At 41.5% G+C, this 72,089-nt stretch overlaps 2 protein-coding genes and 1 pseudogene across 2 annotated transcripts; 1 reads left to right on the forward strand and 2 right to left on the reverse strand.

Moving 5' to 3' along the window:
* The first annotated feature begins 3,967 nt into the window (after positions 1 to 3,967).
* LOC147459311 (uncharacterized) lies at positions 3,968 to 4,405 on the forward strand. Its single transcript, XM_086509807.1, has one exon. The coding sequence runs from the start codon at positions 3,968 to 3,970 to the stop codon at positions 4,403 to 4,405; it is 438 nt and encodes a 145-aa protein (XP_086365933.1).
* Positions 4,406 to 17,982: 13,577 nt separating this feature from the next.
* Positions 17,983 to 21,389, reverse strand: LOC147459313 (heat shock cognate 70 kDa protein 2 pseudogene; annotated as a pseudogene).
* Positions 17,983 to 26,150, reverse strand: LOC147459312 (uncharacterized). Its single transcript, XM_086510605.1, has 4 exons — positions 25,180 to 26,150; positions 24,313 to 24,442; positions 21,935 to 23,866; positions 17,983 to 18,098 (listed from the first exon to the last, which is right to left on the reverse strand). The coding sequence occupies exons 1-3, from the start codon at positions 25,424 to 25,426 to the stop codon at positions 22,627 to 22,629; spliced, it is 1,617 nt and encodes a 538-aa protein (XP_086366731.1). The 5' UTR covers positions 25,427 to 26,150; the 3' UTR covers positions 17,983 to 18,098; positions 21,935 to 22,626.
* Positions 26,151 to 72,089: the final 45,939 nt, after the last annotated feature.

The raw sequence follows: 72,089 nt of genomic DNA on the forward strand, positions 1-72,089 counted from the left end.
AATGAATGTATTCTACTTACCCTTCTCCTATAAGAAACTGGAAAATATACAAGATGTGGAAAATGACAAAAACAACAAATTAATACTTGCCCAGACTTACCCACAAGCTTCAAGCATACACATTGGTCCAAATCCAATCTAACTACCCTAAGGAGGTACTCGGCAAGTATCCCAATACTCCAAATAATTTTGAGACAACAAGCAAAACCAATCACCAACTATGTGCCAAAAATAAACTTAAGGTGACTACTCTAGAGTGATCTAAATGAAGCTCCAGATAAGAAATCTATGCACACATGCATGGTTTTCTCTAGTTTAAGTTTCCTTGTCCTCAGCAATGGCACTAAATGTACGGGATTCCAAAACTCCACTAATCTTCTTATAGTAATAGTCAGAACCTCGGATATAATTGTCACTTGATTTGGCTTTGCATCACCAAGTAGAAGCAATCTTGCCTTTCACAAATCGATGCCTTTGTGGTCTGACAAGCTAGCAGATCAAGTGTCACTCTCCAAAAATTGGCAAATGCATCCATATAAACCACAACTCCAATGATTGGGTCTCACTGTAGCTAGATTATTGTTGTAAAAGGAGGTCTAACATCTCATTTACCTTCCTTACCACATGGAACCAAATTCAAGCTCATGCTAGTATCTATATTCCAGTGCTAGTTACTAGAGATTAACTTGAGTGTCAGCGTTTGATGATCATTGTCTCGAGTTTGGTTGGTTTACAACTTCTTAGCACTACCATCTCTTTCCAATAGAAGTTCAAGAGTTTTTTATACAAATGGTGGTGGTTATAGCTTATTGGGTGCTATCAATGGGGTTTCATTAAGGCTTAAGACTGGTGCAATTGCTACCTTTTAAAACCATAGCAAATCATATGAGGTTCAATTGGCGATCCTTTCAATTTTTGTGTGGCATGGCAACTCTTTACCGAACACTAACCAAATGAGATCCGATGAAAACTAGAATTGAGACTCAACATAAGGAGATCATTAGTTACTTATTAAGCCAACTTACATTATAATATGACGTGCAAAGGATGCGCTTTGAGCAGACATGTAAAATTCTAGTTAGTCCAAAATTGAATTGTGGCATACGAATGGTTTCTTAATTAGAAAAGTAAAATACTTATGAGCTTTGGGAGGTGGAGAAAAAGAGAGTTAATCTCACGTAGGTTTCTTGGCTCATTAATTGTGATTTTGGTAACCTATCCAAAACGATCCTAGTCTAATGATAGTGTACCTTAATGTACTTAGTGCACATAAGAATAGTGTACTTAGTGCAAGCATGGAGCACACAATACCATGCAAGCACGAGAATTCCAATGGAGATGATGGTTTCCAACACACAAACCAGAAAAGTAGTCTCTAAGTCTAACACGATCAACCATAGCTTTGAAAACTGCTATGTACTCACCTTCACAATGAGAAGTGGTTACAGTGTGTTGCCTACTTTCTCAACCATAATATGCACGAGTTGCCAAGCATAGAGGAAAAATCACATGGACATGTGAGTGAGACAACATCCACCCCAATCTAAGTTTAGAAAAGCATGCAAACCTCATGACAATGATTCTCCCTTGTGATACAACCCAAGATGCCTCTGTTTTGATGCAATCACCTACGCATGCATCTTGAAGGCATTTGTCTCTATGCAAGAAAAAAGATGTCGTGCTTGGTGCAACTAGTTATGACCAGGATTATGCCGCTCCAAGTATAGCACATTCAGATTCAACAACCCTGTGCCCTCGACCATCCTTCAATGTTCATGGAATTGCTATACAGCAGGTCCATGCCTAATTCTCAAGATTCACACCATTCCTATTCTGCGCAGTATGCCCGCGTAGTAGCAAGCCAGACAGACCAAGAAAGGAGTATCGAAGATCTTTCAAACCTTGGTAATATTTCGTAAGATCACAGCTCGAAGAGGTGAATGCACCCATTCGTAGGAGAAGGCCCTCGTTCACACCTAAATTGAGTGGTAGTTTACAGCTTGAATAAAGGGAGATCTCTGACTACGTTACAGCAAGGACTCATAAGCCAGATGAGCATGCTTCACATCACACTTCATAGCCCACTTATACCAGAGGTATATTAGTTGATTGAGCCATTGAGCTCGGGAGAGCTCGACGCCCATGTCTATGAGGGAGACCGGTGAAGCTTAGCTTCTTAGCGAGATCGATGCAATACTTTCTTGGAGAACACCCGATGCCGGTGTCCTCGGGCATTGATGATGATTATGATTTTAGTCTTTCACTTTTACTTCATTTTTTTGTACGGAGGAATTGGATTAGATCTACCAATATTTGTTAAAGAATGACCTTTTAAGGAGGTCAAACGGCGCAGCTGGAGCTCTATTACCATTTCATTTCTCTCTCTCTCTCTCTCTCTCTCTCTCTCTCTCTCTCTCTCTCTCTCTCTCTCTCTCTCTCTCTCTCTCTCTCTCTCTCTCTCTCTCTCTCTACCCTATTGCCAGCAGATCTCCCACGCGGGAAACCTCACCGCTTAGCTTTGCTAATATCTAATTGCAGCTTGCGAAGCTCTCCCATGGCGAGCTGCACTTAGCAGTCGACGTCGCCCTGCATTTCGTTGTGCGAGCTCATGATGCGCTGCACTTAATAGCATCGAATTTCAGCACCACGGTGCCCATTAGAAGCTCAAACTGCCCGCTGCAGCTTCTCGGTCATATAATATACAGAGAGAGTTCCAAAAGCCAGCTGCGCGCCGTTGCACAGGGCCCGACTCATGATCATATGAGCTGCATAATATAAAGCTGCGTGCCCACCTGTTGTAAGCTCTTGCTAGCTAATTAGGTGGATACTGCATTCGACTGAAATATAAATCGTCTATAGGAGGTTATTCCTGCGACATCAAATCAAAGAAGGCCGTACAACTCGTCAGCTTGTCCGCGCGAAGTTGCAAAGAGTTATACGGTGGTTCGCCGCCCTGAAACATCAGCTATGACCACCTTTTGCAGCAGCTAGCTGAACGAATTCCTCTTGCAAGCCTTCGGACGTGCGCGTCTTCGGTTAGTTGTGCTGTGCAATTGGTGGCGGACCGAATTGGAAGCTAAGCATCGTCTCTGGATCAGTGCCACCTTAACAAGTTTCCATTACCAACCAGGTATTTATTTCCAATTTTTTACCACTGCTCGAAAAAAACATTTTTTCAAAAACTTGCCAAACCTACATATGTGAAACAACACAATTTTAAGGTTTTATACCAAATTACAGTAAATTTTTCCAAATTTTGTAGGTTTTCTCACTTTCAAATATAAAATTTAGAGGTAAATCTCAAAATTGGTAGGTGGGATTACACTAAACCTAGGTTTTTTTCGAGCTTTGTAAATTTCCACCAAAGAAAATACATTTCTTAGCCAAACAGAGGAATGGCACAAATTGGTAATTTCAAGCATCGAATCATGTCAGTTTTTATGTCAAAAATATGAAGCCTTTATCACAATATTCTACAAAGTGTGCACCTTTTATTTGCATTTACGATTGTATGAGGGAATGTAAATGCTGCTGGTATTGAAATTAGAATTGGAATGTAAATGCTATTGGTATTGAAAGTTCATTTGGAAATGGTGGTTGGTGCCATAGTTGGGAATGGTATAAATTTATCAATTCAATTTAGCATTGCACTCTAGAGTCTTTGTTTGTACTCTTGTTTGCGCGAGACCCTAAAGAGTCTTCCCTAACGACCCTAAAGAGTTGTATTTGCTACAAAAATATATTCATTTTACATTGTACTTCTTTGATTATTTTAAGCCTCTGCTTTGTAGGTTTGTAGTACGTAGTATTCATGTCTAGCTGTATTTAGCTTACATTAGGTCTTGAGAATATAGCTTGATGTGAATTATTCAATGTGAATTGTAAATTGAGAGGGGTAAGATTAAGCTTTCAAGTTGAAAGGGGTGTCACTCTGACTAGCCAGTGTTGCTTGTGGTATCCACTACAGATGGCTGGTCAAAGTGAGCAAACACTATGTGATGACATTGATAGTGAAAGTATAAGTGAAGTGCGAGAATATCCTATAGAGAAACGCAGAGAATTTGTAGACTTGCAGTCACAAATCTTATTTCATGAGTTTGGGCAGGATAGTGCTTGGCCAGAAGACCAATATCTATTGTTTGGAAGGTCTGGGAGAAAATGGAATGTTTTAACCATTTTCATTGACGATGTAATGGCATGGGATGTAAATGTAAAGCTTTTGACTCTCAAGAGGAAGCTAGGACTTGCTGACCGCTACAAGGTAGTATACCGCTCAAACGAGGAGACCATGTCTATGGTCACCTTGATGGACAGAGCGAAAGTGATAGGACATATTATTCCTAGAAGAAAAATTATTTTGTATCGACAGCCTCCACCATATCCCACTGCACAACCACCTTATTAAGTTTACTATGTACTCTTCTTGCAAAATGGATGACTATTTCAGCATCTCTTAATAATATTTGATCACTAATGTACTCATTTAAAGGTGTTTATGTTGTACGTTCTTTGATTTGTACAAAAGTTCACACGTATATTTATATTTGGTCTGCAGTCATGGGCACAATAACTTCTTGGAAGTGCGCGTGTAATTATAAGTGTTCACACTCTATTAACGGTTGAGAGTTGGTGTCAAAACGGACCTTTTATTTTCATCAAAATCAAGAATCATTAGGAAAGCTACATCCTTCTGTGACCAAGCGTAGAAGGGTACAAAGTGACATTGATTTGGATGTCACACATAACATCACAGAACGAACAGAAGATCGACATGTAGAAAGAACTGAAGAGTCCAATAGTGATGGAAGGAAGGCTTTCTGCAACTATTCTTTCTATTGCTATGGCGGGCGGTTTGTGAATACTTCAACCCTTTATCGACACCAAATTCTTTCAAAGAGATTTGGGAGCTTGAAGCTCCATTTTGGTTTAGATGTGCCACATGTAGCACCTTCCTTGAGTGAAGGTCTCAACGTGGAGGAAGAGAAAATGGAAGATTCAAATGGCGGTGACCATCATGCAGATGGTGACGACCATTTATAGGCTGATGCTAGCGTGCAAGATAGCCGGGAGGAAAATGAGGAAGGGACATCTATTGTTCTCTTTGAACTAATAGAGAGAATAGTAGAACTTCAAAGTTTATGGGATGAACATAAAATGCCGATAGGTGTTCAAGATCAAATGCTACGTCTTCTGTTTGGTGACCTTGGTGGAGCTAGGGTAAAGAACTACTCTTCGAAAAGAAGCCTAGCTAAATTGTTGGTTCAGTTGCCAAAGACATGGGAAGGTGAGCTTGGAGGGGTACAAGTACCCGCGTGCTGGGATCAATTACAAACAATGTTGAAAGGTTTGGGGATGGTGACTGCCTCTCGTTATCGTATTTGTACAGGAAGTAATGGATCAAAGCACGCACCCAAACTTCTATACCCAAGTATAGAGGACAACTTTGTAGGAGAGGTTCTAAGGTGTGCCTGTTCAGGTGCTTCAAACTCCAAAAAGCTTAAACGTGACTGTATTACTTGCTGTGAAAAGTGCAGAGTATGCACAAAGCCAAGAAAGTCAATGCATGCTTTTGATTATATTCCAATAGGACCTCAACTGAAGCTTCTTACAAGGAGTAGAACCTTTTGTCATGAGCTATTGAGTTTGTGGCGCCATAAAAATCAATGGTGTCAGGGAGATGCATTTTCTACGGGAAGGCATATAAAGGAATTTTGGGATGGAACAAAATTCCAAGGAGTGAAGAACTTTTGGGACCCATTGTCAATATATGAGCTGCCAGTTGTTTGCTCTACACCTGGATGTAAGAAGTCTTACACAACTTTTCCCTTTGACAAACGCTCTCAAAAACTTGAAGATGCATGGGATGCTGATCGAGCAGTGTACACTTTTATCTGCTCCGAATGCAAGGAAGAAATTGAATGTGAGAAAAGGTTGTGCAAGGTAATGATGTCTATCTTCCTCTTTTTCTTAGCAAAATATACATTGAATGTCCTTACTTACTTTGATTGTTGGTGTGCATAATCAGGGTGACCCTAGAAATATAGCTCTCTTGTTGCATTGGGACGGGTTTCAAACTTCAAGAACCACACAAAAAATTTGTGGGGTTGTGGAGATTATGGTGCTCAATGCTGGAAAACAAAACTCTATGGATATCATGCCAGTCTTGTTTATTCCACAAAGCTGCAAAAAGATTATTAAGTCTTCCGGCGATGTCTTCGGATCATTTCTGAAACCATTAGTGGATGAGTTGGAATCACTGTATATTGATGGAGTGGATGTATTATATGAGTATCCACTAGAAAACATCTTTGATGATACGAGGGTGGAATCTAAATTCTGTAAGATACGAATTATGGTTATGATGGTTACCGGAGACCATCCGGCCCAATGCAAGATTGGCTTGTTCAAAAATGGGGGACAAGAGTTCTGCAGAAGAGATAAGCCACATGCATCACTTGCAAGAGATAGGCATGGACTAGAAGGGAGGTATATTTACAATGAAAATCGCTTACAAGTCAGATACCCACCAGTTGCAAGAACAACAAACGAGATGGTTCATGCCATAGGTGAGGCAAAGAGGTGTTGTACTTTTGCTGAGAAGGATGAGATTTGGAAGAAAGCTGGTTTATTAGGGGAGTCAATACTTTGGAGACTCTTTGACTTATATGGATTTGACTCCTCTCTTGACTTGGTTTTTGATGTAATGCACACCTTGTCTCTAAATGTTTTCAAGAAGTATATTGCACACTTATTCCAGAATGCAGATTCTTTAGTGAAGAAAAATCACTACAAGAGGCTATTCATATTAGCGACGCTCACACAGCGACGCTCAAAAAAAATAATTCCGGCGTCGTTATGAGCGTCGCAAATTTACAAAGAAATTTGCGACGCTCATAGCGACGCTGGCTGGGCTAAAAAAATAACCGAGCGCGCCCAAAAACTCAGATCTCAGATCTGAGTTTTTCGGCGCCCTCAAACAAGGAGCAGGTAACGCTCTTCCTCTCTCTCTCTCTCTCTCTCTCTCTCTCTCTCTCTCTCTTTCTTCTCCACACACACACACACACACACACACACACACACACACACACACACACACACACACACACACGAGGAGAGGAAGGAGAGCCAGGTATGCTCCTTCCCTCTCCTCATTCTCATGTTCCCTTCTTCTCTTTCTCTCTCTCACACACACACATAGTGTTTTTGAGAGAGAGAGAGAGAGAGAGAGAGAGAGAGAGAGAGAGAGAGAGAGAGAGAGTACAAACATAAACAAAAACGCACACACACATACATAAACAAAGAATGCACACACACATTGAGAGAGGAAAAGAGAGAGAGAGCATGCATAAACAAAAAACGCACGCATTGAGAGAGGAAAAGAGAGAGAGAGAACATGCATAAACAAAAAACGCACACATTGAGAGAGGAAAAGAGAGAGAAAACATGCATACGATCCAAAAAAATGCACACACATTGAGAAAGAAAGAGAGAGAAACTAATTTAACGTCGTAGGAAACTAATTAAAAGTAAAAGACCTAAAGATCTAGCCGACGAGGAGTTGAACTCAAGACCTATTATTCAAGAGGGAAATGGCATAATCAATCTATCATACTTGGCATGGGTGATAGAAAGGTTATACCATTTATCTCTTTTTATTGGCACACACATCCACACACGCGCACACACACAAGAAGAAGAGAGTTATAACGTCGTAGGAAACTATCCTAAAAGACGTTAAAGATTAGGTTAGATGTAGACTTACGTTAAATTAGATTTAGGTTTATTTAAGTTAAATTAGATTAGATTTAGGTTTATTTTTAACTAGATTTACGTTTATTTACGCTAGATTTAGATTTACGTTATATTAGATTAGATTTAGGTCTCCATAGACTGCGATGCCTGCATGAAGCGGGTGAAGAAAGCCCTCAATGGAATATAGGGTATTGCTGCCTTCGCTCATGGTGGGCTCCGTCGATCCAAAAGTACTGGTGAAATGTCTTCAGAAGATAGGGAAGAAGGTGGATCTTCAGGGCGGCAAGAGTCACTACATCCCCGACACAATGACCATCTAGACAACCTCTAGTCATTCAACAGCAACTTCAAAGTTAGTAACAAGAGGAAGAACGGTCTAAAGGGCCAATTGCTGTCGTCAGATGTGGATGGAGATGAGGCAGCGTCACCGCCGGAAGTTAACTCTCACATCTTTAGTGATGAGAATGCCAACTCTTGCCGAGTTATGTGAAAAATTATGTGTTAAATTAGTTTTAAGGTTCTTATAATCCCTGTTAGTTTAGTTCTTTGTTTTTAATATAACATAATTTACGTTAGATTTAGATTTATGTTATATTAGATTAGACTTAGGTTTATTTAGGTTTACCCACACACACACACACACACACACAAGAAGAAGAGAGTTTTAACATCGTAGGAAACTATCCCAAAAGACGTTAAAGATTAGGTTAGATGTAGCCTTACGTTAAATTAGATTTAGGTTTATTTTTAGTTAGATTTACGCTTATTTACGTTAGATCGAGTCCACCCAAGAATTACTTACGGTTTAGGGTTTAGAGTTAGACGAACAGTGAAAAGATCTACTGTGAAAAGATGTTAAGATGTTGTGAAGTGCTACAGCTAGAGAAGAGGCAAAGGGGTTTTGTCCACTACATGCAGTATCATGTAGACGTGGGTGTGTAGATTTCTTGTACCCACAAATATAGGTGTTGACCAATAAAGACGAGATTATGACCCGGTGGTTCTGATCTCCATGCACCTCTAGACCGAGGTGTGCGGGGATTGGACATGACTAGAGAATGTGAGGTAAAGAGAGAGAGAGAGAGAGAGAGAGAGAGAGAGAGAGAGAGAGAGATAAGACGAAGAATGCCATAGAATATTAAATTTGTTGTCCAGGTTATAAGATTTTTATCCTCATTATGAGTAGTGACGAGGATGTGGGACCGTCCAACCGAAACACCTATCTCTCAACGAGGGTCTTATGTCCTTGTAATCAATGCAAGCATGCTGTGCGACGGACAAGACGTGTTTCTTTGCAACACGTTCGCGAATTTGGCGAGTTCGATCCATCTATTATAGATCGAGTTGTTGCCAATTATAACTCGTCGGACTCAGACGCTGGCCAACAAGCAGCAATCTTGCAACCCAATAGACGTGCTCGCAGGCGCTTTGGTCAAGCAGCATCTGTGAGGCCACAAGATGTAGCCTCTGACAGCTCGGGGGATGATCATGCAGAGCACATTCCCAACAAGGCAATGTTTGAGCCCGAGATTGATGAAATGATCGAGACGATCATGGATTCAGAAAGGCTTATCTATGATGATATGAAAAGTGAAGCCGATACGCCATTGTATAATGGAGCACGTATGTCTAGATTGAAAGCACTCCTGGTTCTTCTCAACATGCAGACAAAGTTTGGATGGAGTGACACTAGCGTCACAGCGCTTTTCAGGTGATCTATTACAATTAGTTTACTTTAATAAAACTCTAAATGTATAATGATCTGATAGATTTTTACACGACTGTATCGTATTTTTATGTTGTGTAGATTGCTTAAAGAGCACATACTACCAGCTGACAATGTGATGCCAGATTCCCGAGATGAAGCAAGAAAGATTTTGTAAAACTTGGGGATGGATTACAATTCTATCCACGCTTGTCCTAATGACTACATTCTTTTCAGAGGGGAATACATAGACATGGAGAAGTGTCCGAAATGTGATTCCGAAAGATATCGAGTAGATCTCCACGGGACAAAAATTCCACAAAAGGTTTTGCGACATTTTCCTCTACTTCCTCGCATCAAGCATTTCTTCGAATGTAAGTCCATGGCCGCCCTAGCATCATGGCATGAGGAGAATAAATCTTCGGATGGTGTGCTACGAATTCCTGCAGATTGCGCAGTCTGGAAACATATAGATGGAACATGGTCGGATTTTGCCAGGGAAGCTCGAAATTTGCGCTTAGGCCTGGCTATGGATGGCGTAAATCCATTTGGTCAAAGATCAACATCTTACAGTGTATGGTCCGTTGTCATCGTCAACTACAACATTCCCCCGTGGTTGACTACGAAGAAGGGGCACCTATGGCTAAGCTTGATTGTGCCAGGGCGATATAAAGTGGGGAATATGGATGTGTATCTTCGTCCACTATTGGAAGAGCTACAACAATTGTGGATTGGCATAGAGGTGGTGGATATGAGCCGACACACAGGACGACGGAATGCTTTGATCAGAGGCATTCTAATGTGGACCATGCATGACTATCCCGGGCTAACAGAATGCTCAAGTGATCTATTGACACTCCTCACTCAGACACTGTAAATCTTGTTTTTTCCCATAGTTGATCTATTATCATGTGTATACATGCAGGGCTTCAAACAAGCGGATACAGAGCATGTGTCACATGTGGACCTAGACTGAATGCACGTAGGGCACCCTCACTGAAGAAGCAAATCTACGAAGGTCATCAAGCGTATCTTCCAGAGAATCATGTGTTACGCGACGGCTTTTTGGGAAGAGAGCCACCAAGGATGTCTGCACAAGCATGGTTAGAGCAGAAGGAGATGTGCGATGACGGATTGCCTCCAGGGATGAAGAGACTATCTCTATGATACGAGTTACCATACTGGCCCCGACTCATGATCAATCACTTGCTCGATCCAATGCACATATTCAAGAATGTGGGTAATCTACTATGGGACCATCTGACCGGCAAGAGAGATACTTTGGGAGCCAGAGTTGACCTTAGAAATGTGGATTGTATGGAGCAATATTGGCCGAAAAGAGCGTCTGATGGATCGATAAAACTCCCTAAAGCACCATGGATTTTCACAGGAGCCCAAGAACGCAAAGTAAAAGAGACCATTCGATCTTTGAGGACCCCCACTGGCGTAATGCACTCGCTCCGAACGTGTTTTACTAAAGAAGGAAAGCTTACCGGTTTGAAGTCACACGATTGGCATAAAATGTGTCAGGTACGTTCATAGTGGACTTTAATATCATTGCATAAAATGTGGACTTTAATATCATTGCTGCACATACTTTATAGTTTATTTTACCTGTTGCCATTGAGGGATGTTTGTCTCTCGACATCCGTAACACAATCTACAAACTTGCAAAGCTGGTGCAATGGATCTCACAAAAGGAGATCAACGTAGACTCCATACCATTCGCCAAACTAAATGCTGCGGAGCTTGTGTGCATGTTTGAGAAACATTTTCCTACTACCATGCTAACCATTCAGGTGCATCTTCTTGTTCACATAGTTGATGAGGTGGAAATAGCTGGCACAGTTCATTCCAGATGGATGTTCTTCTTAGAACGTTTCATGAAAACGCTTAAGGGATATGTGCGTCAAAAGGCACGTCCGGAGGGTAGCATGGCAGAAGGTTGGTTGGTATCAGAGTCCCTAGTGTACATTGGAGAGTGGCTAGACGGATTTGATAAAGCCCGGGACACGCTATGGCGAACCATAGATGATGAGCGCATATCTGGGATTGTCATGTGCAATCTCGGTGTTGAGAAGAAGATGACGGAAGATCTAGAGGCTAAAATCAACCGATTTTGCATGCTTCACAATCCAGTGATGCAAAAGTGGATTTCACAATATGAGGATGCAAAGCAAGAGCGACAAAGGGCACGAATCGAGTGGAGACGGGGAAGACGACCACCGATGCACTATCCAGCGCTCTAGTGGTGGCGGTGGCGGTTGTTGTGGGGATTCCGCCACCGATGCCTCCACACCGTCTCGTGTTCGACGAGGCTCTTTACCCTCCCCTTCTTTGCCTGCCCCCATACCAGCCACACCATCGCCATCTACGCCAGGTTTTGCACGGCTAACTGTTCCTAGAAGCAACACACCTCTACCTACTCCGCCAGGAGCCACCCCACTCGACACTCCTCGCTTCGGGGCCCAGACGCCGGTGGAGACACCTGACGTCCGTACCCCCATCGACACGCCGCTAGAGACCCCTGCCGAGACACCCAGGTTCACGCGTCACCGGCCAGAGGGCTTGTCTTACTCCGTCGACTTCAGCGGCGGCATCATCATGGATGATGACGGCAAGAAGGTGATCTCGCACATGCGTGGTCTTTGCTCTCAGCTGTTTAGACACTACATACTAAACAAATGGAGTGAAGTACCAAGTGATTTAAAAAACAGAGTCATCAGCATACTTCATGATGAGTTTCCCGTTCCAACACGGGATCAACGCTTCAATGAAGACCTGATGAAGATTCGAATGAGCGAATACTGCAAACACAAGCGTTCCGAAGTGCAAAAAGCAATCAAGAATGGGTGGAACAGGCCAGATTGGCTGGCCAAAGAAGATTGGAAGAATGCGAAGAAAGCAGCGCGCGAGAATCCCTACAAGTGGAAGCAACAAAAGGATGCAGCCAGAGCGCGAGTAGAGGCAGGGAGCTCGCACCACTTGGGGAGCGGTGGATGGGCATCATTTGAGGCCGATTTTGTAAGTGTTTTCGCATTGCTCTTTATGTTCGATAGTTTAGGGTTTATGAGTTTTTTAATTCTAACATAATGAAATCTTTGTATGTTTTGACAGTGGTCGATGACAGGACGTGATCCCACACCGTACGAGCGCGAGTACGCAGGCAGGAAGGGCTTAAACGCCCTGATGGACATTCTCAGTTCTCGCGGCGGCATGGTTAGTATTAGGGTTTACTATTTTCTATTTTTTGTATTGTTTTATAAATGTCGTTATATGTTTATACTTACTGAAAGCTGTCTTATTGTCTTTTTTTGCAGAATCCAACAAATACGCCGCTTGGACGCGATGAGATGTCTGACTAGACGACGTCAGTTTAGCCGTAGCTAGATAGCATTAGTTTAGGGTTTCTCAGAGCTTATGTATCATGAGACGGATATTATACGTCTTTTTGAACCATGTATATTATTACATTTGTCATCGCAGTTCCTTTTGCCAATCAATTCTTTATGCCTATGATGTTGTACAATTGTCATTATTACATTTGCCAATCAATTCATTTTGCCTATGATGTGTACAATTGTCAATTTTGCAAACAATGCGTCTTGTGGGTGACTATTTTAGGTCTATTATCTACCCTTGCACTTTTTAAAAAAAGTGAATCAAGTACAATGTGGTTGATGGGTGGCAGGGCATTCAATGCCCTGCCACCAAAAAAAATTCTCTCGGGCGTCGCTATAATCGTCGCTATTTATGGCTCTGTAGCGTCGCTATAGTCTTCTGTGTAAACGTCGTTATAACCGTCGCTATGAGCGTCGCTAAGAGCGTCGCTATATAGCGACGCTCGTAGCAACGGTTTTAGCGACGCCGGGGGTTATAAAAACCCAGTGTATTTCCGTCGCTAACAGCGTCACAAGAGCACACAACCTCTTGTAGTGAATATTGATGAAGCCACTTTGACTGTTACAAAATTGGCACCAGCATCTATTCGCTATGGTCGGTGGCCAAACTCACCAAGTGTCTATTATGAATCCTTCAAGGCGGAAGAGAATCAAAAGTTTATGCAGTGGTGTCCACCATATATTCTAAGAGTCGTAGATGGTATTCCGCATGAGATGCAAAATTTAGGAATCTTGTTGGTGGACGTAGCACATAACTTTTATGGCTACAGTCGAGAACATGGAATGTCGGCTACTGACATTCAGGCTATCAAATGCTGGAAGTGGGGAACTACTTGAGGATATTTTGCGGCATGGACTACATGACATATATTGGTGCTATATGTTCGAACGTTTAGTGAAAGCGTACAGTGCTATCAAAACAAATAGCATAAATGATGAAGCATCTTTTGTACAATTCTATCTGAGAATGTTTTTCACAAAAGTATTCCAAGCAATCCAACATGATAAAGATGCCATGCTACCTTGTGATAGAGTCCTACAACAATTGCATAGTGTATTGGGTCAAACTACTACAGCTGATTGTGCAATCGGGGCCTCCATTGAGTGCTTCTCTTCACATCTTGATGGACTATTCAACGTTACTTCTATTGGAAAGGCAAGATTGTTGTGGAACGACATCTTAAAGTATGGCAAGAGAGCATCTTGTACTGATAACATTCTTATGAAGGGTATTGCAATATCAAAGGGGAGGGGTAATTATAGGGTTCCAACATCTAAGGAGGTTACCTACTTAAGGAGCTTTTGGAACATCGATGATGAAAGCTTTTCATTTGGTGATGTGCAAACATATGACAAAGTCTTCTATAAAGGAGAACTTTTCAAGATTGGCAATGATGTAGTTGTAAAGGTGGATGCGTTAGACACCTTGTCTTAGGAGAGAGGTCATTGGAAAGCTCGCATAACCTCTTTCTTCTCCATGCAGCTTGATGGGAAAGCAATGATGTTTTTTGGTGCAACTTACTACAAACAATGTATTACAGGAGACAATTATTCAGAGGAACTAGTCATAGATACAATGACTGGAATGAGCATTCTTGAGAAAACACCGCTTCCATTTACTTGGGATTGTGTGCGGCCTATCTATTCTTTGCTTCATAAATTTATCCCATTGCCATTACCGAGGAGCCAAAGATTGATTGCATATGAAGTTAAGGACCTAAAGCAGAGGGCTAAGCTACTAATGGAAGGCAATTGTGGGAATGTACCCTTGTGGTTGGAGCATGATGACATTGTCAAAGTCCGTTTAGAAAACAATGGTACAATACAATTCAAGCATGCTGTTGTAAGATGTGTACAATGTGACAACAAAATCACAAAGCTTGCTATTTTGAAATCTGATGCAAGTGATCCTCATATATGGAAAGTTCATGAGGAGGAAAGCACATGGAGAGATTGGGATTCTTGTGTTCTTTTAATCAAAGATTGGATTGTACTAAAACGTAAAAAAGTTAGAAATCTTGGAGAAAGTGATAGATGGATCCCTATTTTATGGAGATGTCCATAAGTCAAGGACATGAGAAAAAGACATTTATAAAGTACTTGATCACATTAGGCTTTTGCTATTAGAGAATTAAATGATTTTGTGGTTTGAATTTTATTATATGGTTGAGCATTGTTCTCTCTATGATTTATTTTCATCTTAACTTTTTGTATTGTTCGAGTTATATCTCAAGTGGCACAAATTGAAACTTTTTGGAGTCTATCTTATCTGCATATGTCGACTACTCTTGTAGGGCTCGCATGAATCTTCCACAGTCAATTTTTTAGCAACTAGTTTCACTTCCTCATGAGGAGACTGTGAAACTACTCGACGCTTGGAGGGAACATCACTCTTTGGGTAACAAAAGGGTTGTTGGTAACTCAACTAGTTCTCTTCCATATGATCCGATCATATATGATCAAGTCTTTAGAGCTCCTCCTCCTAAACATAGAGAGCACAATAAGTTGTATGGTAGAGAATTTCTTAAAAAAGAGGATCATGGTCAGTATAGAGTGTTGTGTGCAAATTATGGGATGGTGCGAGGGTGGTTTGCAAAGGTAGGGCCAATTGCAGATTTAAGACATAATAGCAAGGGTAAAGATATGGTTTTGAGTATCATCCGAGAGAAGATGGGTGAGCTAAAGCCAGTGAAAGTATATGGTGTGGAATATTTGTGGAAAGAGTCCGACATTTACAATTGGTGTATAAAGTCATTGGCGTCCAAAAGAAAGTGGACCAAACAAAAGGCTTGCAAAGGCGCTATAATGGTATAGGTTTTTGTATTATCTTTTTATTTTGCTTTCAAATCATATGCTATGTAGATGTTTATCTTATTCTTGAGTTATGTTACATTTTTAAGGATACCCATGATGTTCAAGAGCTTGACAATGATGGTGTAGAGAAAGAGACAGAATTATCATCAAAGGTAATAGTATAGAATGATTTTTAAGAGTTTTGATATTAAGTTTCTTATTGAGTAATTTTTATTAAGACGAGGATGCTTCCAAGCAAAGTTATGATGAGAACTTTGTAGATGTGGTAGAGGGAGATAAAGACATCTTAGAATCCACACTGGTAATTGATATATACTATTCTTTATATAAGTGTAATGCCGATCTTTTAAGATTTTTTAAGTTTTGTGTATGTCTTATGTATTCAGAAAGAACCTGATGTATACATTCCAGAAATATCTTGGGACAATGATGAAAATCATATGGCTGCATATGAGGTATATGAAGATCATGCTACTTCTTTTGCTCTCTCTCATTTCATATCTACATGATGATTTATTTATGTGAAAATGTTGGCTTAGGAGTATCAAAATTTTATGAAAGAAAATATATTTTCTAGTGCACTAAGAGATGTGGATTCAATGTCTTTGTCTGCTGGTGATAAGTCTCATGAAACTTCAATCGAGAAGCCGGTGAGATTTTGTTCATGTTTTTTTCCCATTGTGTAACATTTTAAGAGATGTAAAAAATATCAAGTTGTGTTTTTTGTGTTGGTAGATATCGGATAAGTTAAATAAAGTTGAAAAAATTGCATCTAAAGGGTGCGATGAAGAGCATTCTAGAAAGAGTACTCGAAAACGGAAGGTATTCAAATTATACTATTAAACTAATGCTAATTGTAAACTTGTTAAATAAATGTCATTAAAGTAAGCTTGGGTTTATATGTCTTAGGCTACAACTAAGCTTGCTGAACTCCTTCAAAAAAAAAAGAAGGGTCAAAAGCTAAGAGGATTCAAAAGTCAAAGGTAGCTGTTTTGTTTTTTGTTGATGGCTCTAAACACTTATACTATGGTAATAAATCTAAAGTAATGTGTCTTGTCTCTCTTTTTAGGATGTTGAGAAATATGTTTTTGTTTCTAATGAGAAGGCTACCTTGGAAGTGCTGGTTTGTTTTCAATCTTACAAATATATCTTATGCTTACTCTCGAAAAGATTGCAACCATATTCTCTAATTTAACTCTTTATTGTGTAGGCACGCAAACTCACTAGAGAAGATCAAGAAACCATTCTGATGAAATGGTTTGGGGTTAGAAGAGTGGAAGAAGTGTATCCACTTGTGAAGCCTACTTACATGGCTTTAAAAAAAACGAACTCCTTTTTTTGTAGAAAAACGTGTGAAACTAGCTCTTCTACTATGTGTGAAGATTTGGTAGCTTGGCTTTTATTAGAAGGCATGATGATTGTAAGACTTGAAAAGATTGGCTCTCTTTCTTTGAAGGATGTAGAAGTAGCCAATGATAAAGACTAATGGTTGTATGATGGACTTTGTAAGAATTTTTGAGAGACATCTATATGAAAGTGATCATTTTTAGTTTTCTATTTAATCTTTATCTCTTTTAGTCAAAAAGTATGTGTTATTTTGTATATGTTATGTTAAATTGATTATTTATGTGGATTATTATAATACAACTACATAGATAGCATTGTGTGGTTAAAACTATGTAGATGAAAGAAGAATTTCTTACTATATGGTTAGTTAAAACTCCCATATAGCTATAATATTATGGCTACATCCATATAGGAGAATCCGAGTCAAACTAGTAAGAAATATTGCTATATGGTTACTTAAAACTCCCATATAGCTATAATATTATGCTTACAACCATATAGGAGTATTCTCATTATTACTAGTTTGCACTCTTACTAGATATGTGTCTTCAATCTAGTAAGTTGCCTAGTAATTATATTTTTTTTGCTATATAGAAATGCGTCCAAAGTTCCTTGTGGTACACTCTCTCTCTCTCTCTCTCTCTCTCTCTCTCTCTCTCTACCCCCAGTGTCAAGCAGGAATGCCATCGCTGTGCTAGGGATTCCCCAAGAAAATTAAGAAAAGGGTTTCTAACTAACCCTTGCCATTTCTAACTAGCCCTTGCCCGCCGTCTCCACCAATGTGGTGTACATGGAAAACGGGACCAAACTAGGCTTGCCTTGCAAAGTGCTCGGCTGCTCCTTATATTAGCTTCGACGGTAACATGCCAAGATGGTTGTACACCAAGAACCAACATGTGTCCTCCCACACTAGGTGGTCGGACACTACGACCACACACCACAATGTAGTGTACACGAGAAATAGGACCAAAATGAGTCTGCCTACAAGAGAGTCGGGCAGCTCCTTATATTGACATGAGAGGTAGTTACAAGTAGGTTCACACTCGGACCGTCCGGCCACCTAGTGTGGGAGGACACTTCTGCTGTTCTTGACATGTAGCCTTTCCAGTGCTCAATATAAGGAGCTGTCTCACTCGTTGAGGGCAAGCTTAGTTTGGTCCAGTCTCTCTCTCAAGTGTCTAGTAGTGAGCACACCACATTGGTGGAGGCGGCGGGCAAGTAAAGGGTTTCTTGTCTCGTTTCACTTTGGTTTTTCTTGGCTGCAGCACTTAGGTAGCTATGGCGAACATAATCTATGAGCCCGGGTAGGCCTTTGTTGCATTGCTCTCGAGTTGTATGTCACTTGCATGACTGGCGACGAAGCACAAGATCCATTCGTCGCCAAGATCCAACCTCTGTTCTCCCCTTTGATCACCTCACACGCAGGTAGCGACCATCTTTTGTTGTGTTTTTTATCGGCCCTCGACGGTAGCTTTTCCCTTCTGCCGACTGATCTGCATGTTCCCTTGCTGAACGTCAACCTGTACCATCACCATAGCTACCATCTGCACAGAAGACGGTGAAGAAAGCCACTCGCAAGAAGGCGAAGTCTGCTACAGTAAAGAGAAAATTGAAACATGCTCACCCCAATTATCTTCAGATGAGCTCAGAGGCGACTGCTGCATCATGGAAGGAGAGACAAGTCCGGTTCTTGAATCTCAGTACTTTGCTCCTGCTCTTGCTACCAAAAAACCAGAAGCTATTGCTAGTGATCAGATCAACTGGACCCCAAGAAAGGCTCAATTGAGGTCCATTTGTTGCCGCAATTTGAGAAGACGCAGAAGTGTTGCAGGTTGCATGCTTGGCGCACTGTCCAAGAAAGATTGACACTTCGCTGGGAAATCAATGCAGATCAGAGACTCCTCTTGTGCATGGCATGGCGGCGTTGTCGCAGCTACCAACAAGCACAACTCCTCATGATACGGCACTGCCTGCAGTAGATTCTGGGTTGGGCCTTTTCGAATTACTAAGCAGATACCTCAGCATGGGTCTCGAGCTAGTCAAGCAGCAGAAACTAGCACAATTAATCTCCTCACTGCTGCAGCTCCTCTTCCTTGGTAGAAAACGATCAAAGAAACTTGTAGAATTGATTACGTCGATGACCTCTGATGACACCTGGTGGTGGTGCTCTCCCTGTCGCTTCTCCCTTTGAGCTGGATATATAATTGCAAATTCTTGATACAGCTATTGTTCACACACCAAATTGGTGGACAAACACACTTCAAGCAGTTTTTGCTGCCATGCAGATGCTTTGCCCAACTGACAGTCTCGCCTTTTCTCGGCTATCATGATTCCCAGCAATTTTGCTATTTTGCTTGCAGCAGAGGCTCTTCTTTGTCATCAATCAGATTATTGGCTGATTTGAACCAAGCTGATTTGAGACCTACTGATTGAAGAGCTACCAGAACTAAAGAAGGTTTGCTGCTCTGACTGCTCACCCACCAAGGAGTTGCTACAGTATTAGTATTGCTGGAGAGGTGCCTTTTTGTGGTGATTACATCTAGCCCAACATCTCCATTATGTCGTAGCTTTCTGTCTCTAGCGTTTCTTTCTGTTAGCTGCTTACCAGTGTTCAATAAACCATTGCACCAAACCCCTTTGATGAGATTCAATGTATGTCACAAAAAGATCGCATCCAAGTCGCTATGATGCAGTCCCCATAGTGTATCCGGTATAGCCATTCACATTGGGATAGCGACCTGATGCCATGCCTATGTCGAGATGTATGTTTTCTCTCTTGTCAATTGTAGCCCCCAAATTCAGTCCCTAACTCCCAAGCCGTTGTAAGCTCACTCCCCCCGGATGAGGTATTGGAGTTGATGCAGTCCCTTCAGTCATGTCGCGTCCCTTCTCAGTTCTATCTTGTAAAAAGATGTCCATCTTTTTCTCCCTAAGGGGGGAGGTGTGGTGTGTGGTTGTGTAGGTAGAGTTCTGCCACCTAGTGTAGTCGGACATGTTATGGTTGTAACCAACTCTCTAGCATAAATAAGGAGGTGCTTGCTCCAAGCAAGGCACGCTCATTTGGTCTCAATCTTGCTCTACATTTGGGTACGCCACATTTGCGAGCTTGGCTTTCTTCGTTGGCCCCGCTTTGGCCGTCTTGCCTGTGGGCGGACCAAATAGGCTTGCCTTGCAAAGTGCTCAACTGCTCCTTATATTAGCTTCGACGGTAACATGCCAAGATGGTTGTACACCAAGAACCAACATGTGTCCTCCCACACTAGGTGGTCGGTCACTACGACCACACACCACACCTCCCCCCTTAGGGAGAAAAAGATGGACATCTTTTTACAATTTTGAGCTAAGAATGGACTTGACAGAAAGGGATCAACTCCGCCGCCTCATCTGGAGGGAGTGATCATACAACGACTTAGGGACTATGTTCTGAAGGGACTTGATTTGACATAGGAAACATCTCGACATAGGCAATGCACTAGGTTGCTATCCCATTGCAAATGGCTATGCAAGGAACTACCAAAATTGAGGACTACTTTATCCTGACATGACGTGTTCTTTTTTGTGATATACATCCCTCCACGAAGGAGTAGGGTGTGATGGTGCTTATTAGAAACCAACTAAAAGTAATGGGCTAATGGAAACAAGTGCTGAAAGAAAGTAGACCAAGGCCTAATTGGGTTTTCTTGACCGAGGGACAATGGAGTGACATCAAGCAGCAATAGATCTTGCACCTTCTCATTACCCTCACCACTAAGTATAGCAGCTTGGACAACAGCACCATATGCCACTGCTTCATCAAGGTTAATGCTCTTGCAAAGCTCCTTGCCATTAAAGAAGTCCTGAAGAAGCTGTTGAACTTTGGGAATTCTGGTTGAGCTTCCCACAAGGACAACATCATGGGTAGAGTTCTTGTCCATTTTGGCATCCCTTAAGCACTTCTCAACGGGCTCCATACACTTTTTGAACAAATCCATGTTCAACTCCTCAAACCTGGCTCTCGTAATGGTTGAATAGAAATCAATTCCTTCATACAAGGAGTCAATTTCAATGGTTGTCTGAGCAGTGGATGACACGGTCCTCTTGGCCCGTTCACAAGAAGTTCTCAGCCTGCGGAGAGCCCTCGGATTTCCAGTAATGTCTTTCTTATATTTCCACTTGAGCTCCTGAACAAAGTGATTGACCATGCGGTTGTCAAAGTCTTCACCACCCATTGTACCGGATGCATCGCTTCCTCCATAGAAGGTTGCATGGGCATGCCTCCACACAGAGTAATGCGCGTTCACACACGCAGGCGCCGAGCAGAAGAGCAAGCGGCAGCAGCAATAAGCTTCCAGCGCAAGAATCGCCCTCCTAAACGGCCAAGCGAGAGCCATTCTTGCCTTACACGAGAGCTGATGACGTGATTACAAGAGTAAAGAGGATTTTACTTGCGTCGGAGGCAAGGAGTCGTTGAAGAGGTTGGCAACTAATGAGCTTCTGGCTTGTGCACAACCCCTGATTACAAGCCAGCCCCTGATTGACCGGGAGCAAAGTGAAAAGCAAGAAATGTGAGAAGTGTGGCTGCTGGTTCGGGAGCTGTGAGCAAGCGTAGACGAGAGATCCAAATCATGCCTTTATGTGCATGGCGAGGGCAATAGCCTTTCTCTAAGCAGCACTCTCTCTCTCTCTCTACCCAGTGTCAAGCAAGAACTCCATGGCTGCGCCAAGCAAGAAACCCCTGCAAGAAAGTGAATGCTTCAGAAAACTATGCCCGCCGTCTCCACCAATGTGGTGTGCTCACTACAAGACACCTGAGAGAGAGACTGGACCAAACTAAGCTTGCCCTCAACGAGTGAGGCAGCTCCTTATATTGAGCACTGGAAAGGCTACATGCCAAGAACAGCAGAAGTGTCCTCCCACACTAGGTGGTCGGACACACGACCACACACCACAATATATCTACTAGAAGAGTTACTCTAAAAGGATAAAGACTTTTGGGGAGGCTAAGATATGCCTTAGAGGAGAAGGGAGAAAGGGTCCCTCGGCCAGCTCATGTAGCCTTTCTTTTCAATTGTGGTTTAGAATGCCCAAAGTGAAGGTTCAACTTGAGTTTCAATTCAAGCTAAAGCAGAGAAAAAAGTGAGCCAACCTTATTAATGAAAGTAGTACCAGGGGGTCCATGCAGGGCGAAGATACATGTGGATTGACAGGGAAAGCAACACTTTATTTCTTGAGCTTTCTTATTTTACATGGTTCAGAATCGGGCAGAATCTCGGTCTCTGTACAGTAGTAAGGCTCTCTGATGTATATAACAGTATGTCCTTGAGTATTGATGGGACGAAAGCGAAGAAAGAACCAAAAACTTTCTCAACAGAGCCATTGTCTTTATGCAGTACACCACAGCGAAAAGAATCAGCCATATGTAGAGTCACTAGTAATGTTTGTGTTTGTGGGCAACCGGTTTATTATTTTCATCTGTTCAATGCCCGCTTTCCCAAAAATCAAGTTAAAATGCAATATAGTTTTGGCTCCTAATCATTAGTAGCTTGGGGTCTAACAATGACATGCACATGTTATATGAACACCGTAATAAATACACAATGCAGAGATATATGTAGCTTGCTTGCTTGCTCAAGAAAAGCAGTCTGCTGCCAATTCTGCTAATTGGAGGTACTGCAAGCTAGCAGACGATGAAAAAGCTTCCTCTGCGTTTAGGAACGGATCTGTCGACAAAGGAAGCTGTATCGACGCAGGTTGAATTTCCAGCCCTGACCCCGGAGAGCATGAGTTTATAGCTAGAGAATTTATGGGCTTCTGATTTGGATGATACGGGAAGTGATGGTTATGTGCCCTTTGCTGGTCTAGAGTAGTTGCTGACGGTGCAGCTGGATAATCTGCATCTTGCTGATTGAGAAACCTCCAAATCACAGACTGCAGTCCGTCCGGTGGCTTGCTGTCCATGCTGGAATTAGCTTGATCAAAGCTAGCTGCTGGATGAACATCATCCTTCAAACCATGTGAATTAACCAAGTAGTTTACTTGCATTGAAGGGGTGAACATGATGTTGCTCCACTCATGATCTCCTCCATGAATCCCATGCAAATCGAAGCTTGCTTGGCTATCAATATGCGATGTGCTGGACACTGCGCTACTTGAAGCCTGGTCTATTGAAGATGTGGAATGATTAAAACTGCCTGCATATAACATTGCTTGACCGAGCTTACTCCTGGGGGTTTGAGTAGGCGTACAATGAGACTGAATTTCTTTGTATATGGCTGCCGTAGCACATTCGGAAGCATTGTCGATGTGATTATGGATCATCGATGAAGGCTTAAAGCTGGTGGCCTTTACTAGCTGATCTGGCGGGGGGGGCAAATGAGCAATTGGATAATGTGGTGAATGATTAGAGTGGTTTCTGTTAGTGATGGGATTAATGTTTGTATTTTGTGAATAGGATAATTGCTTGTGATTACCTATATTACCAAAGTGAAATGGAGGTGTATTATCTACATTTATGGAGGGAGCCTTACAGTCAACTGCCCCTTTATGGATGTTGCTGGTGGATGTAAACATTAAAGGTGGAAGATGCTGGAGCTCATGATGATGATTAAGATGATAAGCATAGCCATGCTCCTTCTCCTCCCTATTCCTCGTTTTCACACCAGAGATGGTGTGGGGATTGTAAAGGTCGCTGTCGTTGATGCAGGGCTTTTCCTCATTAGCGTTGTATGCTTCATTATCATGAGTTAAACCGCTGTCCATTCGCTGGCGTTGTTGTTGTTGGAGGCGCCGGCTTCGGGTGTATGAATGCCAGAAGTTCTTCACATCATTGTCTGTTCTGCCTGGCAGATGAGCAGCTATCTTGGACCAGCTGCAATTAAAAAATAGAGCATATACTAGATTCAGCATCATGAATGCACCATTATCTAATCATCTAATCATATACATTAAAGGACTGCATTTTAATTCCTTCATAAAGAAATGGGAAGCTCCCAAGCTACACCTAGCAAAGCAAAAAATCACTTTGCTTTTGGCACTCCTAGATGTGAATATGAATACAATTTGCTATACTTACAGAAAATAACAACTGCTGTTGCTTATATGATCAAGACAGCATGAGCTATCTAAGCTTTAAAATAATAAAATCAAACTACAAAAGCCATCAGGTAGGATGACTCAACTAGCATTGTAGCATTATATTTAAATCTCCTAGAATGGATACTGTTGCAAATGCTATTTGCTAATTTCAATTGGGGAACTGTGTTTCGTGTATGCAATGTGTGTGGCCGTTTGTTTTTACAACGCATCCGAGCATACCTGTTTCCAAGGTTGTTATGGAGGTTGACAACAAGCCTGACCTCGTGGGCAGTGAAGGGGCCCCTTTTGAGATCTGGCCTTAGATAGTTTATCCATCTCAATCGGCAGCTCTTCCCACATCTGTGCAGACCTGCATCGGGCAGAATATGTGAACAGATTCAGTCTTATAATACACTTCCTACTTTCCCGGTGATCAATCACCATAATGCTGAGCATGCACGTCGACAAGCTGCCCCATGCGACTTGCATTGTAATTAATTTGTTAACAGACTGCATTCAGATGTAGAAGCATAATTCTGAGCATAATGTCAATGCAAATGGAATGCGGTTAGAAGTATCAATTAGCTAGCAATTTCTGATTTATCAACATAGATCTAACGAATACCAAAATGTATAATGCTGGCCTGCTTCATGTTTACCATAAAATGTATGCAGCCTATCTTTGACTAAAGGGGAATGGATATATGGGTGCCATGATTCTTGTGGTGGATTAGATGGACAAGGTGTGGGTGCTACATTTGGACACAAGGGCCGGTTATAATATATGGTCTGTATATTTGGAGGAGATATAAGGTTGCTGGCGACCACGGCCAATATGATTCTAGCATGATCGAAAAGCTCAATTATAGGGCGGTGCAGAAGATGAGCCTCAAAAGAGCGATCATTAGGAAGCTAAGAGCATGGGTACTAATGCTAATGCACAGAGATAAAGCAAAGCAATGCGCATTGCAAATCACAGATTTGTAAGTTTGAGGCTTGGATTAGTGAATTAAGTTATAAGTACTTGGAATGTCAGAGACGGAAATTGATTGGTGTTGCAAATTAATTATAATAAGCTTGTGAGCGTAGTAGTGTGATAATACAAACCGGTGTGTTTGGCAACGTCACTCCAGTTGCCACAGCCATGCTTGGCTACATAATGCCTCAGCTTCTCGTCTTCATCGGGAGACCATAAGCTTTTACGCATATTCGAGAAAAATTTATATATCAGAGCCACACCACTGGGATACGAGCCTTGTGTCAGGCCCAAAAAGATGGGAGCTACTGCAAGTACAGACACAAGATGCCGACACGCGTGAAGGAGCTGCGCCGCGCACACATATTGATGAAACATACAAACATGAGCTACCTGCAGCGAACTAACTTTAATGGACAAAAGGCTGCGAGAGGATGAAGCGACTAGCGACTCTCTCTCTCTCTCTCTCTCTCTCTCTCTCTCTCTCTGTGGGAGTCTCAGAGACTAGATAGTAGAATCTCTCTCAACGTGCGCGTGCGGCGGGGGGATTTGTCAGAGGCGGAGGTCCGTGGCTCCGTGCAGCAAAGGAGCACGAGGATCAGCGAGCAGCGCAGCTATGCAGCCAGCTTTTGTCGCTAGGGTTTGCAGGCTGATTATGATGATGAGAATTAAGAGCAAGAGTAGAGTAGAACAAGGAGCTGCGCACGAGGGGGTGTGGGAAAGAGTGTCTGAGAGAGTGAGAGAGAGAGAGAGAGAGAGAGCTCTGCAAGAGAGTAGCTGTGGTGCGGTGATGATGATTAATTGGGGGTGACTGATGAGACGATGATGTTGTATGATTTGAGATCAATCATGTATCACCAGCAGACACTTATGCCGGTACGAGGGTAAGGACTGTCAGAGAGAGAACGTGGGTGATGCCATCGTCTTCCCTCCTTTCCTTGATTGTGCCGGCTCCTTTTTTCCTTGGATCGCTATGGATGCCCGCTTGCATGCTCATTTTGCACGTATGTTGATTGATCTATTGTGCTCGCTTTTCTTATATATGCATTAGCATTTTGCATGTACAAGGTACAATCACACATATCTCTCTCCCCTGCTTGCTCTCTCTCTCTCTCTCTCCGTGGAGGCAGAGGATTCCTTGTAGCGGCTAGCCTGTAGGTGAGCTCCCATGTTCTCTCTCTCTCTCTCTCTCTCACACACACACACACACCCACCCACCCACACGCGCGCACAAATAGAGATTCATATTGACAAAGGCACAGTACATGGCCCTTGCTTTTTCCCTTTTCTCTCTCTCTCTCACTCACTCACTCACTCACTCACACACACACACACACACAGAGTACGTGTAACGTGGGCCTTTGCACACGCAAGGCTGAATGTTACATGTGCACATTCCAAGCCACTAAAGTAATGGGCAATATGATTGGAAGCCAAGCCTAGTATGCCAATTCATTCAATGCAAAGAAGACGATGTCACAAAATTTACGAACTGATTGCCATGTGCAACCTGAGAGTGATTACCATAAATTTTAAGCTGTAGGACACCTTGATAGAGAATTCCCTGCGGATTTGTTATCATGCACAACCATTGAAAACTATGATTGCAACGCTAATTTTATAAGCATAACTTGGCTCAACATGGGTGCTTTTTAATGGAAATGCCCTAGTCAACGAAAATGTACTATTTTCAACATGTCTCGTACGCGTGTGTGCAAGTTCTAGTTGTTTTTTTTTTTTGAGAAGAGACAGAAAATTGTATTAAAAGAAGGCAAGTTCTAGTTGTTGTACTCTCCCACCAGCAAGAGTTTTATGGTTAGAACATTAATGAACAAGACCCATGAAGGAAATCTCTACTTTTCGTTGTGGGATTTGCCGAGGGTTCCCTTATTACGGAACCATCAAACACATATTACATGCATGGTAACCCAATATAACTTTCCATCAGCAGCACGGGGAAGGTAGTAGGGAGGAACTATGCACATACCATGTGTTTACAACTGTACATTTTTTTAAAAAAACCTAGTACGTGCTTTGAATTTATAAGAGAGAAGCAAAATTACATCTGATCACCCAAGGAGGGGGTAAAGAGTTAGATACATCTAGGGAAAGGCCCATAGGCCTAGGCAATGTTTGTGACTTTACAAAAAGAGGCCTACCATACTCCTCGGGATACAAAGGGACCTTAATAGTTAACTTGATAGTTAGCACTTTTCTTCACAGCCAGTCTATCTCTTCCTGAAGCCTCTTGGCAAAGTTCAAGGCCTCTTCCTGTACATTGCTTTACATTACACCCAATATAACTTTAGTATTTGCTTCCTGTACATTCCTCTACATTACACCCAATATAACTTTAGTATTTGCTGCTAATAGTCATTTTCACTTACAGCTTGGTTTTGGTGATTATTTGCCATTTTGCTCTATCTCTCAACTTTGGCTTGCTAAACAAGCTTGAGTGATGACCTCAAAGGTTGCCCCTCTCCTAGAGTTGGACATGTGTCCCTCAGGTGGGCTTCAAAGTATTGAAGATTAAAGCCAATCATATCTTTTTTCTTTACTAGCACTACAACACGCCGCGCCAAAATCGGTGCAAATGCCGACGAAAAAAAGTTAGTTTTAAAACTAAAAAGCGCTGAAATAGGTTTCGAAAGAGATGCCGGTATCGTAACGTCAGTATAAGTACCGATGTACTAAGCGTCGGAATACCCCATGAAATGAGCGTCGGAATACGCAATGAAATACCCGCCAGTAATAGTGTAGAATATTCCGACACGGCAACCGAGGACTATACCGATGCTTATATCGTACTCTGTACCGACGACCAAACCTGTAAATTTTTTATTTGGCAGAGAGGGTTGGGAATTGATGATGCATGTACTGCAGCAAAAGAAAACAACCCTCTTTGCCCAAAGGAAGAGTGCACAAGCAACCGCACTCCATCTACAAGCTGACGCTAAAGAGCGAGTGTATGGCAATTAGCAAAATTGTAAGAAAAACATAACCACAAAATCAAAAGCTTGATCATGGCATAACGACATAAAGATTTTATAACCATAATTAAAACATGAGTTGAAAACTGCAAAACCATAAACATAATCTGTTTGCTATATCATAACCATTACCATAACCTGCTTGTCATACCATAACCATAACAACCATACCATCATTGCACAACCATAACCATAACCATCATCATCACATGATTGCCATACTATCATAGCAAAACCATAACCTTAACTTGACTGTCAAATCTTAACCATAACATCTGTGCCATACCATAAACATAACCATAAACCATAAACACAAGCACTACAAAACTGTACATATACAAACAATCATTGAGTGAGAAGACCCTCATGGTAATGCCTCCCAATGGCCGTCCTCTCCCTCCTCCTGCAGCTGGATCAAAAGGACCACAAGTCCATGCTTGTACCCATACTTCTCCTCTCGGCATGTCGGAAGACGCTTCATGGCAACTTCGTGCAAAATTATGGTTTAATCATTAGATAAATCTTGAAATAACATATATATTTTTCATAATTTAAAGCATACGTGTAATACTTACAAACTCATGTCGAAACGTATCGTAGCCTCCACTCCCAAGACGTGACACTCCAGCAGACTCCAAAGGTGCTATGGCTGCATCTCTCTACTGTTGAAATCTCTGAGAATTGTCTTGTGTCTCTCGTGCAATCCCCGCCTACTCCTCTGCATCCAACCATGCCGGCTTGGGACTGCCGTTATTGTACCTATCTCTCGTCTGTGACCGACGGTGTGACATTGTGGACTTCGCCACGCTCAAAATCCAGGGGTTCGAGACTGGATCGTACCCCTCTGCCAGCGTGTACTCTCTGTGAATGGCCTCGACGATGTAATTCTTTCTTTCAACATCGAGGTTATCCCAAAACTCCATCACAGAGTGACCAAACGAAATCGTACAGAGCTGTCAAATCCTCTGTCGCATGGCCTTTCTGACCATGTCCGCCACAACAGCCCCATCCCTGCTCTTGTCACCTTGCTAGGATCATGCTTGTGTGATCCCCAAGGTGTATGTGGTGTACCAATCGGTGAACTATCTACTGAAGAGAGTGGTGGACGCTCTCTCGGTGCAGTGGACGCATCAGTAGAACCTATACCACAGTAACCAGCGTCTCCAGAACGACGCCTACCTCGTGTCGAGGATGAACCATCCGTCGGTGTAGGGGACACACGAGTCCTAGGCGTAGGAGGCACACTAGAGTGAGGTGTGGGGCCGCTCGGTGTAGGGACCACACTAGTCCCGAGCGTAGGTCGGCCGTATTAGGTCTAGAGGGACCTGCAGTCCAAAGGTGTTGTGCCATCGCGATCTGCTATGGTATGAACTGAGACAAAAACGAGCCCATCTGCTAGGGTGACATGCCGGCCGAAGTGACAGGAAAACTAAAACTAGGAGAGTATGGCTCATCGTCATCGGCCATGGCTAATCATACACAAACAACACCCACAAAATACGTTAGTTTACAGAAGAAATTCTTAATCAATACAAATAACAAATCCACAAAGCTGCTACACTAATTAATGAATCTAAAGTGTATTGTAGACTAATAAAAAGAGTTTTACAAAAGAGTTTCTAGCAAAAATCATTAGTTAATCTCTCATCCTCTATGAGATCTGATGTACCAAAGATTTCTATCTCAATCTGTATATCTGCATCTTCATCATCGAACTTTACTTCTTCCTCGCTTTCTGTATCAGCTTCAATATTTGATAACTTATCTCTAGGTTTAGAAAATTGCCCACTGCTGACATCCACCTCAAAATCTAAACTTAAAGTTTCCGTCGGTCCTGCGCTTTGTTCATGAATCACCTCTTCGGCCTCAATGTCCAATCCTTCACACACTTGCTTGGTACATAGAGCAACTTGAATGAAATAGAGCCAGCAAGGTTTAGACAGATCATTCTCATCATTTTCTGTCCATAGTCGATCGTGTATGAACACAACTTGTTCACAATGCCACGGAAGTACGAATGTATCTCGCGCATCTGTCCACACCTGCCTAGAGTTCACTTGAATCAATCCACTCTTGTCTTTACGCACAATTGCATTAGGGCCGCTGGTAATAACTTTGAACCACTTGACATCAAAGATAAACATATCAAACTTTCTAAAGCTAATCTTCAAGATGTCTTGGATATAGCCAAAGTATTTAAGCTGGCTAGTCTCTGTATTCTCATTCCTGACACTACTCCCACTTTCTTGGACGAAGCTTGTCTTAACACCACTGTCGAAAGTGACCATTTGTTCGTCGATCCGTTGCACTTTGAAGTGTTTCCCATGCGACCACAAAGCTCCATATTTGTGATACTGCAGCCACAAAATTGAAACAGACTAAAAGTTATTAAAGCAATGTGATCATGTGGAGCTCAAAAAGGAAGTTGTGAAATATACATGCCAATCGCAACCCCTTGACATCTCCTCTTCCTCTTCAGTAATCGACACTCCATTCCTCTTTGCCTCCCGATGGTTGCATCTAACCACCGCCCAGTTCGAAAGTCTGGCAATTTTTTAAGATAATCTGGAAAAGGAAGGTTTCTAGTGGCACGGTTGCGCTTGAATTGAAGGCGATCTATCAAGCAGTGTTTCTTTTCCCCTTCGTACCTCTCTAGCCACTTTTGCATGATGTCTGAGTTGGGAAGGAAAAATCTCATAACCTTTTCTTGCATTGTGATGTCCATCTCCCTAACGATGCCTTGTCCCTGCGGCTCATCCTCTGTCCCTTCACGTTGACCTCATTAGTCTACATTTAGGGCATCTCTGGATCAATTGAGACAAAAAATTCACTAATGAGGACAAGAGACTCTTGTACAAGCCATCATTTGGCCATGCTACCCTCAGGGAGAGCCCTTTGACGAACAAAACCCTTTAAAATCTTCATAATCTCCCCAAGAAGAACATCCATCTGCTATGGACCACGCCAACAACTGCAACTTGAGCGACCACATGCACAAGTACATGCATTTGGATGGTAAGAATGTTTGTTGAAAAGTACTTCTCCACCATGCACACTGCATTGATGCTGTCTTCTCTTATCTCTTTTGAATTGATCTAGCATACCAACTCATTGATTTTGTAGATTGTTCTTCTAATGTCATCTATCAAACAACCCTTTAAGGCAATAATTGGTAAGATGAACTGTAAAAATTTGTGCCAATCGTGGAACTTAAAGACCACTGAGATTGTCATCTCTTGTAAAAGCCGTTTTCAAACTTCGCATGCACCCCATGGGAGTCTTGAATGAAGATATAGCCTTCTTCACTTATTGCTCTTTTGAACGACTTAGAACCCATGGACCTTTTGGTATAGCAAACTTTCCATTTTGTTTAAGTCAAGGCCACATCTCTCGCATTCGACCCACAGCCTGCAGGTCATCTCTTTGGGCCTTGCTCTCCCTTTTTCCAGTGATGGTTTTCCATATGATCTCCCCCACATTCTTGAAGATGTGCATTGGGTCGAGCAAATGATTAATCAGTAGGTCACTCCAGTACGGGAGTTCATGGAAAATAGAAAATGTTTTCATTCCAGATGGCATCCAATCTCCCCTCTCTAGCCACAAGTTTTTTCAATCTCTCACTTTCAGTGGATGCATGTCATGTTTACATATGTTTGGTCCACGTAGCTCATGTCCTTCATGCAAAAATCTACCATGCTCCTCGTAAACTGTCTTGCTCAAATACTTAGAGCAGCGGAAGCCAAGTCGAGGACCACATTTTGGACATGCATGATTGCTCGAGTAACTCAAGCCTGAAACATCACAAAATTAAAATATAAAAGCATTGGCATAGCCAAGAATCACATGTGTGTGAGGGTTTTAAAGGCACTTAGCTGAGCACTCACTGAAGCCTGGCAAATTGTGCATGGCCCACATGAGAATACCTTGCACATGTACATTCCGTCGTCCGATTGGTTGGGACATATCAAACACATTGACTCTTGTCCACAAGATTTGGAGCTTTTTTATAAGTAATGCCAAATAGACGTCCATGTTCTTTGCTTTGTACTTTTCGGGGATGATCAATGACAACAATAGATGGCCCTTTTTGAAAGTGAGCCATGGTGAAAGATTATAATTAACTAGACAAATAGGCCACTCCATGACGAACTCCGTAATCTGAATGGGTTTACTCCGTCCATTGCCAGACAAAAGCGGATACATCGAGGCTCGTTCTTAAATGTAGGACAACTTTTCTCTATGTGCTTCCATGCACGAGAGTCAGCAGGTACCCGCATCACATCATCTCTTGATCTAGTATTTGAGTTCTATGTCATCAAAGTGGCGATGGACTTGCACTTGAACATGCTCTTTATTCTTGGAATGATAGGAAAGTGTCAAAGGACCTGCTGGGATACATTTTCCTTGTGTGTCCTCCCTATGCCTGTTTGAACCACAAGAGGTGTGCGGGGATCGTGCCTGCCTAGAGAATGTGAGGTTGTTAGAGCTAGCAACAAATAGTAGAAAAAACGCAATCGGCCTTCAAAAGTGCACACAGACTTCAAGAACCTTAATATATAGTCATTGACCAATAAAGACGAGATTATTACCCTGTGGTCCTAATCTCCGTGCACCTCTAGACCGAGGTGTGCGGGAATCGGGCCTGGCTAGAGAATGTGAGGTTGTCATGTATTTTCATGTACTTAGTAGTGTGTAGTTATAACAACTAGAGTGTTTTAATTATTTGTTGCATCACTCGTAGATAAAGTATGGACGATAGGATGGTGTGTCGTTGTGCGCATTGCAAGAATCAGATCTTTCAAAAACAAAAAGTATGCGACCAAAACATACGCAATCACGGTCTCTTTTCGATAGAGCAACTACAAGACCTGCGTTATCAATCTCATGGTCTAGATATTGAAGGTCAAAATCCGCAAGTAGGTATTGCTCCAACTTAATCCCAGAGAAGATGATTTTCAAACGAGCAGCCATCGACTGACTCCTCCCAACAAATACCTGATGCGGCATTTCAAGAAGTACAGATGGAGCAGATGTTGGACGCGTTCTTTGACATGGATTCCAACATAGAGGGCAACAACATTGAATGCAGTAATGTGGACCAACCTTAGCCATCCCGTTCATATCGACGGCATGATAGCAACAATAAAGAGGGCGAGATGATGCGAAGTCTTGCACGCATGCCGCTGTACACTGGTGCAAAAATCTCAGTTCTTTGTACCACGTTGGCAATGCTTAATTTGCAGTCTGTCTACGGTTGGTTTGACGCCTCAGTCACAGAGCTTTTCAGGTAAATACATTGTATCCTAAGCATGATAAAGTGCAAATTACAGTTCATATAAAGTGATCAAAGAGCTGACTTGTTCATGTAACGACAGGTTGCTCAATGGAAAATCTTGCCCCTACCCATCCAGCCGCTAAAAAGCTTCTTACTAATTTGGGCATGGATACCCACAATGCATATGCATTGTAAGCAAGATCTATGGCTTGCCGTATTACCAAAAGGCTTGACATTGTATTGTTTTTAGGGCCGCTTACCTATTTTAGGATTTGAAAAGCGCTTGCAGACATATAGAAAACACAATGGCCAGCCGTTTGGCAATACGGCAAGCCATAGAGCTTGCCCACAACGCATATGCATTGTGGGCAAGATCTTTGGCTTGCCATATTGCCAAACGGCTTACCATTGTGCTATTTTCAGGGCCGCTTAGCTATTTTAGGACTTGAAAACTGCTCGCGGACATATAAACAACACAATGGCGGCCGTTGGCAATACGGAAATCCATAGAGATTGCCCACAATTCATATGGGTTGTGGGTAAGGTTTATGGCTTGCCGTATTGACGAACGGATCGCCATTGTGTTGTTTTTAATATGCACTGTGGGTAAGCTCTATGGTTTGTCGTATTGTCGAACGTACCTTAAACTAACCTAACATATCTTAACCTAACCTAACCTAACTTAACCTAACGTAGCTTAACTTAATCTAACCTAACTTAAACTAATGTAGCTTAACCTAACCTAATGTAGCTTAACCTAACATAGCCTAACCTAACGTAGCCTAACTTAACCTAACCTAACGTATAAGATAACCTAACTTAATCTAGCCTAACATATAACTTAACCTAATGTAGCTTAATTTAACCTAACCTAACGTATAAGATAACCTAACCTAAACTTAACCTAAAACATAAACAAAATTTCTTCAAAACAAGATTTTTTCATAAACTAAACCAAAACTTTTTCATAATTCAAAATGAAATTTCACATCACAACCATAATTCCTTTTAAAGCATTGAAAGTTTAAAGCATGAAATTTTCTTTTATTAATATATAAATTAACTTAAATAAATTTAAAATGCATTTAGAGGTTCGAGTACTCATATTCGTCCTATTTGAGCAATAAAAGAAGTTGTAAATGTCCTAGACCTGCAAAAACGCACACACGAACACAAAGTTAAACCCTAAACCCTAAATCTACAAGTAAACATGAAAACAATCTCATCTTAATGTTATGGGCTAACCCACAAGCAAGATTAGCACTTCCGAATGCTTGTTTCGCACCAGATTGTTAGAGGTGAGGAAGGAGAGAGCTTGAGGAAAGGCACAAGAAGAAGTGAAATGCACAGAGAAAGCCCACAATTTCTTTTTTTGCAGGTACCGTTGGTACGAAAATCGGTATAGGTTCCGAAAAGCGCACCGAGGACGGTGTGGGAAAGTGCATGCGCGCTAACGTCGGTATAGGCGCCAGAACATGCGTCAAAAATTTGAAAATCAAATTTTAAATAAACTTTAGCTGTGTCCATACATACCTACACATATACCGACGCCCGCCAGTGACGCCGGTAATGTGGCGCCGGAATTTAAGTGACCTCTTATAGTGTGGCACACTACACCTTCAATATGAAAACCTTCTCCAAAGTGCCCTTCAATTAAGGATTATCATCACCATGCAAGCTTCCTTACTTTGACCTTCTAGGTCTCAACACTGTTCCATCCTACTTTTAAACATGGTGGCTACAAGGCCCCTACAAAGGTGATCATTGCATGGATGATAGTATACATAAAGAGGCTTGCTCAATGCACACTCAGTCAAAGTTCATAGGACCTCTATGTGGGGATCTCAACGAAAAGATAATCTCTTTAAACGTGTGTTAACCTTGTCTTTGAAGCAAGCAAAAATGGCATACTCCAAACTAGAAACTTCATCATAAAATAAAATGCATACATTATCTTGACTTTATCCTTTAGTGCATATAGGCCATGCTAAAAATTACCTTGCCCATCATCTATTGGGATATACGCACAACAATGAGTGCAAGCAACCTTCACCAAGAGTATTTACCACTTGAAAAAATCGATTCCCAAGCTCTACAGTATCTCTTGCACAAATGACCATGTTATTCTAACATATGCTTTAAATAGGTCTAGTTGTAGTAAGATACATTCTTGTTTCTTGAACTTGACATAATTCATACCTATCAAAGCCGCCAAGATGTTATTGTGGTATGCCATTATGTGCTAAATTGTTTTACACCCTAGCTAACTTAGAAGAGAGGTGGGCTTGTATGGCATTGGAAATGATTATGGAATCCTTCATGGAATCTAAAGGTGGACCTTGGATCAACCTACACATATAGAACAAGCTTCTCCCGCCCATCGATGTAAAGGCTAAATTAGGAGGATCTATGGGGAAATCCATTGATAAATGTTGTAAATGAATGAGACCCTCTCACACATGTTCTGGGAATGTTCGGAAATCAAAGGCTTTATGGGCTCCGTCTGTAGATGGGTGTACACCCATTTGGACACTCCCTTCTTTAGACATGCTGCCTTGCAATGGGCTCTAGATGCATCAATAGTGAGGATCTTTGACTGACATTGGTATAGTAAGAGCGATGGCTTTAAGAACAGTTTAGCAGTTTAGAAATGTGCTACTATTTCATAGGAAGTGTGATCCTTTGGACAAAGAACAGGTTTTGGAAACTTAATGGTGGCTTATCGTTAGCAGAAGAAAGCAACAATGCAAGCTTCACAAGAAAGAGTAGGAGGAATCCGTAACAAGTATCTCAAAATTTGTAATTTATTGTAAGGGTTCGTATATGGTCAATGGTGTCAAATCCTTGAGGGGCTTTGTGCCCATTGAACTGACTTCTTTGTATATGTCGGAAACCATGTGTAAAGGATATGCCATGGCTTGTATGTATGATTTTGAATTAATTCAAATATACATTATGAAGGGAATGGGGTCTAAGGGGGCCTCTATTTGCCATGGTATTAAAAAGGAGATTATGGAAGGGGCAAATGGGTGGATGCCATGTGAACTGAAATGGTGGGTATGGTAAGGCCTAAAAGCAAGTGATCAAACTTGTACTCTTTTATAAAATATAAAGAGAAAATCTCTTATAAATTCAAAAAATTGAACTTTTCTCTACGTGGTTGAGTAAAAACCACTCCTTTCTCTCTCTTGTGGCTGCCAGTTTCTCCCCCCTCTCTTCTAAAAGGGGGTCCCTCCAAAAACGTGGTGATCATTCCCCCCCTCTCTCTACTGTACCATCTCTCACTTCACCTTGCTTCTCTTTCCTTCCTTTCAGTTTTCCCTCCCAAAAGCTTTGCAACAAAAGTTTGAACCTCCTTTCCCTCCTCAAGCTTACTGCATTCTTGAGGGCGGCATTCTCCTCAAGCTGAAGTTCTCCATTTCTCTATGGGCTTCACTAAACACCTCTAGCTAAAGCTAAAGATCTGCAGCATATCCTTCTGCTAGATCATCCCTCTTTCTTTCCTCACTAGATCCTGCTCCTTCTCCATTAATCTCTCCATATAGAATCTACTTCCCTCTCAAGATTTGCAACATTATCTTCCCCATTAAGCCAACAAGCAGGTGGAGAAATATAGCAGTAAGTGATATCCTTCACCTTTGTGTGCCATCAAGAATCTTGCTCTTTATACAACTGAGAACATGGATGTGCAATGTCTAATCATAAGTTTTTCACAGTGGAATCGATCATGGATCCAGGTGGTTGCTTGACCGGAACACGGTTCAGTAGGAGGTTGATGAAACCAAGAGTAACATCTTGATTTTCAACCTTGCTAAACGAGTTATCACAACAAAGATGTACTGGAAAGAGTATCTCTTTTCACTTTCCATGAAAGTAACTTGCTGACATATCTCATCAGCCAAGTTTAAGTCCTTGACTTCTCTCAAACCTCATTAGTAAGCAACCCCACCATAACTAGTGTTCAAGGTTGAGACTCTAACTTATACATGAAGAGACTAAACCTAGTTGCAAACATGCTGTAACTTCTGGTAAATGAACGCAAACTAGAGCAATAAATGCTTACTAATTGGATTGTTGGGTGCTAATGTACCCACTTTACATATCCTTTAGCACAAGATTACACTTTGTAATATGTCTACCCCCTTGGATATTGACAGTACTGGGGTGTTTTTTCCCCACGATTTACAGATAGTCTTCCCAGATGACTGGTAAACGGGGTTCACCATATCTTACGACCTTGCTGAGGAATCAAAAATTTCTTGAATAACCATCGTGGTTATCTTGGAAAATCCACAAGCACCCAAACTGAGCCATGATCTCTATTGGTGATTGGTAGACCCAAAAGTAACCTCATAGAGATATTGCACATAGAGTGCAAAAATGCTTCATAAGAAACTGATGTTATGAATATGCATGCTGCTCCAAATCAGTCTTTGCTAAACACTAGGACCCATAACACCTAGTGTGCATGCATTTAGAAAAAAATAGATCCAACCCTGTGTATCCATGGTTATTTTTACCAATACTTATGGAGAATGTGATGCTCGTAGCACACATTAAAGAGGAATGTAAATAGTTCAAGAAAGAAACTAAATACTTAAATTGCAATCATTTGCAAGCCTTGCTGAAACGTTTGAACCATAATAGAAGGTGAAACATTAATCACTTCAAGGGACAAACAATGAAACTTTTGCATTAACAACTTAGAGCCTTGCTATATGTATAAACAACCATCTGTAATGTTGTTTAGAAGTACTTGTACATGAACAAGTCATTCTAAGTATCCAACAATTTTTGGCCACAAAAATTGTTCCTCACAGGTCGTGCTAAAAATGGTCTAGAAAATAGATTTGACCAGCACCTAGGGACTTTGTCGTGACACATACTTGAAATAGGGGGCGGTATTGCCAATCCCAGAGACTCATATTCTCCACATGTGGAATATGTCTCTGTAAGAATGTCTAAAAAAGGAACATCCTTCAAGTACAAGATGTACTTGTGCATGGAGGTAACTGCAAACACTCTACAATGGGAATGAGAGGGACCCTCATTAGCCTTGCTCCACACTGGCTAAAATGAACTCCTTGAGTTCCTAGACCATGTTGCATGCATTCCATGTGACAACATGTGCCAAATAAACCCTACAAATGGGTCTATAGCTGCATAATGCAAACACTTATTTTGGACACTGTGGCCCCAAAGTCTTGGCTCTTACATGACCTTGCCATCCCTCTAAAGAGCAAAAATGGATAACATAGTTTATGAATCCTACGTAGAAAAATCAAACCAAAAAACATAAAACCAAATCAGATGCGTACCTGAAGGCTGAACATAGTGTTCACTTATTTGTAGTCTATGTCCAAATTTCCCGCCTACAAAGGCCTAGGAACACTAATTGAAAATTAGGAATATGCAAGTAGTATTGCACATGATTGCACATGTAACCTTGGGTGTTGCCTTTGCAATCCAGACCCCTTGGTTGAAGCAACATTGTCAAAACCCTTGGTTAAATGTTGCATGAAAACTGCTCAACGAGCAGCTGGCCCTTGGTCCTTGTCCGTGACCCCCGTTGGGTTTTCCCCTGGCATTTTATTGCTTTTGAAGTTGAAATAGTTCCACTATCCCTTGGCAGTTTGTGGACTTATTTTCTTGAAATTGCAAGTGTGAAGGTTCCAAGAATGGACCATCAACCCTTACTAAGTGATTTAGTAATCATGTGCTGGGTCTTACCCCAAATTGTATTCTTATAAGCACTCTTAATTCTAATAGGAGCTCCACTGAAATTGGAGTCATATGCACAACGAGATCATTGTCACAACTAAAAATCCATAATGTGGGGTTTTTGTGAGCAAATTGTACGGTCTAAAATGCTGGCTTCATCCTTACACCTTGGGAGAGATAAGCCCGGATGAGTTTAGGAGAGATAAGCCTTTCTCTCTACCATGCCCTTGTAGAGAGAGGGTACCAAAAGTCACATCGGAACCCACTTACCATGTATGTGAGCGTGACTGTATCAGGGTGCAGATGTATGGCATGTTGCCCTTGAAGAAACATAAAAATAAAACGTCTAAAAACAGCAATAACTGAGCTCATCCTTCACAGAGTAGCTAGTGTTATAGCAAGCATATACAATGATGGGTAGTGTATGTCCATCATACTAGTATGCTATGCATACAGATCCAAAAATGGAATGATAAGTCCTTGACTTCAATGACATTCTCAACCATGTGAGTTGTTGGTATACATGCCTTGCACGATTACACTGGCATGGATACATCACAATGCGCCGTTGGGGAAACTATGAGCTTATATCCACGTAGTGCTAAAGATGTGTGCCATTATCGTTGATCTAAAATCAACCGATAAGACTTGTGCACATAAGAGAATCTATACTTCACATGAGATTGAGCAAAGCAAGTTGCTTTGTACAGTGGCCTTGATGGATTCTAGCCAAGCATGTTGCATGGCACAACAGAGAAATATTGTCCAATAGGAAAAGTAAAACATACACAAAACAAACATGAGTTCAAATGGACTAACCTTGTTGCCCACGTGTGGTGAGGTTTCTGGTAGTTTGCTTGAATCCGGCTCATAGCCATATGTACTCCGAGAGTGAGTGAGCGTATGTAGCATATACACCCGTATGGGATGTAAAAACCTACAACTTTGTGGCAAGTTCTCTCCAGTTCGTATGCTAAGAGCATATGCTAAACTGTGGAAAGCGCGATGCCAAAAACCAAAAGGGAAGCCTTGCTTCACATAAGTACTCATGTAGTACTAGTGCGCATAGCAAACAGATACCCTTGCCAGTTGGCAAGGGCATTGCAAAAGAAAGCCGACCTTGTCAAGCATTCATAAAGAATCGACCATATCAAATTGTAGTATGTATTGAAAAACAAAAAGAAAAAAAAAATCGTGCAAAGTATGTACCTTGTACCCAATTGGCTGCAAGCTTGCCGACAATGGATGGGTCCCGTCGTTGTCTAATTTCATGAATGATAGACAACCCGCTTAAGAGCCATGTCCTAGCAAACTACGGTGTATCAACATTCATTTCCACCGATGCTTGTTCATTAGCATTCTCGGTCTTAGTGTTCCATCGTAACCTTGTTCAAGTCAATCCACGAGCACATCCCTTGGATTAAAGTTCCCTTGGAGCATCTTGAGAACATGCTATTGTCAATTTAGCCGTTGATTTGTAGTGCACTATGGCATTCGGATATTGTTGAAGGTTCATATTCGTAGTTCTTTACATGCTATAAACCGGATGCTTTCCAATGTCAGTCTTGTACTTTCCATGCCCTGCATGTCTCAGCCCTTGCTGGTGGTGCTTAGGACTTTTCTCCCTTTGTCAAACGTGGGCTAGATAAGAGTGGCCTGCTTGTGTAGGTGTAAATGTATAATAACTTGTTGCATGCCTTGCTTTCCATACCTGAATTCTTGATGGAATGCAATTAGCATGAGCTTTTCTGGGTTCTGCGACTCAGAACTAGAAAATCCCATTGGCCGAGGCGATGAAATCACAGGGGCTTTTCATGATGCTCACCTATGAGTTCGGCCGCTTGTTTTTGTTGCTAACCTTGTCAAAATTCTTTGATTACGAAAAGTACAGAGATGTTGTAGGAAAAGCTTCGATGTGGAGACCTTGTTGGCTGCATGACGTGCATGCAAGTTACATGTGGCATGCTCGTTCTCACAAGCCAAAACGAGCCCGGCTACTGTGCCCCGTGGGCCAAAGCCCTTAGTTGGGTAGGGCAAGACAAGAAGAAAAAAAATATACTTCGTTTTTTTTTGTGTGGTTCCAGCAGCGATGGCCATCTGCGCCGATGATGAAGGGAGATCCCCCACTGTTGTGCTGCTCCAAACCGAGCTCGGCTTCAACGGGATTGCCTCCTTAGTCCCTTGTGCTCCCAACGAGCCCTCCCATGGAGACTTTTGTTGGAGCTATATATGGCTCACCTCAACTTGGTCTCACCTAAATGTTTGTATCTTGTCCTCAATATGAATCAGTCTTTGGAAGCGTACATGGTGTGTCTCTTGTCTCGTCTCTCTCTTTTCTCTCTACATCTCAACATGGTATCAGAGCGATAACGATCACGCACCGATTCAATTCATGGTGACAAAATAGTATGTGTATGCGATTCGCATGTATGATTCAAAATTGCTACAAATTTTATTTTTGAGGATTGATTCTTGTTAACTATGGTTGTTTTGTGTTAAGAAGAATATGATTAGTGTTTTGTGTAGTGTTTATTGCTAATCGATATAATGAATCATTGATTAAGTTTTCTTGTTGATTTGTTTTTTGACACCCTGAACTTCGTCTCAACTTTTGAGGGTCTTCTGCTCAAAATTTGGAGAAACGGGAAAAGCGCGATGAAGCTATGTGCTTTTCATCCGAAACTGTTCGTCTCCGCGAGCTCTTCGATTTGAGTTCTAGGTTTGCATCAATCAGAGTTCGCAACAAAAAGTTATGTTGTTTTTACTGTAATTGAGCTTGACGCAACTTTTGTCCTCGTGCGTCTTTGTGAAGCATCCGCGATCATGTTTTTAATTTTGGTGTCAACTTTTTCGAGCAAATTTAGCTTTTTGCTATTCATATTATGGCCATCAATCTTGCATCTCACGTCACTCTGTTTTGAGATCTCTTTTATTATTAACGTCTCCTTTTTCTTGCTTTTTTGGGTGATGTCTCTCACATCTTTGGACGTTTATTGAGCATCCTTCTTGCGTTTATCGATGACAGAACACAGTTGTCATGTTTCTCTTGATCTCAATTGTAGCCTTCACCATATATCGTGTGCAAATTCTGTGATCTTATTTTATACGTCTTCTTGCAACCAGATATGGCTATGACTATTCTCGTCAACAGCTTTCCTTCTGGCCAGTGTTTTGTTCCTCCTTTCCAAGGCCAAGGATTTCCAAGCTAGAAAGCAAAGATGTTGTTAATTCTTGAAGGTGATTAACTCTCTGATGTTTTCCTTGAAAATCGTGTTTGTCTGCATCAGCCTGTTGATACGGATCATGATAACGTGCTTATCACTAAAGGACCTATATTTGAAGATTCGAATGTTGCGTATACGGATTGGCAACGAAGTGATAAAGCAGCTCGTTGACATATTCTTTCTACTCTTACTGATTCCCTTTTGCTTGACATGTATGAACTTCCTACTTCCCATGACGTATGGAAGTACCTTATTGCAAACTTTTAGAAGAAATCTGTTACAGAAATACTTTATTTGAGAGGGTTTCTTAACAAGTTACAATATGAAGTTGGTACTACCATGAGGGACATATTGAGTCTTTCAAATCTATTATTAATCAGCTTGCTACTGCCAGTGATCCTGTTCCATAAAAACAACTGATTACACTTCTCCTTGATACAGTGAAGGACTCTTCTTATGATAACATTGTTGCTATTATCTCCAATAAACATAGTATTGATTTCGACCAAGCCTGCATGTCTTTCATTGAATACTCTCAACGTCAAGAACGACGTAATGCTGGTCATGATACAACTATGATTTCACAAGAGGAGACTGAGTCACAACAGATGAAACGTGCTTTTTATGCTCAAAGGCATCCATTTCAACGAGAAAACCGCAGAGGTGGTCGTCATGGTAATATTTTCTCTCGTCTCAAATTTCCTAATAAGCAATGTTCTTACTACAACAGAAATGGTCATACTGAAGATGATTGTTGGGCATGTCAATATGATAAAGAACACAATATTACTATGAAACAATCACGTTTATCTACAGACTTTTCTTCTTCTTCTTGTGAATATTGTGGACGATCTGATCATCCCACTCATATGTGCTATAAGCGTCGATTGGACACAGATCGTAATAGAGCATATGCTATTGAACATTGAAACAATATTGTACCAGAAACAAGCTGCGTCCTATGTTTAGTTTCTCCAGACAGAATACTTCATGTACGTGATGGATCACTTTTTATTGTCGATTCTGGTGCTACAGGAAATATGAAATATCAGTCTAAGTGGCTCCATAACTATCATCCACTACCTGTTCAATGTGTTGTTTATCTGCTGATGAAACGACTTGTCAAGTAAAGGATATTGGATATTTATATCTTGATATCTTATCTTCTTCCACTCAAATTTTGCGAGTATTACATGTACCACATCTTCAACGTAATCTTCTTTTAGTTGCTAGACTTGTTGATGTTGGTCTCTTTGTTGGATTTGATCATACCAAATGCCGAATTGAGAAAGATGGACAGACTATAGCCATTGCTCCTCAAAATGGTCATTTGTTTGAACTCTCTCTCAATGATGTTGTAGCAAATATTGTCACTGCTCTAGGTGATCATGATTGCAAAGTATGGCATCACTGTTTTGTTCATGCTGATTTCTCAAAACTCTTTAATCTTCAGCGTCGGGATCTTGTTCATGGCATGGATCTTAAATCTCATCTCCATATGGGAATTTGTGAGTTTTGTGCTCTTGGGAAACATAATCGTAAACCCTTTCCTCTTTCAAATACAACTCATTCTCATGACATATTGGATCTTGTTCATACTGATATATGTGGACCTCTACCTTCTTCAAGATCACAATATCGCTACTTCATTACTTTCATTGATGATTTCTCACGATATACAACTGTATTTCTACTTAGACAAAAATCTGATGCCTTATCTGTTTTCAAACAATTTCACAAGGCTGCGGAACTTCAAAATGATCTTCGCCTTAAGAATCTTCATAGTGACAATGGAGGCGAATATGTTTCTCAAGAGTTTGTGAGTTATTGTGCTGACACTGAAATTCATCATGAACGCACTATTCCATATTCACGCCAACAGAACGGCGTTGCTGAAAGAAAGAATCACACTATTCTCAATGTTGTAAGATGTATGCTGACTCACTCTATTTTATCTCATGTTTTTTTGGGCTGAAGCTACTTTGATAGTAGTATTTATTCAGAATCATCTTCCTATTAATGCAACCTCTCGTAAGATACCCATCACATCATGGACAAGTGACATTCCTTTTGTATCTCATTTTCAAACCGTTGGATGTATTCCTTATATTCATGTTCCCAAAGAAACACGAACAAATCTTGATGCTCCTGGTGTTATTTATATGAGATATGTGACACTTCCAAAGGCTACAAATTCTATGACCCTTCCTCCAAGAAAGTAATTGTGAATCGTGATGCTACTTCTAACAAGCAGCTTATGGGAGGCTCATGGTCCATGGATGATTTTGATGATACTAAATCATTGCTTCAGGCTTTTCCATTTCTTTCAGATGATGAAACTCTTCCTATAGAACAACTTTCCTCTTCACAACCATCCATTCCGAATGTTGCCAATGATGATATTGATGTTTTTATTGATTTGCCTATTGATTTTGAACATGGCTCATATATGTCATGTTTATGATTACAATATTCTTGATAATGCTTTCTCTACTTCTGAAGATCCTGTTACTTATGATGAAGCTATCTCTTCACCAAAAAAGGATCAATGGCGAGAGGCTATGGAAGCAGAGTACGATTATCTTATCTCTAAAGGTACATGGATACTAACTGAACTACCTCTTGGTTGTACAACTATTAAGTGTAAGTGGGTGTATAAGACAAAAGTAAAAGCAGATGGATCCTTTGACAAGTTCAAGGCATCTTTAGTTGCAAAAGGTTACTCCCAAGTAGCTGGTGTTGATTATCAAGAGACCTTTTCACCAGTTGTTCACATTACAAGTATTCGAGTTTTATTAGAATTTGCTGTTCAATTGATTTAGAAGCTCATCAAATGGATGTGCGAACTGATTTTCTTAATGGTGACTTGGAAGAGGAAATTTATATGGAACAACCAGAAGGGTTTTCTATTTCAGGTAAAGAAGACCTTGTTGCTCATCTCCTAAAGGCACTATATGGTCTCAAACAAGCTTTGCGAGCTTGGTATACAAAATTTAATCTTTTTCTCACCTCTAAAGGATTCATATCTTGCTCTTCAGACCCCAACTTATACATAACACCCCAAGGTAGCAGTTTTGTGATTTGTGCTCTTTATGTGGATGATACCATCCTTGTTTCCAATGATTTAGGATTTCTTCAGCAAGTGAAAAGTTATTGTCTTCTGCATTTGACATGGTGGATCTTGGAGAGATTCACTCATGTGTTTGAATTCAGATCCAATGGAACCGTACAAAAGGTATTTTATTCCTTCGACAGTCAAAGTTTATTGCAGATACTATTCAAAAATTTGGTATGGAATCTGCACATTCGACCAACACACCTTGTCTTGCGAGCTCTACGAAGAACACTTCTGAGAATGGCGGTCAACTTGTCACAATCAACCTTATGCTAACTTGATTGGATATCTTTAGTTTGTTGGCATGAACACTTGTCCTAATATTCTATTTGTTGCTAATTATCTTGCAGAACATCTTACACGTCCTTCTCTTAAGCATTGGTCTGGAGCAAACCGTGTATTGAAATACTTGAAAGACAATACAAATTTTGGTTTGGTCTATTGACGACAACTAACATCGGATTCTATGCAATCTCTTTCTCTTTTGGGTTGCACAGATGAAGATTGGGCAAGCTCACATTTATCTATGCGATCTACTAGTGGAAATTGCTTCTTTATAAATGGTTTTCATGTTTCTTGGACCAACAAGAAACAATGCTGTGTTGCAGTTTTTACAGCTGAGTCAAAATATGTTGTGGCATCACTTGGAGCTCCTAAGTTGATCTGGCTTCGACAAATGCTAGTTGATATTGGTCACTTTCCTCTTTCTAGAACACCCTTGCGGTGTGACAACCAAAGTGCTATTAGTCTTGCATAAGACTATGTTCAACATAATAAGTCAAAGCGCATTGTTGTCCATTATCATTATGTCACGTATGAAGTACGCAAAGGAACCATTATGGTTGAACACTATCCAAGTGACCAGATGATTGCAGATATTCTTACCAAAGGCCTCAACGGTCACATTTCATCCTCTTGCACTCGGAGCTTGGAGTTGCTTCGGACTCACTCTTTCTAGATTAGCTTCCCAGCTATTATAATAGCTTTGTACATATGACATTGTAATCCTATATGTACCATGCATATTTGCACATTGTGATCTCTGAGTCACTTGTATATTTGTATATAGATACACAATTCACTTTCACATAATCATCGTTGGTTTATATTTTCACATTGTATAGGGGCTTGGGTTTTTCCGCTGAACTCCCCAAGGGCTTTTTTCATCCAAAGCTAGAGAACTTTGTTTGAGTGGGGGTGTTGGAGCTATACATGGCTCACTCTAGTCAACTTGGTCTCACCTATATATTTGTATCTTGTCCTTAATATGAATCCGTCTTTGTGAGCGTACATGGTGTATCTTGTCTCGTCTCTCTCTTTCTCTCTACATCTCAACAACTTTCCCGCAGGTCAACCTTGCCACTGGCCTATGTGCAAGCGATCGTTCCCGTAGTCTCCTTTTGGCTATGCAGGGATAGTTTCCCATAGTTTCCCACGACCATGCCTTGCATGACACAAGCTCGCCAAGAGAGAAAGAGATAGAGGGAGAGAAAGAGAGAGATATCTTGCATGCAAATTGATACAAAAGGTGCAGATTCTCCTTTCCTCCATAGCTCCTTCCTTCCTCGCTTTGATACCACTGTAAAATCCTGGGACTGCCATGTCCGAATATCCACCCAACCTCCCTTTTATAGCCTCCTGGCCCTAGGATCCCTTCCCATTAGCAGATGGCCCTTGGCTCGCCGATCCCTGACCTGCACGGTTGTTGCCCTTGGCATGACATCTCTCACCACGTGAGAGGAGGCCGCTTTGGGTACGATTGGCTCAGTGCTCTTTTGATATTTTTTGATCTCACGTAGAGCAACTGTGCATGACTTCCATCTCCACTTTTTTTGTGTGGTTGGTGGTGGTGGAGGAGCCGCCTACCTGGCCCATTGTGGAGAATCATCATTATACTTTTTTCTCCTCTCCTCTTGGGCAATTTTCTCTTCACGTGTAGCCTTGTTCTTTTTCCTCTTTTCACATTGCTTGGATCTCTGAGGGATTTTTGAAGGCCTTAAGATCCCAGCCTTTGCTTGTTGGGTGGCTTGAGCTCTATCCTCTGCCATCTTTCTCTCTATCTCTGCTTGTGCTTGTAAATTTTCCAAATGAGCCCTCTCAGCCTCAGCTCTCTGTCATTCCTCTTGCTCTCTCTGTCTTCTTTTCTCTTCTTGTACTCTGTACGCTTCCTTCTGAGCTGCCTCTTTCTTTTCCATCTCCCTCATTATTTTCCTCCTCTTTGCATCGCGTGCTTTAGAAACCGGGTCACCTGGTATAGCTTTGATTACTCTTTGCTTGACCCGCGGTGGAAAATTTTGCGGCGTGGTTCTATGGTGGCTTGAGCACCAGTTGTTGTGACAACAGGCGAGGGCGCCAGATTTTCAAGCGGACCTCGGTATTCTTCTTATATTTCTCTTGTTTCTTGCATGGATCTGTGAAGAGGTGAAATTGGTGGGGGATCTGGCAGAGGTGTACAAGTGGCATAGTTATATTTCCAAGGTCTCCAAAAATATGTTGCATGGTGGTTAAATCATCTGGATTTGATGGTTGGGGAGGCTCTTGGGTGTCTAGAGCGGGTTGGGGTGCTGGGTTATCCACTTGTGGTTGGGGATATGAACTTGAAGCCGTGGATTCTGCATGGGGTTCGATCTGTAAATTTGCTGCGGTGTGAGTGGCTTTGGTGGTATTGTTGTGCGTAGTTCCAGTCTGCTTGTGTTAATTGTCCATGTGGTCCAAGGTATGAGTGCTTGCACATTTGTGCTTGGGTGGATCTTCTAGAATATCCAAACAAAAAAATAACTTCAAGCTATGAGTTCTGACCTATATAGTACTAATTTTTTTATAAAAAACTTGAAAACTCAATAATACCATTAAAAATTTATAAAAACTCCAAAATTGTCAAAACTTGTTACATGGAACCACTAATTAGGGTGTCAATAAATCACGTGGCATTGTAATGCATGTTTAATATAGAAGTATTTAGTAAAATTTATTGGTTTTCCACCCAATGCCTGCCATTTTGTCGCCTTATCGCCAACCATTGTCAGAATCGATCTTTTGCACTAGAAGCATGATATGACTGTGATCGTCTCACGCTAACGACTTTCTCTATTTTGCATTTAAAGCTTCTTTGCACTTTGGTCTTCTTTCTTTCTCTCCCTGCTAAAACTTTGTAGAACCAATTGAACATTTCGTGTAGGGCATTGCTCTTTTTTCTCCCACCTCCATGCCATGTATTTTTAAAATACACTACTTTTGCTTGATAGTGTGAGCACTCCATTCCTTGGCTACTGTAGATGCCCAATGAACCGAATGTGTCGAGAAAAAATGAGCTATGAGCAAAACAAATGTGCTGCAAAAAAATAAAACTTTAGTTCAAACACTGATGTTTTTAACTGCAAAGACAAAGTGTTCAACCCACTATGTAATGTGTTATGTGCGTCGCCTCCTAGGCATCCACCATTTGCGATGTGAAACTATTGATTACAAACTTTAAGGTGGATATCTCAACAGAAGTTAGATTTGCCTTTTCAAGTAAACAAAAAGTATCATTTACAGACTGCCACACACGAGCACGCTAAATTCCTAGGGCTGCTTCGTTACCTCTGTAGGTGGTAATGTCACACACCTTTTTCCAAATTGAAACTCATCGGGACTTTGGGAGTAAGAATAGTCTAAAATCATATGCCTAGCTTTACTACCACCCATATATATTTTACTAGAACGATCTTGTGTACTTGTAGATTCCTTCTTGTCCTTTGATAACTCTATTGCACCCCATAATGTAGGCCATCACTTGATAGAATAGATTCGAGTTCTCTAATACACTCTTCCCTTCTTTCTACGGGCTCCATATTCCAAGAATAATTAATATGGAGCATAAGCAACTTGTCAAGAATTTGTAGACGGGCATGAAGAGTGCACACATACACATTTATCAGAGGAATCGGTAAAATAGGATCCCAATTTGGATCGTCCATGTCTCGATTAGGGAGTACACTCTGGTTACAACAACTAAGGATACCTTGAAACCATTGTTGTAGTGCTTTACCCACTATTTGTGTAGTGGTCGCACCTTTCGTAGAGTTGACTGCAGCTTTTCCACTTTTACCCTTACCCTTGCCCCCAGTTCCTAATGAGACTTTATTGTGGAAGCAATAAATGCATCGAAAAGAGGGTCATCGCACCTTTCTTGCATCCTAACATACACTTGAGAGTTTTCAAGTCTCTTGCCAAATGCCACTCCACTTGGAATGTACCCGGACTTGAAACCTGCAATTGTTGTCCTTCTTGTTGTTGCCGAATGACGTCAATGATTGGGGTGTGATTAAAATACCATTTGAGGGACTCATGTGTCTCATGTGGGAGATGAAAAGCTGCCAGCCACCAAATATAATTCTCGAACTGAACACCTAAACAGGTGTTTCCCTTGTTGCTGGCATTTAGCTCAACATCAACGCCCACCAAGGCTCTATTCATAAGTGCAACGCTTACCCTTTCCAACCATTGACCTTTGACAATCTGGCACTCATAAAGATTCATCACAAATATAACTTTGCCATCACACTCTTCCTGTGTCAACCCATAAAATCTGATCATTGACTCTTGGAGCTTCAGCAAGTCAACATAGACATTATTGAACTCATTTTAACGAAAGGATTTGTTCTCTTCTAATAGCAGGACATCCTCCACATATTGAAATCCACCTAGCAAGCTTGAAACATCATTATTGGTGCACCTTTTTGCAACACTAACACTATAAGGCATTGACAGCAACCTAAACAAACCTTTTTCTCTGTGACCTAGTGTGACAAGTCTATAAAAAGATTCATAGTCCTTGAAACTTATTCTTGCACTGTCACACACCTCCATCATCTCCCGAGGCAACACAATGCTCTGTAGCTCACTGAAATACTTCTTACGCAAAACATTAGCAATGCTAACATTGGATGGAGTATCCAATAGCTCCACCAACTCCTTTGGTTTGATGATATGCTGTAACAGAGTATGTCCAGTCGTTTCGGCATTGAAATTGATTCCGATCATCATCCGAGCCAAGTTTCTGCATATTGAAATAATATTAGAGTAACCTGCAAAACATTTATGAAATTAGAAGCTTGCATTTGTATTCCTACTGAGTTTGACGGATACGTTTCTCTTGAGCTCCACCGCTTGAAGATAGCATAGACATCGCATGTCTCTTGCACTTGCAAATGTGATAGCCCAATGGAACGTGTGTGAGATAATCGATTCGCCGATGCATATTATGTGCAGTGTGTTGTAGCTGAACATAATTGTCTAGACGACACTCTTGCTCAATTTTTTGATGCTCTGCTTTTTTATAAGCATTGACATCTTGTCGTTTAGCTACTTCATCTTCTCGTTGGCTTCCTCTCTAACTTTTTGGATGTATTTCACGTACTTCTCTTGCAATGTGAATAGGTAGCACAGAGATGTTTTCTTGCTTCCCTTTCATTAACAAAAGCTGAATGTAATCTCCAACAGTAGCCAAACAATCCATCTCTCCCATGTCCAACAAAATGCAGTAGCTCAGCGTTATTACAAAAAGACGGTGATGCATTGGTCATTGGATTGCCATGGTAAATATGGCCATCAACCCAAAAGTTGATTGCCTTGCATCCATGGTTCTGTAGCTGGTCTTCAGCATTGGGATTAGATGTGCCAAGTCGCACAATAGCGTGTTCTTGCTCTAAATCAGTGTTTAATCGATATCGTTTGCACTTGTTAGTTATGTCTTATAGTGGTAGGGGATTGAATGACATTTGTGTTAGTTAATGAAGCAAATTAGTGAGAATGTGTAATGGTGACTGCTACAAGTAGGTAAAGGTGGCTATGGAGGAAACAAGTGGAGAGTACTCAGAGATAGGAGAAAAGGATTATTTTGTGGAGGGAAGAAAGAGGGGGAGTGCCGCTCAATCTCCTTTGAATTTGAATTGTCGATCATGAGTGTAGAGAGAGAAATACTCCTGCACATAGAGGTAATGCAGTTTTCCATTGCTCTCACCTAGAGCTAGAGAGTGTGTGTGTGTGTGAGTGTGTGTGTGTGTGAGTGTGTGTGTGTGTGAGTGTGTGTGTGTGTGTGTGTGTGAGAGAGAGAGAGAGAGAGAGAGAGAGAGAGAATAAAGGAAGAGAGAGTGGGAGTGAGGATAGATCTGCAACCTTGGAGGATCTACACTTTTTCATAAAGAGGCGGCCAAGAATGTTTCTTAATGATTGGGAGAGAAAGTGAAAAGAGAGAAAACGGGGGAAAGAAAGAGAGAGATTTGGCTCACATTTTAGAGAGAGGATGAGAGAATGTGGAAAACTGGCAGGGGGGCTGAAAAGTGCCTCCTTTAATGAGTTCTAAGTGTGTGTGTGTGTGTGTGTGTGTGTGTGTGTGTGAGAGAGAGAGAGAGAGAGAGAGAGAGAGAGTGTTTTATATGTTAGAGAGAGGAGAGGGGTGGGAAAAGGACATTTTAAAATTCATTTACCCACCTCTCTTTTGGGTTACTAAATAGATTATTTTCAAATTCAAACTATGGAAATGGTTGTTTTTAAAATCTCAGCATAGGCCTTTTTGCCCTCTCTTTTGGGCTTGGTCAAACTTGGCTTAAGCTTTAAGCATTCCCTTAAATTTCCAAATAAAGAGGCCCTCCTATACCCCATTCACTTCCTAATGAGCAGGAATGAACATTTCAAAAAAAACGAGTGCATGCAAAATTTGCAATTTGAACCTATTGGTCAAGTTTCTCAACAACAAAACCTTGATCTAATGCTAATGTTTGCTCCTTCTAGGATTAGGAGTATCCTTTACTCATGAAGGTAGATTATAAACCCTAAATCAAGTAGACATAATCACTAGTAACAAAAAGAACTTGTATTTCAAATTTTGTAATGACCACTTATAAGCCTTCATAGACTCCTTACGACGCTCTCATGGTAGAAAGAACAAACCGTAAACAAGGAGAAGACCATAAAAGTGGGACATACTTATTTATAATACTTACAAAAGATAATATTTTATCAAGTATTGATTTAACAGGTAATTTAAAACATTTAGAAAATGTGGAAAAAAAGGCTTGTTTGGACTTGGACCGCAATTCATGACATTGAATTATGGGCTCCCATGGCATTGTTCAAAAGTACACCTTAGGCCCAATTCCAACCAGCTCCCACCATTGGTGCAGGCGATGTGTGTGTGTGTGTGTGTGTGTGTGTGAGAGAGAGAGAGAGAGAGAGAGAGAGAGAGACCCTGGGATCCATGCATGGCTTATCCAAAGTGTCTGTGCATGTTACACTTTTGGAAGAGCTTAAGGGCTATAATTGTTCCCCTTATCAATGCTGTTTTGCTTTCTCAACACATGGAACCAAGTACCAACACTATAAGAGATTGGCCAGAGATAGTCACTCAAATCCACACTTTAAAATGATTGCAAATTTCCCACGCCATTGTTATGAGTGATGAACTCAGAGCACCAATGTTAGCTCCGATATAAACACTAGAATAAGCGCTGGTATGTGCATTGTTATTTTTGTTGCATACACCAACACATATACCATTGAAAAACCGTACATTGTTTTTCCGGATAGAGTGAAGCTAGATTTCTTTGTTGCAATTACTACAAATGACTTGTTGACAACCATTTTTAGTAGTTACAACAAAGAATCCATACTCTGCCCAAAAAACCCGAGCAATCTACAACTTTTTCTCTCACAACTAACTTGATACTTATGGCATTGTGAAAGAAACAAGACATAAACATTTTGTTAGCTGACACCCACAAATTCCTCTTTCGAATCAAACAAAAGGTAAAGACCATAACATCATGCAACCATACCGATAGTCTCAAAAGTTTGAGAAGATTTGGTTCCAAAAAAAAAAACCATAGTATAATCATAACCATAGCAAGTATGTCAAAACTTTCCTCACAAACCATATATTTAACCATAAATAGTATATTCTCAAAAGTTTAATGGATTTACTTTGTTCAAAAACTCAATTGTCAATTGCAATGCATGTAAAAATGCAACCAGAACGTACAAGTTCAATGGTGAGGTGCACACACACACACACACCCACACATATATATATATATATATGTATATATATATATCCCCAAAAATATCCATATGCATAAAGAATTGATTGCTTGAGTTAAGAATCATACCACCATTTGAGAAAAATAAACAAAACCAACATCAAGCTATTGTACCTAACAATCGATAGCATATGAGTGATAAAGAAACTTTAATTATTTGCAAAGCGATGCAAATCCAATGTCAGATTGAAAGGGTGGTGGTAAGGCATGTGCTAGTCTCCACCAAATCGTGTTATCTTATAGCCACCCCCTAACGTACACATTGTCCGACCGTGTCGGTGGCCTTGCCCGTAGGACCCATGTCCTTACATTACCCCCCCCCACCCCCCCCCCCCCCCCTCTCATAATCATTTTTGTCCTCGAAAACAAAAGTAGGAAAATTTTTCTTAAGTGTAGAGACATTCTCCTATGTGGAACCTTCTTCAGGTCTATTTAGCCATTTTACCAACACCACCTGTCCTCTAGCATGATGTCTGGTGCAAAGCTCATGAGAATCCAATTTTTTTTCGGGGTCATGACGGATGCTTGGCGGTTTGATAAGGTCAACTAACACACCCATTTCAATGATGTTATCATTCTGTCCTAGCTGTTTTGGTAAACGGCTAGCATGAAAAACAGGATGAACGCATGAGTGCTATGGAAGAGCTAACTTATAGGCCACTTGACCTATACGTTTGAGAATGGTAAATGGTCCGCAATAGCATGGTGAAAGTTTAGCAACTTTTCCCCATCTTTAGACTTTATGAATGCTTCAGAACCTTGAGGAGAACCTTGTCTCCTTCTTCAAAAGTAGCAAGATGATGATGCTCATCTGCGTACTTCTTATCAATCTTGAGATTGCTTAACATTCTGCCTAGCAACTTGAAGCATGTGAAAATGGTCTTGGAGAAAATCCTTCGTTTGTTGTATCTTCTCCTTAGACAACCCCATTGTAATGGCTGATCTAGGTTGAAATCCATATAAAAGCATAAATGGACTAAACCCTATAGTCACACGCTTTGAACTATTATAAGCAAATTCCAATATAGGTAAGTAGTCTTCCCAATTGGTTTGCTTCTTGTTGCTAACGTACGCTCGTAGCATATCCTCTAGCACTTGATTAACTCTTTGGGTTTGACCATCTGTTTTTGGATGATCAGTTGTACTTAGATTAAGTTTAGTCTCCAACTTTTGAAACACATCTTTCCATAAGTGATTATTGAACTCTTGATCTCTGTCACTAATGATACTAGCTGGAAGACCGTAGAGTTTATATATATGCCCTACAAATAATCGTGCTAATTTTGGTGTCTTAACCGTAGTCTTAGTGGGAATGAATCGACCCATCTTTGTGAGACGGTCTACAATTACCCATATGGCATCATGGCCACGATTTCTAGTAGGTAGTCCTACTACTAAATCCATAGAGATACTCTCCCACTTACCTTGTGGAATCTCTAAAGAATGTAAAAGGCCACCTACCTTGAGACACTCTGCCTTATTAATTGGGCACTGTTGGCAGTTTAGTACGCACTCTTGAACATCATGATGTAAGCCTGGCCAATAAAATTGCCATCGAACTAAGGCATACGTCTTATGAATACCTGGATGACCAACACTTAGACTATCATGACACTCAAATAAGATTTGGCGCCTACTGTTTGAGTCCTTTGGCACACATACTTTACAATTGTGGAGTAAGTAGCCATCATCAATGGAAAAATTATTCCATCGCTTAAGCTCTTCCTGAGTAGGGGTGGAGCTCTGTGTGTTGGAGTTTTTATCTGCGTGTACACAGACATGTTGATGTGGCTGTACAGAGACATGTGAGTGTGAGGGATCCCTTTTTAAAACTGCACTCCACACCCTAGCATATGATTGATCTTGTGCATACTTTCCACGTAATGACTCCAAAAATCCACTCTTTATTTTTGTGAAAGCAAGTGAATTAATCTGAGATATCCGACTTAGTCCATCCGCTACTACATTATATCAACCCTTGCAATATCGTAGCTTACAATGATAATCTTGAAGGATTTCTGCCCATCTAGCTTTATGGCCCTTCAAGTTTGTGTGAGTAGTAAGCCGTTTGATACTCTCATGGTCAAAAATTACAAACTCGGCACCATATAAATAGTGTCGCCACTTTTGTAAAGTGTGAATTATGGCATAGAGCTCTCTCTCATAGATAGAATAATTTTTTTGAGCTCTATCTAACTTTTTACTTTGAAAGGCTATAAATCTTCTCTTCTTGAGAAGTACCACACCAATTTCTTTATCACTAGCATCAGTCTCTACCACAAACGGCTTAAGTGGGTCAATGATTGCTAGGATGGGAGCAGTGGCTAAAGCTACCTTGAGCTGTTCAAAACTACATTTTTGGGCTTCTTCCCAAGAAAAGGTCTTACCTTTTGCTTTAACACTAGTCCTGTAAAAAATTAGCCACTTTTGTGGCTTTTGGAGACTTTTGTAAAATATTTTCCAACACTATGTCAGTTATCTAAATAGAAAATGGTTTTAGGGAACTATGGTCAACACTCAATATGAGTTGATAAAAAATAGTACAGAGCTAAATGAACGTCTAAAAATGTTTTTCCATTACCATTCTCTACAACTATTTTATGCCGATTGGACAACTTTTTTAATATTTGCTTTTGAAAGTAAATCGAATCATTGCTAAGCAGGTCCAAACTTCTTTGAAAAATCTCTCAATGGGTATGTGATAGATGTACGAAGCTTTTTCAGCCCATATACAAAGACTACCAACATTATTTGCTTCTTCAAGCTAAGTAGTGAAGTGCAGTTTTATGTAAAATTTGCTAATTTTAGAAAAGTAAATTTTTATTTTTTGAGTTTTTCATGTAAATTGTGTATTTATAAACTTTTTCCATATCTTGAAGCGATAATTAATAACTTTCATGAAATTTTGATGTCATATACAAAAGTTACATTTCATTTACTAAAATCCTGATGGGAGTCATTTTTATGGCTTCAGCCAGTTTTGTGGCTCATTACAAGTCTAGTGTTAAGTTGATCCGTCGTATGAACAGTGATTTTGGCATAATCACGACTATACTATTGATAAAATCTAGCTATGCCTAAGAATATTTGAAGCTCCTCAACCGTGTTGGGATGTGGCCATTGAAGAATGGCAACGACCTTGTTGGTGTCCATATTGATGCCAGAGTAAGAGATCACATGACCGAGGTAATATATCTCTGTTTTAAAGAAATCACACTTGCTTTGCTTAGCATACAGAGTGTGAGCTCGTAGTTGTTTGAACACTAAGCTTAAGTTTCCTATGTGTTCATCTTTAGTCTTAATGTAAATGAGAGTGTCATCAAGGAAAACCACAACAAATTTTCCAAGATAGGGACGTAAGACACTATCCATGAGTGTTATAAATGTAGCTGGAGCATTGGTTAAACCAAAGACATAACCAAAAATTCAAAATACCCGAACTGTGTTCTAGAGGCAGTTTTGGAGATATCTTGCAAAAGGATACGCACCTGGTGATATCCTAAATGAAGATCTATCTTTGTATACTATCTTGCCCCATGGAGTTGATCAAACAACTAATCCACTCAAGGTAGAGGATACTTGTTGTTGATGGTTATGGCATTTAATCCGCGATAATCTACGCACATGTCATAGTACCATCTTTCTTTTTTACCAATAGAATTGGTGATGCCCAAGGCGACGTGCTAGGTCTAATGAAACCAAAGGCGAGGTAGTCAACCAACTGACTCTCAACCTCCTTGGCTTCTTTAGCATTCATATGATAAGGTGGTTTACTTACCGGTTTAGTGCATGGTGGCAAGACATCTATTCTATGTTGCACATCACGTGTAGGGGGTAAACCCGGCGGTAAATCACTTGAGAATACATCACTATACTCCATGAGTAAGTGAGTCGGCTTTTGCCGTACAAAAGGAGAAAGTAAACTAGAGCTATGCTGGGATGGAGAATCTGTAGTTCTTGTAATGTTTGTTTTACACCAGTTGCACGTTGCTCAATAGAATTAAAATTGAGAGAACATTGCTTGTTAGATTTGTTAACACTTTGCTTAACATTAGAATTCATTGCACTTTGCATATCATTACTAGAATTCACAGCACTTTGCTCTTGAGAATTCACAAGACTTGGAGACAAGTAGTAACACAAAAAGACTTCATATATTACATCTGCTTTTTGTAAAATAGTAAGCTCGGCTGTACATATAAGAGGTAAAGATGGTCTATGTTTCTCACCAAGAAAAAGCACATGTTTACCATTGCCCATAAAGGATAAGGAGTTGTGTTCATAACTAGTGTGCAATGTGTTTCCTAAACCATGCAGCCACTCCTGTCCTAAAACTACATCAGCACGGTCCATGTTCATAACTTGAAAGTCAAGGGTCAGCGTATGACCTTGAACAATAAGCTCAACCCCTTGAACTACTGTGTCCCATACTTCTTTATCATTCCCAGACATTTGTTCAACCACATACTTGTGAGAGCAAGGAGTTTGTGTAAGCTTCAATTTCTTGACTAGCTTATAGTTTAGGAAGTTATGAGTTGCATCATCATCCACTAAAATACGAACGTTGTCAGTTATTAGTGCCATGCATCCGAATCAATTCATGGGAGCCAAATGTGGGCTGCCACATAGAAGCATCCACACAACACTTGTGGTTTTCTTCCATATGAAGAACCTCTACAACACAATATTTAGGAGATGAATCTAATGTGAGGCATTGCACCGTATGCATGGGCTTTTCTTTGCCTTGCAAAAGAGGACAATCCTTCTTGTTATGTTGGTCCAAAAGATATTTGAAACACAAATTGGGTTTCTTTGCACGCTCAAAATCAACAGTGCTAAGAGACCCACGTGGAGTATCTCATGATTGCTCAGGCTTCTTAGCCTCTTGTGGGTGTGGAGAGGTAGATTGTCTCTTAATATTCCTCTTGGAACGTGTGGGAGATCTACCTCTCCATTGGCTCTTAGCCACATTGCTCTTAGCAAAATTATTCTTAGAGTAGGGAACATTTTCCTTCCTCTCTTGCTCATCATCATATCGTTGGGCATGACTGATGGCTTCTTCCAAAGTTTTTGGATGTTGTGTCTTGACATGAAGGCGATAGTCTTTGTCAAGATCCCTATTAAAACCCCGTATCTTTTGGAATTCATCTAGACCTTCTAGTTCTAATATGATTTCTTGATACTTCAAAATATTCTATGTGAGAGAGAGGCCAGACATGCAGCATGCATCCCATGCTAACCAATTCTTATCTTCTTCATTGGAGTCCAAAAACTCTTTGGAGAGAGAAGCTTGAAACGTAGCCCAAGAGGGAGGACGAGCATCTATGGAAATGTCATCCACCACTTATAGGCCTTGCCTCTAAGAGATAGACTTGTTTCCATAGCCGTCTTTATATCCAAGGTGTGTCTCAATCTATGAATATCACTCCATTTGTGTAAGAATGTACTGACCGCATCCTTGCTACAATCACGCTCTTCTCCATGAAACTCAAGAATGGTGATATTCTTAAGCAATGCATTGCTACCTTCTGCATCTTCTGAAGCACTTGTCTCCTAGACTCCTTGAATCGTGTGAGCTTCGTTTCCTTGAACCGTGCCACTTGTGGCTCCTTGAGCCATCTGTGAATTCATAAATTTCACAAGTAGCTTAGTAAGATTTGTAACATTTGCATTGAGTGCAAAAAGGTTGCGTTCAAGTACGCTTTGACAATTTTTCAAAGTCTTGAAAGCAGCCATATCTACAAGACCATGATATCCTAGATCACCATCATCATGCATATTAGTGTCGACAACACTCGTGGTGTCCTAATTTTGATCTACGTGCTCAAAATCAAAAGTGTGTGTAGGTGGGATATCCTCACTGGCCATGGTAAACACACACTAATGTAAAGAGAGAAAAAAAAATGTCATCTTGTACCTTGTAAAGCTTGAAGTCTTTGTGTTTTTTATGCTCGGCCATTTGCGTCACATGCGAATTTCGCCTCGCGGAAATTGTAGCACTTCACGTGTCCTTCATATCTAATAAGAACACCTTCGTGGATTCTTCACAAAAACTCGGAGTTTTTGTGAAGGCTTTTGTTCACTTTGAGGCTAACTCCTTGAGGAAAAAATAATTTTTGGAGGAAAACTTGCCTTCCACCAAGAAGTGAAAAGGAAGGGTGAAACTACTTTCTTGAAGTTTGAAGCTTTCCCTTTCCTTCTAGCTTTCTTGTCAACACAAGGATGCTACCTTTTCTTGTTATACTCAACAAGGCTCAATAGCTTGATGGTAGAGTGTTAGGTGGGTTCAACCCTACTTCATGCAAGGGTTAAACGGGCCTTCTTACATGTGTAGCCAATGGAACCTTCGGAGCCTCGGTGCCATAGGGTTGCCGATCAAGTTTTCCTTGGTCACCTGTCTTAGTCGCCCGCTGTGGAGGGTGTAGGTGGGGTGGCGGCTGGTTTTCGTTGTCCGCCTTTGCACGTTGCACACAGAAACCTGTGCCTGCCTTCTTTTTGCTGCACAGTGGAGACATCGCTGTCTACGAAACGTGGGGGAGAAGCAACATGTTTCATTCACATGCATCCCGCTTTTCCCCTTTCCCAATCATAGCTCGGATACCAGTGAAAGGGCGATGGTAATGCGTGTGCTAGTCTCCACCCAACCGTGCTAACTTATAGTCTCCCCCTAGCGTACACACTGTCCGTCCATGCCGATGGACTTGCCCGTAGGACCCATGTCCTTTCACAAATGGTCAAAAACTTGTAAACAATAGTGACTTGGAGTTAGAATACATGCATTATATCTATCAAAGATAATGAAAACTATATTAAAAAAATATCATATCTTGGGCTCTCACTTCAAGATGGTAAACATGACCAATCAAATTGCATCCTTAAATCTATCTCCATGTGCTCTAAAAGATCAATAAACCATGTGAGTAGCTATACACTTCCTCTGTCCAAGGAGGACAATGTCCCACAACTAGCTCCTGCAAACAAATCAACATCAACTACACTTTTTGAATATTCCATATTAGAAAATCAAAAATTTTTAGATAAGGTAATATCACTTACAAACTTGTAGCGTAAAGTATTGTATCCACCACTACTCAAATGAGGAAGCACACTACTATAGCTACTCTTTGTTGTCTCAATTTTTTTTGGAGTCCTCTACAACTCTTCCTCAAGTTGCACTACTCACTTGCATCCATCTAGATAGGCTCATCGTCCCCATTTCTTCTTGCATCATAAGATTTTGAGCGGCAATTTTCCATGACATCCAATGCACAGGTCTTAATCCACTTAGTACTCATTGATTTAGATCCCTTTACTAGCATAAAATCTCTATTTATTTGCTCAATATTATTTATTTTGCACTTTTAGGCTGATTTGTCCATCGTCTCATGATAGTATGGCCAAACTATATATTGCATAGCTTTTGAATGTGCTCTCATTGCTTTTCTAGCCTCATCTTTTATTGGGACTCCATTCTCACATATGTTCACCTTGGCAGGAGTATGCTCATGTGCTCCCCAAGGTGTACTAGGTGTGATGTCCGATGTGCTATGTGGTATGGTCACAACAGTCAATGTCGATGGATGTGCACGCTTTGGTGGACTGCCTCCACAACATCCTCCTCCCCCCTCTGTTGCTACTACTATGCCTATGTCTCAACCTCCTTGGCATAGTGGACCATGAAGTTGTATCCCATTGTGTGGTCGTAGTTGGAGTATTCCTCGAGGCAGAGTGCCTAAGGAAGAACCGAGGGGATTTGTATATGTAGATGGACCTAACAGTTTAGTGGAAGAAGACCATCCAAAGGGGTAGTAGATATAGACGAAAAAATAGGGTGCACTACCCTCGAGGGGTGTACCTTTAAGAAACTATTCATATAACAAGTTTCAAAGGGTATTAAAAAAACTCCTTTACTTACATACTTCAGGTAATAGAATGACCCCTTTTTCTTCAAAAACTTACAAGTTTTCTTCTAAAATCAATTTAAAAACCAATTGTGTTAATATAATCTTGTTAAAATTTTAAAATTTTGGCAATTAAATAACTCATTTGTTTGAACTCACGTGGTAACTTACATGTCTAAAAGGTGAACCCCCCAAGGCAATACCTAACTCTACTAGTATGTGATGGCTCCCTAGATCCTCTCACAGATGTCATGCCTACCCATCTACCGAACCAATTGAGGCCAGTAGTAAAGTCTAGCGAGCCACTCATTGAAAAAGTGAATTCAATATATTCATGGTTAAGAAATACTATAAGAAAAAATTAAAATTAATCATTAGATGCTTTTCTCTATCAAAAACTAGAAACATAGTATATATACATAACCCAAAAAGCTATAGCGAGTATGAGCTAAAACACTTTGCACACTTGGAGAAAAATCGAGAAAAAAGAAATATGATATTTTTTTATAAATAGTTACAAAGTGAGACATCAAGTGTCCATTGATCTTTCATGTTCAAAAAGATTAGAAGCTCCAAGAAATCTTTTTCTAACTCTATTCCAACGCTTTTATCAAACAATTGAAGTTCATTAATTGACTTCACTTCATCCTCATCCCTTTCCTCTCCTGGTGTTGCGTCCATCTATTCCTCAATATTTTCCTCTATAGCTTGGATTTCCACCTCATCATTGTCTCCTTCTTCAAGGAAAAGTTTTCGTGGTTTGATATCATGTGGAATGACTTCCACCCCAATACCCTCACACACTTGTGTACTATGCGGTGCAACTTGAACCACAAACAACCAGTCTTTATAAATTGATTCTGATGTAAACACAACTTGCTTACAATTCTCTAGGAGTGCAAATGTATCCTCTCATCACTCCATATCCTTCTAGAGCTTACTTGCACTAGCTCACTTCTATCGTACCACACGATTGCATTGTAGTTGATGGTGATGACTTTGAACCACCTTACATCAAAGATAAAGACATCAAACCTTTTCAAGCCATCAAATTTGAGTGTTTTATACGCCCACCTTTGTGGCCAACTCCATTGATATGATTTTATGAGTAGAGCTAGGATCAAATAGGATGAAGGCATCATGCTCCCTCACTTCCCCCAAGCATATGAAAGGGATGATCCTGTGCAATGAGCATCCTCTTTTGGAGCTTTGATAGTGGAAGCTCTAGGAGTCTCATTTCTTTTGGGGCAAGAACGATAGCCATGTCCTTGCTCTCCACACTTAAAGCATTTGTGATCTTTGTAAAAAGCCTCTAGCTTTTCACGACAGAGTTTCTTTTTACCTTTGTAAACTCATTTCTCCTTGGTCTTGTTGTTGTTGGAATTTCCTTGGGAATAACCTTGACCATTGTTTTTCCCCTTTGCATCATTTCGACCTTTGTTTTCCATGGGCTTGGCATTCTTTTTGCCCCTTGTTGGAAATTGATACGAGATGCAACCATAGTGTGGTGGATGACTTCGGCTTGAACCATGCCGTTGGGAGTTGACATACTTAGCCATTTCTTTAGGTAATCCGGCACAAAGTTTTTTCTTTGGCTCGGCAAATTCTATCTTCTGAAGACTGTAGTTTTGATGTATAAGTCCCAAAATTTGTCTACATATTTGTGGATAGACTTGTTGGAAAGTAACTTCAAACTCTGCCATTCGGTGAGCACTTTATCTTTGGCATCGCTTGCAAGGAATTTCTTTATGATGGAAACTGGTAGAGTTTTCCATGTCTTTGCAGCTTTGCTGTTTTTGTGAAGGCTAGACCACCATTGATGAGCAGATTTTTAAAAGTGTGGCTACATGACGTAGCTTGGAGGATTCAACAAAGCCCTCATCTCCAAAGTCCGCATCAAATTGTTTGATGAAGGCTAATACTTTGTCAGTAGCACCAAAGGTGCCATCATAGGTGAGAAAAGAGATACCCTTTCCTCCCTCTTTGAACTTCTTAAGCTTGTGGGACCTTTTCCAAGCAGGATAGGATTTGTGATGTCCTCTCTTCTTGTATTGAGTCTAGGAGAATAATAGTTGCTTTCGGCGAAAGAGGAGGAAGGTGATGAAGAAGGAGAAGAGGATGACCTATTTCTTGCCTTTGTTTCCTCTCTTCCCTTTCAGAGTGACAAGGAGAAGGACTATAGAATGATCTTTTCCTCTTGGGAGGAGTTGGGATCGTCAAGACCATCATCTTGGTGTAGTCATATCTTTAGAGGATTTGAATTCCTCCTTTACTCTTATCGGAGAGGGTCTTCTTTTGGAAGTCTCAACAAGAGGCTTCCTAAGCTCTCTCTCTCTCTCTCTAGATCTCTCTCTCTCTCTCTCTCTCTCTCTCTCTCTCTCTCTCTCTCTCTCTCTCTCTCTCTCTCTCTTCGGAGAGGTATGGAAATCCCATAAGCACAAAGTTGTTGAGTAACTTTAGCTTGCAAGGCAAGGTTGCCCATAGCTTGTTGCAACCTAGTAACAAGATATCATCAGTAGCACCTTCATGTGAAAATTCAAAGATATCAATATTCATTCTACTCTCTTTATTATTGTCATCCATGCTAGCTAAACTTATGTAGATGCTACTTTGTGCTTTGGTACCCTAAAAAACCTTATTTTCTACTATTCTTTACCTTTGAAAATTAGCTCTCAAGAAGCCACACCCGTGGTTTAGAGATTGTTGATTGCAAAGAGTAGTGGAGAGGGTTTAGCATTGCTCGGTTGATTATGGTTACAAAAAATATATCTTATATTTGAAAACAGTAAATAGCACAAGAAACTTAAAGTTTTCGATGTGTACGGGTTTTGGGGGGTCGTGCTTAGTGCTTTTCTTTGTATTTGGAGGGTGAACTCCTTCCTCCAGCTACCACTTACACTTCTTCTTGCAATCACAACATCTCCACATCCTTGGGGCCCTCCACTTTATTTACTGTTTCCAATTCTGGGATCATAGCAGGACTTAGGGTAAAACAATAGAAAACTTGTCCAACAAGTAGGGACATTACATCAATGTTTTTTTTTACCTTCCTGGTTGTGGGTTGAGATCTTGTTGGAGTCATCCACAATGGTAGCCTTGCTATGGGTCTCCTTAACCACTATTGGTTTAGCCTCGGGGTCCTTCATACTATCTACTGTTTTTGATTCTGGGATCACAACAAGATTTAGGGTAAAACAATAGAAAATTGGTCCAACAAAATAAATCATTACATCAATGTTCTTTTTCACCTTCCTGTTTATGGGTTAAGAGCTTCCTAGAGTCATCCACAATAGTAGCCTTGCATTGGAATTTCTCCTCAACCACTATTGTTGCAACATCCATTTTGCAAGGAGGGCTGTCATCAATAGCCGTGTCCTTGAAGAACTAAAAACCATCAGATAGTTTTGTGTTGTTTTTGTCAAATGAAAGCAGAGAAGAACTTTTCTCAGCATTGGTTTCTGTGAAGGAATGATCATGTTAGACTCTTGATGGACTAATCTCATGGCAAGTTAAGTTGAGTATAGTGAACTCACCCCCACTCTCTGTGTATGTAGCTTCAAACGCCCAACACTTGGCAATATCTGGAATCTTTATCGTGCACATGGGGTAGGTGCACTCTGATTGTACAATACTACAAAGCAAAATGGGAGATACTTATGCTGCCATTCCAGCAAGAAAAACCCTACCATGTGGTTAGACGAAAGGTTTTTTCCACATGAAAAACATTCTCCATTGATTTGCACAACCGGTTTCAAAAAAAAGGCCCTTGTAGGTGGTGAAGGCACCATGAAGGCTCTACTCTCCTGCTGCATATATTGAATTATTGTATCCTTGAACGCTTTTTGAGATGTTGGTGCAGCCAAAGGGTGTCGACTCAGCAGAGGGCACATGCAATGATGTGTATACTAATAGATGCATGGCAGAGGCTAGGGCCAGATGTGGAAGACCTGGGCAGGTAGGTGACAGACAGCGACGGTGATGTATGCATAATGTAGTTTTTTAGACCATATGGACTCCAGATGATGGGGCCAGGAAGAGTGTAAGATGAAGGGTGATAAAAGTGATTTTTTTGACCTAGAAGGGTGGAACTTGAAGTGCTGAAGAAACAAGTCTAGACGGCTTGTCAAATAGAGCCACAGTGCCCAGGTTATGCAAGTTTGAAGCTGGAAATGTTTGCAGACCCGAGACGGATCGGGAAAGTGGATCCAGGTAGTCCGAGCCCCTTTCAGCAGATGGGTGTGTTGTGCTTGATTTATGGAGCCTATTGGTCTTTTCAGATCGACAATCGAAGCTTTGGGTGTCAAGTTATTAGCAATCAAAGTTTTGTCAGGGGCTAGGTTTGTGCCGGGTTGGTCACCTCGATCGGTGTACATTTGGAGGATTTTGGAGGTTTTCCAAGTTTTGTATGCAAAGTACGCAACATATGAATGCCACAAGAAGTGACTGCATGTCAATCGGGCATCAGGTCGTGGAGATATTGCAAGACGAAGTCTGAAACAGCTACTGCTAACAATGCATTATCAGATGCCTTTCCTAGTTTTTGAACGGTTCAGTTAGTGGGCTTGATGAGGTCGAAGTGTTGCAGGGATGGAGGAGCTCAAAGTTGAAGACATGGGCTTTTGGTGAGTTTTGTCGGCTCCAAAACTGGGGCTATGATCACCAAGTGGCAAGGGCCAAAGCTGGGGTAAAATAAGAGTTTTTTTGGAACTTTTCAAAGTACTATGGGAGGTTTGAATTTTTCAAAGTAATATGGGAGGTTTGAATGCTGACTTCATCTCGTTTCACCACGTGAAAGGGGGAATATCATGTATACACTGCCGTGCGTATGGAAAATAGGCTATATAGCCTAAACAATGTAGGTTTAATGGCCATGTGGCCAACCACCCATCACTAACTACTACTTACCCTAAGTGTATAGCTATACCACTTGTGTGAGCCACTAACACTACGTAGAATCCCGGGGTAGTCACTTATCAAAAGACCCCTATATCACGTGCGTTGAAGAGGTAATTAATAATACCTCAATATACATACTATACTTACACTGTGAGCCTATTTAAAAAACCCCATCCCCCTCTATATGTATACATTTTTATACATTTTGGTCTTTTAATAATCCTCTCCGGTTAACTCACGTGATATCATACACATTCTAAAAAGTGACTGCCCCGAGAGTAGAATGTGGATTGTGTCTGAGTGCATAAGATAGAGAAGAAAGAAAGGGGGCACACAGTACCTATCAATTCTCCCCCTCCAACCTGTGTGTGTGGCTATGGTGGTGTGTGTGTGTGCCTATTCGTCTTACTCTTCCTCTCTGATCTCGGCTCCTCCTCTTCATCTGGTATCAGAGCGATTTCATTCCCAGAATTGTTTCCATGCTCCCGTGCATGGGGGGGAAGGGCAATAGCGATGTCGCTATTGCCTCTTCTCTCCCTCTCCAAAATCTCGCCCGCGCCGCGGGAACGCGCCGGTGTCGGGTACTGCCACGTCATCGGACAGCGCCGCCAATGTGCCACCAGCCCCGCTCCGCCAACTGCCTCCAAAACCGGCCAGGCTCCGCCTGCCCAGCGCCTACGGACCACTGCCCACGCTCAACACCATAGCCAGGCTCTCCATGCCTCCTCATATACCAAATGGGCTTCATGCCCCTGCCTTTATACGGTGTCATACTGCCTCCGCCCTACGCATGTGGGGTGATCCCCCTGCCACGTGGCCGCTACCAGACCCTTGGGCCCTCAAGGCCCTTGTAAATTTTTTTGAAATACTCCTATAAAGAGCCCACTTTCCCCCTTTGTCTGTCCTACCTACCAACTGGTACTCAGTGACCCGATCATCGAGCCGTAAGATTGTGCCAAGTGCCCATTTTAGTGGCCTGGGGTTGTGTAGATCTCTCTGTTTTCTGATTCCCCTGTGCTCGTTATTCGAAGCTGCCAAAAACCAAGAAAATTATCTACATACATTTCCTCGTGAAATATCCCCTTCCTTTCCCAGGGTGGAACTCGGTGCTCGAGGCTCAGAATCACACGCGGTCGGTTTTGACTAACTCCACATAGTGCATACTACCTTTGAGAATCTTGGCGAGGCTCAAAAAACGCCAGATGGAACATTTTCCCATGCGATCAAATGAGCACAGACTCAACCCCCGAAAAATCTTCAATTGACCATATCTTGCTATCCGGAGCTCCGATTCGCTGTCCGAGAAGATAGGCATGCTCCACCACTCGAGCACTACATGCATATACACTGACATCAGCCTAGGCCACCTATCCCCAGCTGCCCTGTCCGTCGGGGATCTGCTACACACTCTTTCTTTAAACTGCAATATCTTGAGCACCGGGGCTCCGTTTGATGAGCCGTCTGGACCGGCTTCTAGAGCGCGCTGAACTCTACATTCTAGAGCTTTGAATTGGCATTTTGGACGTCTTCATATGCCACCCCATCTGGACCATTCCGCTGCACTTTTGGCCTAAAAAACCGCACCACGCATACTTCCCCGCTATCCTTTGGCTGCCAAGGGCCTTGGCACCTGTCCTAGCCTTCTGCACTGCACTCGATTGCAGCCTTTGCCTGGCATTGACTACTTGCTAGCTTCGACCAACTTTAACTGCACCATAATTGCCCAGCCCCCTCGTCGAAAATTTATGTTCGAGCAAAAGCATATGTACAAACTTTAAAACTGGCACACCAAACTGATGATTAAAAGCACTCACAAAACCATAACTATATGTACAGGCTATGTACAAAAGCTTCATCTCGTTTTTTCCACACACCGCATGCTTTAGGTGGGTTTCCCACCCCCCTTGACTATAATTTGCTGCACTTCAGGTACTAGATCCCTCTCGAAATACAATTTGAGTTGCACACCATTCACTTTGTCCCTAAGAAGCTTTCCATTTGCTCTTACCAGTTGATAGGTCCCATTTGGAAAGGCCTTCCGCACTTTATACGGACTTGTCCACTTCTTCTTGAACTTCTTTTGGAATGTGAAATCCAGATAGCTTTCGTACTTTATGACCAGATCTCCTTCCTCTATCTTCTTGTCTGGCAAGTTCTGATTGAATTTGGCAACCCGCTTCTCTCTTTGCTTTACATAGTAGTCTGCCGCTGCCTCTCCGTCCATCTGTAAAGACTCCAAACTGGCTATCCGATCCTTTAGAACCCCTTGTTGAGTGGCATTGACACGCCACATACCCTTTAAAGCACCTAGCTATGCATGCACTGCAACACAGCCTCCTTACCATAGACTAGCTCGACTGGAGTGAAGTTTGTAGCCACTTTATAGGACGTTCTATACGCCCACAAACACTTCTCTATATTTTCTTCCCACTCAGCTTCCTACTTGTACACATACTTCATTAACATCTTGACAATTTGACCATTAGCACTCTCGACTAGACCATTGCATTGGGGGTGATAGGGTGAGGAAAACCTGTGGTGAATCTTTAACTTTGCCATTAACGCGCTCATGAGCTTGCTTCTAAACCCCTAATCCCTATCAGAAACTAACACCCATGGAACACCAAAACGGAAACATATATTATCAAACACAAACTGAGCCACCACATTAGCATTTACTTCTTTCACTGCTTTGGCTTCGACCCACCTTGTAAGGTAGTCAATGGCTACCACCACGTACTTCTTACCACTTGTAGACTTTGGGAGAGGGCCTATAGCATCCAGACCCCACTTCTCAAAGGCGCTTTGTGCGATGATGGAGCCCTGTGACTCCGCTACCAGTCGTCTTTCACCTATGGTCTGACACTCGTGACACGTCTTGCACCAGTAATGCACGTCCTTCACAATGGAAGGCCACCAAAAGCCTACTCTAAGCACTCAAAACAGAACCTGATCTTTGCCCTGATGCTCGCTCTCTTCATGGCATTGCTTTAGCACCATTCCTATCTCTTCTTTGTATATCACCCTTCTAAGCACTCCGTCACGCCTATAGTTCATGCGATCCTCATCTACCAGTGTAAATTTGCGAGCCTTTTGCGCCACTCTTCTCTTTTGTAGCTTGGACAAACCCTCTGAACATTGCCCTGTACCCAAAAAACCTTCAATCTCCTTAAGAGTCTCTCTACCTGCATAAGTGGCTGGGGCTACATATAGACCTGCAACATGCACCTGTACTTTGCTACTTGCTACCTGATCCGCCTCTTGATTCTGATCTCTCCTCACATGCTTGAATTGAACTTCTTCAAAAGACTTCAACATCCTCTTGATGGAAAAGAACCAATGCTTCAAAGAATCGCGCTTTACCTCCCATTGGCCTAGTAGTTGCTTGATTACTAGCAATGCATCTCCCTTCACCACCAACCTTGAAATTCCGAACTCTATGCACTGCTTTAAACCCAAATGCAGAGTGAGATACTCCGCCTCATTATTGTTGTGGACATCCTCTAAATCATACGCCTTTGAAAATATTGTTTTGCCATGTGGGTCGTGTATCACCACACCTCCTCCTACTTTCTGCACTACCCTTTGATACGCTCCATCGAACCACATTGTAAAAGCATCTTCCAAGTCGGGTTCCTCTTTGGCTTCATCTCGTACCACCCTTGGATAGGCCAGTAAGGCGATGGCCTTGCTGGCAAGAATGTCTGCCAGGTGAGACCGACTCGTGTGATCTACCTTGAACTCAAACTCGAACTCCTGTAGCTCCAACACCCACTTCATAATCCTCCTTCCTGGCTTCAAATGTAGCACTACCTCTGGCAATAGATTATTAGCCGTCAACACAAAAAACTTACGCACAATCAAATGGACTTTAAACTTCCTGCAAGCGAAGACTAGAGACATCACCCACTGCTCCGCCTCGGTGTAGGTAGCCTCTCCTGGGCTAATCACCCTGCTCTCGAAGTATATCGGCTTGTAGCTTCTCCCTACCTTTTGCAACAGAACCGCTCCAATAGCAACTGTGCCCACTGTCATAGACACATAGAAGTCATCCTCTCGATTGGGAGGACACACCGCTGGCAACTGACACAAAATCTCTTTAACCCTATCAAAATCCTCTTGAGCTTCCTCATCCCACTCATAGCCATGCACTTGCTGAGCCCTCTTTTGAAGAGGATGCACATATTGCGACAACATCCAAAAGAAACATGACAAATACTTCAACTTATGAACAAATGAAGCCAAACCTTGAGCATCCGATGGCGGCTCCATCAACACCAATGCCTTCACCTTCTCGGGATCCGCCTCTATACCGTTTTGTGACACCACATGACCCAACAACTGTGCTCGAGGCTATGCTAACTTGCACTTCTTGGGGTTCATCTCACCTCCTTCTTCATCAAGCCTTTGAAAGCACAATTGGAGCTTAGATAGGTGCTCCAACCTTGAGCTATAGCCGCCGATATCATCCATGAAGACCCTAATAAAACGGCCCAAGTATGGACCAAATACCCTGTTCATCCAACCTTGGAACGTGGCATATGCATTTACTTAGCCGAATGGAATCCTGTGATAAGCGAAGCAACCCCATGGAGATATGAATGTGGTCTTCAACTGGTCTTCAAGTGCAATCCCTATCTGAAAGTACCCCGAAAAGCCATCCATAATCGAGTACCTCTCATGCCCAGCCACCTGGTTTAGGATTTCGTCTTGAAACGGCAAGGGGTAGTGATTCCTCTTGGTTGCGGCATTCAATGGCTTGTAGTCAACACACACTCTCCACTTCCCATTCTTCTTAGGGGTTATGACCACTGGCGAGACCCACTCTGAATCCTTCACAGGATATATGACGCCTACATCCAATAGCTTATTGATCTCCTGCCAAAGGGATTCTTTTTGGAGTTCCCCTAGTCTTCTCAGCTTCTGTGCTTTAGGCTTATGTCCCTCCTTAAGAACAATCTTGTGCTCCACCCCCTTTGCACCTCGCAAATGTTTGTACTCCGTCGCAAATAGATTTGGATAGGACTCACACAGTTGAACATAGCCCTCCTTTTCCCCTTTGGTAAGGTCTTCACTTATCATACTCGAAACCTCCTCTATGCTTAAACCATGAGCTTGAGACTGCATACCTTCTTCTTTAGGTGGCGAGTCGTCTATGGAGACCCCAAATAAGTCTGCATCTATCTTCAACATGTCATCCTCGCTCTCCTCTTCCTCTGTGCTAGTATAGCCTTCATCATAGCCCATCTCTGTCTCGTACTCAAAGCTTGTCGTGTCGCCCTCACCTTTAACAGCCATAGGACAAGAACTGCTCTCCTTGGTCTTCAAATCAAGCACAATTTGTTTGCCTCTCTCTTTGTCACGCAAAGTGAACACTTTGCTCTCCCAATCTTGCTTTGCACCTATTGCTAAAAGCCATGGCCTACCCAAAATGATAGGGTAAGCATTATCCCCTACTTTCATCACAAAGAAGTCAATCAGGCACTCTATGCCCATCACCTTGACCTTCACATCCTGAGCCACACCCAGACACCTGGCTTTAGTATGGTTAGCCATCCTCATGCGCACATTTGACCTGACTACGGCCTTGACCCCTGTCTCTTTCATGGCTGCTTCCGTCATGACACAAACCTGTGCTCCACTGTCTATGTAGGCTTGTACCTGCATCCTCTTCTCTATAATCTCATCCACCAACAGAAGAACATCAGTGGGGCTACCTACCCTCAAAGCCATGTTTTGCAATGCCTCCAAATTTCCCTTAGATCTGGGTAGTCTTGTCCTAACACTTGTGGACCATTGCCTTCTTAATTTTGGATTTAAAGCTAAACTTACCAAACGTAA

This window comes from Adiantum capillus-veneris, chromosome 4 (genome assembly GCF_014529385.1).
Source record: "Adiantum capillus-veneris isolate H3 chromosome 4, ASM1452938v2, whole genome shotgun sequence".
NCBI lineage: Eukaryota > Viridiplantae > Streptophyta > Polypodiopsida > Polypodiales > Pteridaceae > Adiantum > Adiantum capillus-veneris.

Bases quoted from the DNA above. Each gene is read 5' to 3' on its own strand.
- LOC147459311 (XM_086509807.1), top strand. From the start codon at position 3,968: ATGGCTGGTCAAAGTGAGCAAACACTATGTGATGACATTGATAGTGAA.
- LOC147459312 (XM_086510605.1), bottom strand. From the start codon at position 25,426: ATGTTTCATCAATATGTGTGCGCGGCGCAGCTCCTTCACGCGTGTCGG. The intron at 24,443-25,179 runs GTTTGTATTATC...TGCCCGATGCAG, and splicing joins TGACGTTGCCAAACACACCG to GTCTGCACAGATGTGGGAAG. The intron at 23,867-24,312 runs GTATGCTCGGAT...TTTTAATTGCAG, and splicing joins CATAACAACCTTGGAAACAG to CTGGTCCAAGATAGCTGCTC.